The sequence below is a fragment of the Hippocampus bargibanti genome, linkage group LG13, assembly GCF_051943395.1.
Source record: "Hippocampus bargibanti isolate YZ-2025 linkage group LG13, ASM5194339v1, whole genome shotgun sequence".
In the NCBI taxonomy this organism is placed as follows: domain Eukaryota; kingdom Metazoa; phylum Chordata; class Actinopteri; order Syngnathiformes; family Syngnathidae; genus Hippocampus; species Hippocampus bargibanti.
The window spans coordinates 7338003-7409531 of record NC_142746.1 but is presented as its reverse complement, the minus strand read 5'-3'; the positions used below and the strand labels follow the sequence as shown (position 1 = coordinate 7409531).

At 41.5% G+C, this 71529-nt stretch overlaps 4 protein-coding genes across 5 annotated transcripts in view; 1 reads left to right on the top strand and 3 right to left on the bottom strand.

Moving 5' to 3' along the window:
- Window positions 1-27429, bottom strand: part of LOC148889175 (transmembrane protein 150A) — a 28191-nt gene extending 762 nt beyond the window's left edge. Inside the window, exons 1-8 of the mRNA XM_089011553.1 lie at window positions 27154-27429; window positions 26676-26898; window positions 19774-19821; window positions 17504-17590; window positions 15739-15806; window positions 10633-10760; window positions 7123-7300; window positions 1-4224 (exon numbers count right to left, since the gene is read on the bottom strand). The exon at window positions 1-4224 is cut by the window's left edge and continues 762 nt beyond it. Coding sequence (XP_088867679.1) covers window positions 3977-4224; window positions 7123-7300; window positions 10633-10760; window positions 15739-15806; window positions 17504-17590; window positions 19774-19821; window positions 26676-26785 — 867 coding nt within the window. The 5' untranslated portion in view covers window positions 26786-26898; window positions 27154-27429 and the 3' untranslated portion in view covers window positions 1-3976. The remainder of the gene's footprint in view (window positions 4225-7122; window positions 7301-10632; window positions 10761-15738; window positions 15807-17503; window positions 17591-19773; window positions 19822-26675; window positions 26899-27153) is intronic.
- Window positions 27430-29171: 1742 nt separating this feature from the next.
- On the bottom strand, window positions 29172-34576 carry ftr14l (finTRIM family, member 14-like). The gene is made up of 7 exons (XM_089011753.1): window positions 34007-34576; window positions 33792-33887; window positions 32528-32761; window positions 32205-32364; window positions 32008-32121; window positions 30252-30388; window positions 29172-29822 (listed from the first exon to the last, which is right to left on the bottom strand). The coding sequence occupies exons 1-7, from the start codon at window positions 34403-34405 to the stop codon at window positions 29439-29441; spliced, it is 1524 nt and encodes a 507-aa protein (XP_088867879.1). The 5' UTR covers window positions 34406-34576; the 3' UTR covers window positions 29172-29438.
- Window positions 34577-35686: 1110 nt separating this feature from the next.
- Window positions 35687-43566, top strand: LOC148889173 (uncharacterized). Of its 2 annotated transcripts, none has more exons than XM_089012387.1 (3): window positions 35687-35886; window positions 38591-38685; window positions 40423-43566. In XM_089012387.1, exon 3 carries the CDS (start codon window positions 40545-40547, stop codon window positions 42204-42206), a length of 1662 nt encoding a protein of 553 aa, XP_088868513.1. In that variant the 5' UTR covers window positions 35687-35886; window positions 38591-38685; window positions 40423-40544; the 3' UTR covers window positions 42207-43566. The 2 variants fall into 2 exon arrangements, with proteins under 2 accessions (XP_088868513.1, XP_088868514.1); XM_089012388.1 differs by lacking the exon at window positions 35687-35886 and adding an exon at window positions 36699-37081.
- A 948-nt stretch (window positions 43567-44514) lies between these two features.
- Window positions 44515-65767, bottom strand: stox1 (storkhead box 1). Its single transcript, XM_089011916.1, has 4 exons — window positions 65294-65767; window positions 48691-48843; window positions 45797-48215; window positions 44515-44915 (listed from the first exon to the last, which is right to left on the bottom strand). The coding sequence occupies exons 1-4, from the start codon at window positions 65622-65624 to the stop codon at window positions 44762-44764; spliced, it is 3057 nt and encodes a 1018-aa protein (XP_088868042.1). The 5' UTR covers window positions 65625-65767; the 3' UTR covers window positions 44515-44761.
- Window positions 65768-71529: the final 5762 nt, after the last annotated feature.

Genomic DNA, 71529 nt, shown 5'->3' with positions numbered 1-71529 from the left:
TGTGGGGAGAAGAAGTATCAGATTTGCAAAAACAACGAATTTGACATTTTTACACACCATGAGATCATGTTTTACTCCTCTACAGCAAAGGTTTTTATCTGCATGCTTGAATGGGAGAAAAGGGCACAATCTGGTGGCCAAAAATGAAATGAAAATAATTTGAGAATTGAGGCAGGAAAACAGTTTAAACGTGGGACCTTTTTTTATTGCTTCAAGCTTGAAAGAGAGAGGTATGGTGGAAAACGATTTAGCTGGAATTTTGAACAAAAAATATATTGCGTAACATTTTCGTACATCAGATCAGGATTGCAGAAGTGCAGTATTACTGCTGCATGCTTTGAATGACGGGAAGATATAAAATCAACTGAAATCCAAACAGAAAATGTAGGACATTTTGTAACAACACACTCTTATTTTATTTATGAACTAACCTAAGACAAAATACAAAAAATAAAAACAACTGAAAAGGGCCGTGAAATTTTTGCTCGTGCATGCCTTGAATTGTGAAAACTGGCACACCGTCTCGTGGAGGAATCAAAAGAATTGAAAACGGAACCGCAAAGGTAAGGTCGGGGAAAAAAGTCGGGAAATCTTTGCTGCATGCCGTTAATGGGGTAAAACAATAAAATAGTGCCATCTGATAATAAATATTAAAATGAAATATTTTTTCAAAAACTTTTTGGGTCACCAGGACCTGTTCTGTTTTTTTAATTACACACAAACTGTAAAAAAAAAAGGAGATCAAATATTCCTTGAAATGTCTTAATGGACATTTTTAATATTTTAACTTTGATTTGTATACTTCAGGTTAAAATTGAAAAACACGTGTAGTAAACACTTTTGCGGCCAATCTTTTTAAGTAGTTTGAAACAAATGTTAGGACATTTTAGATGACTTCTCAGATGCAAAAAAAATTAAAACAAGCTTCTGCAATGACGAGTTTTGACGGACAGAGGGAGCATGGGACAACAAGTTGGTTCCAATTGAGTCATACACATTCAGTATGCTGATGGGAAAAAAGTGACCAGTGTGGAATGATGTGAATATGAATTAAGACACATGACAGGTCTTGCAATAGCTGCATAGGTCATTTTGGTTGGCATATTTCTGGAGTACTGTATAATAGAATGTCACAATAAAACAACAAAAGGCTAAAAAACAAAAGCTGAATTAAAAATATATGTCAAGTTGACATTATTTTAGGCCACAACATTAGGTACACCTAAAAGGGCCGCGTGACGTTAAAATCCTGTCATTTTTTTTCACCCCTTTGTGGTCGTTTGCTGCCATTTTGTGATCACACCGCGGTACAATCAATCGCTTTTCTGATGCAGTGTTAGATTCACAATAAAAGTGTGAAAGGGAAACTGGGAATTAACCGACTGCGAGACGATGGGTCGGAAGCAAATTTTCACTTAGCTTTGGTAAAAGGCATTGAACGCTGTGTATACATTCATGGATTCGGTGTTTTAAAAAAGTCTACTGATACGATCTCCCAATGTAGAAAATGGGTGGCGCAAGTTCATCCCTGTGTCATTTATACTAAACAGCGGCACTAGAAGAAGATGGAAAAAGGCTACATTGTGCACCAACCTATCAGATTTTCAAGTTATGAGTTAACCCTTGGTCCCTGTTTTGCTTTGCATCGTAAACAAATGACGGTGGCAGAAAATGACACGTCAATGTGGCAATGAATCCGCTGAAAGTAAATAATTGACTCCCTCCACAATACCCAATAATGTGAAACTATAAATATATTTATTCCCAATCGGAACATATATCCGGTCGATGCACTATTTGTAGGGGAGGGTCCGTCTGGGACAGCCTGCAAAAATCCGTGTAAACTGTAATTGACATGCATTGAGGATTTTCTTTAAATCCCCGAACATTACCCACCCACGTAAGAGTCAAAGCATAAGAGTTTGGACCTCTTTGTATTGACTTGTTTGTGGTGTACCCAATGCTGTGTCCAGTAACATTCAGTAACAGAATAGTGGTAAAAACAAGTGTACAATATTGCCTTTATGATCGGATATATCGATAGTCCAGTTATATCGATATTTTTTCCGACTCCCGAGAATATCGATATAACGAGACTTTACTGTGTGTGTGTGTGTGTGTGTATATATATATATATATATATATATATATATAGAGAGAGAGAGAGAGAGAGAGAGAGAGAGAGAGAGAGAGAGAGAGAGAGAGAGAGAGAGAGAGAGAGAGAGAGAGAGAGAGAGAGAGAGAGAGAGAGAGAGAGAGAGAGAGAGAGAGAGAGAGAGAGAGAGAGAGAGAGAGAGAGAGAGAGAGAGAGAGAGAGAGAGAGAGAGAGAGAGAGAGAGAGAGAGAGAGAGAGAGAGAGAGAGTTGATACGAGCAACGAGGCCACAGGCACACTGATATTTGGCCCACTTGACAGTAAAATGGCCTTTATCATCTCTAGGGGAATACTGTATAAAATAAGAAGCTTACAGTAAGTGGATGGAATGCGCAGGACTTGAGGTTGGGGGGGCATCTGCGTCGCATGGACGCATCTTTGGCAGAAAATGGGACAGTGCTGGAGGTCTGTCGGCAACGATTGTAACAATCAACCATTGTGAGGCGGCATCAGTACTTGGGAGAACATGAGCAAAAACAAACAGTGGCAGGAATGTCAGTGTGAACAAATATAAATATTTGCTGTATTAAAAGGGGACCTGCTTTGCAACTTTGTTCAATCAATGTCATTATTTTAATGTCACGGGGAACAACGCGCTGTCCTGTATTTGGACTAAGATGACCTCGAAGTGGAGGCAAAACAATTGCTGCTCGGTTGGTGCTGTAACTAAATGATTTTGATTCAGGTGGTGTTGCTTATCGAAACTTTTCTAATTTTTTTGTGTTGACATCAATAAGGGGACACGAGGAAGGTAGAAATTAAACATTTCTCGCAGCTCCCATTTTGCTAACCAGTGTAAATAGCAACTCGCACAATGTGGTTGAAAAACACAGGCCAGGTTAAATATGAATCTCAATACTGTAATTTCCCATGAACAATAGGCTCCCTTATGCTGCATATTTGTAGTATATTTTGAACAAATCACACACTCTCCCTTATATGACTTTATAGTATGCCAATAGCCAGCGACATTCTCTTTATGGGGTCATAAGTACCGTGAATAGCTCCTGGTCAAAGTTAGTGGGCTAATGCGGCTTAGGTGGCGCACAACCAGAAGGACCAACTGCAGGATCGGATAATTTACAAGTTGCATATAAAACATCGGAAATTACGGCTTATCCCGGAAGGGGATTTAAAAAGCCCCCCCCCCGGTGTGTAGTTTGGACAGCTCTTTTTTTTATATAGTTCAATAAAAACGTCATCCCAGACAAACTGTGGAACAAAAGATACATAACAAGTCCCCTTTATTTTTTATATATGTAACAGTATTCACGTAATAGTCCTATTCTGGTCTGCAGGACAATATGAAGAGAATTTATTGCTTCCATTCTGACCTTGCTCCTGTGTGGCTACTACGTAAGCCAGCAGATAATACCACGCCGCACTTTCTACTTTCAGATGCGGCCCTCCAGCAGATTCTTGTTTAGCATGTGTGCACTCAACAAATGAAATGAAAAGGCCTCGCTGTAATCACCTGAAGAGGAAATCATTCAAGGTCACTTGTTGAGAAGGATGGGGGGGGGGGGGGGGCAGGAGAGAGGAAACAACAGATTTTTTTTTCGGAATCTGATGGACCTTTAGCTCTCTGCCGCAAATACTTGGAACTGAAGGCAGGGTTGGCTGACTGGCTGGAAAATTTGGCTTCAGAAATGTGCAAAATGCAGACAGGCGAAAAGCAGGTGGAAAAGCTGCTCTGATGTAATGACAAAAAAAGCTCTCTGCTGGGGTTTTGCTTGAGTCCAAATCTTCACGTGAGCGAGTGACTCAACAGATTTGAGAACCCCGTTTTGGAAGGATAATCCAGGTCCGAGCACATAAGGCCCTACAGGATGGACATGTTTTCGGGTTGGTGCGACGACGGGTGCGGCACCAGGGACTCCATCTTGTGATCCCTTCCAACGCCAACCGAAGAGCCCCCTCGGGCCAGCACCGCCACGGTGTCTCCCGACATGCCCGCAAACTCGAAGGCGAAGGTCCCATAGAAGAGCATAATGATAACGCAAAAGACCCACTCGAAGATGGCCGATGCGTGTTGTAGGGTGTAGCTCTCCTGGCAGAAAAATACACCGCCTGGAAATGCCGTTAAGGAGCGTCTGCGGAGAGGGTTTAGGGACAACTCGAGGTACAGCGATCAATGGAAAACTAATGGTTTATCAAATTAATCAACTATTATTTTTCATGATCAGCTGATTGTTTGGAGACGTTATATAGTTTAAATTATATATACGACACACCCAAAAGCCTTCATTTTCTTCAAAAGATGACCCTGCGCCTTATCATATGTGAAGTAATATTATATATGGTAATGTAATAGCCAAAACAGGTCTTGCAACTACTGTCAGAAGCCATCGACTCCATTTCCCCCTTAGAAGTAGTGCGTAATCCCCGCCTCTACTGTAACGTCTTATGATGTGGTGTGCCTTATATTTGGAAAAGTTTTATATATTTATATTTTAAAATTCGAGAATTTTTTTTCATTCATTGAATGTATACCAGAAAATACGGTATTCGAAATGCTTGCTACTACAGACTCGCAACAAAACAACAATTCATGAATTGCCTTCACATATAATCTAAGCACATTGATTAGCTTCATAGTTTTCTCAAAAAATGCAAACATCATCTGTTCGTTTGGAACTTAATGATCGACATTTTTTTGACAGATTAAACCTTTTTTTAAAAAAAACATTTCCAAGAGGTTAACTGTTTAACTCATTTACTGCCAGACGCCGTGCAAAAATGTGCCCACTCCAGTTCCAGGGTTTTTGTCATTTTCACTTAAAGGACAACCGACGTCTCCGGACAAGTTGTGTCCATAATTTGTAAAAGGTCTTCAAATAACTTCTACTGAGCGTATTTTACAAAGATTCCACCACATATAGCTATATTTTACGTTTAAAGACTCCTTACACGGCTTTGTCGCCATGTTCTACCTTTTTTGGGTGCGACATTTCCCACCCCTGATGCCTCAAAATGACACGGAATAAATTATTTAATCGATTGCAAACATGTATGCTTTCCTCTTCAGAACTATTTGAATCATATTCATAACTGGATGAGTAACAAGAAAGCATATTTCCCCGAATCTGAAGCCATTGTTTTGATTCTCGAGCAAGGCAAGACATCTTGCCGTGACACCACAAACATGGGGGCGGGACCTTCTGAAACTGGCCACTTCCTGTTTCAAACCGAAGTACTTTTTAGACACTTTTAGTAATTTTTATTGGTGTTTTGCATTTGACTAAAAATATCATACTGCGTGTTTTGGGTATTTTAGATGCTATAAAACGTTTTTCTGATGTCAGTTAGGAAACAAAAAAGTGACGTCGGTTGTCCTTTAAAGGACAACAGACATCATTTTTTGCGTTTCCCAAAACGCGCAGGCTGATATTTTTTGTCAAATAAAACACACCAATAAAAATGACTTAAAATGTTCCAAAACTGCTTCAAAATGACCTCGGAAATGGCGCGTTTTAGAAGGTCCCGCCCCCTTGTTTGTGACGTCACGCCAGAATACTCCAGACACAAAACAATGGCTTCAGAGAGTTCAGATTTGGAGAAGATGCTTTCTTGTTACTCATCCAGTTATGAATATGATTCAAATAGTTCTGAAGAGGAAAGCATAAATGTTTGCAATCGATTAAAGTCCTTCCGTATCAATTCAATCGCCGTCTAGACTCCAATGTAGCTCCCAGAAAATGCACAAGATGGCGCACAAGGGTTGGAATGATCGTTGGAAATGGGCTGATTTGTCTGCTGAGAATTTGTGTCCGCTTTTATGGTGTTACCGCAATTGGTAGTGTTGGTGCAACACACAACGATTCACCATCGAGTTATTTATGTGTTTTTCCTTCTAATTTCACTATCAACATGGATCAACATGATGTTTTCAGACCAAACAAAGTACCCAAAATGCATTGTGTGTCGCTTTCTCAGTCAGGGGCGTTCCTGACGTGACGTCACGTCAGGCATCGTCATCAACTCGAAAACAATACTTCCTGAATATTCAGTGCGAATCTTAAAACGTAAAATATAGCTATAGCTATAGCTATAGTGATTTTATAAATTATGGACACAACTTGTCGGGAGCTGTCGGGAGCTGTCGGTTGTCCTTTAAATAGCAGGACCCACAGAATATTGAGTTTTAGGACTAGATAAACATTCAATGCAGCGTAAGAAACCTTAGACTCCCTTCTTTCATAAGTAAGAAAGAGTTAATTCCTAAGTTATATGGGTCTGGAGTTATCTGAGCTTTAAATGGGGTGGCTGTACAAAAGGCAAATGCTGCCCCCTCATCAGAGGGAAAATCATTGCCAGAGGTCTGACCAGCGCTTTATCAGCACCCCCCCCCCCTGCAACAAAATCCAAGACCCGAACAAATTCAGGAATGGCGCTAGACGTCATTCTTTTCAATTCCAGAACAAATTTGGGAATGGCAGTGAATGAGTTAAAATAATCATTGCAGTTCGAGAGACAGCCAAAACTGTATCCTCGTGGGCACCAACAGAAAAGGGCTTCCATATGACACAACGTTAGCTTGTGTTACGTTTAGTAAATTGTACCACCATGTAAAAGATCCCCGAAGGTCAAACTATTTAAATTCAATGCTTTGTACCGATTTTGCGCAGCTCTCATGAAAATGCAAACCAATACATCTCCCCATAGGTGGGGTGCAATACGATTCATTATAGTACAATTAAAGTAAAGCGGGACATTTTCATTCGTTTTGGTTGAATCAAAAACGATTTTCCGCCAGTCTTCCAGTCTTTTTTTTGGGTTACCTCTCAATTGTTCGGACTTTGAATTAGGATCAAGAGCTGAGGGCAGTAGAAAAGTGGATGACCGCATAATGATGCTGTTATTCAACCAGGGGTAACAATTAGCCGACTAGAAACGGACCACTGTCCATTTTCTATAACGCTATACACGTTTGCGCTAATCGAGCCTCAATGAGGCCAAAGAGGATACTGAGTACCAGGGCGACGAAGGCAAGCAGGGTCATGCAGAGCCGGAGGTGGCCCACGTTGTATTCCCCCTGCGTCTTGGCCAGTCGATAGGTCAACGCCGACTGCAGGCACACAAACAGCATACTGGTGGGGAAGGCGATGCCGGCTCCGACATAGTGGAGAATTTTGGCATAGTCCACCTATCGGACAAAAACAAAGAGTGTGATCAGTGTTGGAATTTTTCGTAACATACGTCTTGGCCAAATGTGTGATCGGGCGCATGATTCTGCAAGTTGACTAAAGCGACAAGCAAGACGGTTTGGCGCTTCCAAGCTATTTGCCCATTGACCCAGTGAGTACGCGTTGAACATTCTCGTGCACCAGGTTAATCCTTGAGGATTTATCGATGGAAATGCTGGTCTGTCATTTGTTCACAACGCAAGGTGCAGACAAAAGATAAAGCGCAGCAAAGCTTTTGGCGTCTTTCAGTTTTATGCTTAGCAAATTTATTACACAATCATTCCATCATGAAAGGCAAGCTCAATTTTGTTGAGCTCTGCACATTTTATGATTTTCAACAGGGATGATGATGTTGACCTCAACTTGATGGACGTTGAAATTGGCGGATAAGAATTAGCAATTGACAGTCACAGATTTAATTATTACGGATGTTAATATCATAGAAATGAAGTTCCAAGGTAGCACCTTGTCCAAACAATCAATTGACCGTTACTTGTGACAGGAAGCTGGTGATTTTAACCAAATCTGAACATCTTTGAGGAAGGTGTTTTTGTCTAAATTTGAGGGATTTAAATTTTTCAGAAAATACAATACATCTCATTGAAGGATAGCATTTCATTTTCATTCATGTGATATGATATCATACATCCACTGTTATTGATGACGGGATGAATTTATCGAATATTGAATGGATGATCGAACACATTATTCAGTCTCGGCCTTGTGAATTGAAGCGTGTGCATGAATGTTTACATGTGAGCCTGCTGCACTGTGTCCTAGCCCGTGTGATTAATTGTCATCATTAAGGGAGAGAAGGTGTAATGAAGCGCTCACTACTCTATTTCCCGAAAAGAATGGGATGGGAGGTGTACGGGTCCAAAATAAATAATTATGTCTTAACATGGAGTTAAATCAATAAGAAAACTGGCAACAGCAAACAAGATTTCATAGAGGTCAAACTCTTGACCTGAGGGCCAGATCCAGCTCACCACATCATTTTTTTGCCCTACTAAAGCAAGTAGTGTGTCTGCTTTGTATTTCTGACAAAATGGTTTTGTTCTTTCAATTTTTCCAGAAAATCAATCCCAATTTGCATAGAGCAAGGATGTAATTTTTGTAACCCCACCAAATCACTTCTTAAAATAAATTGGACAAAAGTTGTCCAGTGTGGTGGCGTCCATGGAGACAGATTTAATTTGTTCCATGACTATGCTCTCACCTCAAAATCCTCTTTTCCGCTATTTATCTATCTGTGTTTTACTGTCCATCTATAAGTCTGTCTATCTGTCCGTCCGTCCATCTCTGTCTGTCTGTCTGTCAATATTCTTTTTTATTTTAATAAGCTACAATAGCATTCAAGTTGCAATAGTCTTTTGAGTTTCATCATCAACGTGTTATTTCTATGTATCGCCGCAGCGGCGCTGTCACAGCATGATTAAGACTTTCAAAAGAGCGAGACATGTGTTTCTTCTATTTATGTTCTCCCCCGCCCAACCTGTCAGTCACTGGCAGCCACACCACAGCTGTCATACCAGTCCGCACCTTATGTAACAAATTACAGCGAGCGACAATGCAGGCAGTCATCGTGTCTCGTGCCATTTTGATTACTATTTTCCTTTGTGCTGTCCAAAACTGCTTTTCCCTTTCTTGCGTTCCATGATGGACTGTCACAAAACATCCACCACCATTTACATATCTATGTCTTCCTCCCTGGAAATGTGCAGGGAGCATGTGCCAAATTTAAGGGTCTGTATTTGTTTTTGCCTCTAGCGTACAGATCTGACCAAATATTCTCGGCAGCCAATGCCAAGCTCTGTGAGTCACCGACCCTGCCTTTCAGCTTGTGAAAAAGGCTTGTGCAGAAAGGAGGGACCCAAAGGAGAAGCGGGGAACCAGGTGATACTGACACACCAATATTCTTCAGTATCAGCATTTCTACCTAAGCACCCACAAGACTATTCTCACCTGAGTTTAGTATAGCTTCTCAATCCAAAAAAGTTATGCAAAGACATTGGAGGGGGAGAATGCAATGAGTATGGTTACAATGAAGCAATACTATATAAATAACTCCAAGTACTTGTCCAAGTATTATTAGACGAGTGTGTTGCAACTCCATTTTTTTATTGTTTTTAATTGATGGTTAATCAAGTCCATTTGCTGTCTTTCCACAGTGTTTTCGCTCCTTGTTTTCTTTTCCCACACAATTGCAGTTGGAAGTTTCATTTAACATTCTTGGAAAATTCTCTCCCTGTGCCTGTCCACCTCTCAAAGAAGCGCACAAATGCAGACATCCAAACAAGGCACCCGGCCAACTCTCCAAATATTTAAACTAAGCAGAGATTCGCTCCAAAAGAACAAGCACAAAAGCGGACAGGGATGACTCCATGAGACAGACTAATAAACATTAATGGACTCCTCCTCCTGAATGCATAACACAGTAAGGCTGTTTTAGAGAGGGTGGTTGTGAAATGAGAATGGAATTGATAAAAGAAGGCCAAATAATGAGATTGAGTTTGAAAAGAATAAAAAATACTAATACAGTCAATCCTTGGTTCTCGACCATAATCCATTCCAGAAACCTGTTCAAAAACGAAACATTTCCCATTCTAATCAATGTCTGCTTTGTTTTTAATTGTGATTGAACAATACAAACAATCCTGCTCACAATGGAACGCTACACGACGATAATGAGTTGATCACTATGAGACGTGACACAAGGAAGTAAACGTATAAGGAGGCGGAGGGGAGTCGAGTGGTTCATTCAGGTGCACTCAGTTTGGTCGAGAACCGATTTTCGGTTGTAAAAAACCTGAAATTTTTGGTCGAAAACCAAATTGGTCGAGAACCGACACGTTCCAAAACCGAGATCCGATTGTATATCATAATCCAGGCCCCCATGCAAATTCAATGCATTCTATGATGTTAGTTGACCTCCAAGTAATTTTAAATTTCAAAACAAGTGGTAACCTGAATTCATTTGTTCTTAGCTCCCATTATTGCCAATATGAAAACTTTACCTTGTAAGGTGATGTTTTACAAAAGATTCCTATCTGGCGCACAAGTAAAATAAAAAAACACACACTATTGAACGAATTATAGCTACAGTCCAATCAATAAAAGCAACTTAATTTTTGTAGATGCCTGACAGGCACACAAACAAAACTATTGGCAAATATTTGTTTGAGGGATGTCACCCCATATAATTCGGATTGAACTCTGTTTGGGAGTATTTCGAAGGGGAGTTTTTATTTTTAATCTTTAAACCGGAGCATTTTTGGCTTGAATCCCGTACCTGGAAGTTGCCCACCATGATGAGTCCAGCGGCACAGATCCAGCCTGTGGAGAGACTCGCCGTGTTGAGGACACAGTTTTGGTGCTTCTCAATGACGTGGGCATAGCGGAGCAGCACGATCACCATAACTGTGGACCAAAAAGAAACACATGGAGACAGTTATGGCTCAGTTGGACGGACCGCTGATCATTGGGTAAACAATGCATTTGGATTGGATATGCCTTTATTAGTCTCACAGTGGAGAAATTTACATTTCACAGCAGCAAAGTGATGAAAGGAATGAAAGTAGAAAAACAAAATACATGAGCTGCTGGAAAGGTTTCATTTAATAACATAAATAAAATGACTTAAGTAGAACAATTGTCTAGGATTGTTGGGTTGATACAACACCAAAAAGTAAAGGGATTGTTTTTGGTTTCCGGGTGGAACTTCATAAACCGAAAAGGCACGATACATTTTCGGCGAAACTTTATTTGCCTTCTCCAAACGTATTAACATATGTGTCCAACTGTTCAAATGTTTCAGTGCTTTATGCACAAAACTCAAATCTGTGGATCATGGGTGGCATAAGTGTACACAGGGTTTTTTCATGGCATTTTCACCAAGTCTGGATTCAATTTTCATGATGACTCCATCTGATCTTGTTTATGCCGAGAAGCATGAAGAGGAAAAAAAAAAAAATCATCGGAAGATGTTTAAAAATTACGGGAAGTCGAATTACTTGAGCAAGTCAGGAAAATGAGATGGCAGCAAAGTGTGAGGAATGTGGTGGGTGGGGTCTTATACATGAAACAAAAATTGAAGGGAAACGGAGTGCAAAACTGTAAGGGGACAGTTGACTGCTTGATGGGCTAATCGGCTGTGACTGGGCAGGAGGGAAGGGATTGTTTGCAAGCAAACCCCCAGTAGTTTGTCTTTGTCTGTAACCTTTGCACCTCCTCCACTGCTGACGCAGGCTTAACCATCCACTCGGTAAAAGTGGGCCACGGAGACGGGTGAGATGACAGAATGAGAGGGGACAAGGAGCCCCCGGTGTCTTCACAAGCCGTCCATAGATTGTGCTCACGGACTAAACTGTAGTCACTGTCTTTGTGCACGCGGGGGGACGAAGGGTGTTGTTCGTCACCAAACCGGCGTCGTCATGGTGAGCGTGGCCACACTGAGGAAAAACTCAAATACTCAATTCTGCTTTTTTGGGGTGTGTGGAAATCTCAATGACATGCCCCCTGCCCCCAAAATGTCCAACTTTGAGTACCGTATTTTCCAATGCATAAGGCGCAACGGAGTATAAGGCGCACCCCCAATGAACGGTGTATTTTCAAACGTTTTCCATATATAAGGCGCACCGAACTATAAGGTGCACCTGCAATGAATCAAATATAATATATAAACAGATACATGTTTTCCAAATACACATGGTTAAGTGCTACAGTAGCGGCTGGGGTTACGGACTACTTGTACAGGGGGAAATTGAGTTTTGGCTGCTGACAGTAGTTGCTAGACCTGTGATGGAGAATAATAATTTATCATGTTTAAAAGTGCCGTGCTTTGCTGACCAACTAAACAATGGGCCTACAGTCAAAGCGCAGATGGCCACAGTAAATCTGAGTGAAACGGATACGGCACGATGAACCGTCGTCTCCATCAAGATTCTAGAAGGTCCGGCCTTGCACAGAATTTAGGGCTTGAGATACTCCTTTTTCACCGGAGTTATTTACGGCTTAAACATCCTGCACAAGCGCCAGATTACAAACTTATCAGTTCATGGAAAAGACAACCAATTAAAATGTATATGTTTTACTGCTTACATCTGTTGTTGCTCAGAACGCCCAGAGGCGTGGTATGCAAATCAAGAAAACTATGTTTACTAATATATCACTGTAATTTACATATTCTCTCAATAAATAGCTTGGCAGAGGGGCGCAGAATTCAGACGTATGTCATCTGATGACTGCGTCTCCTGCCGGCAGTGGGGACAATCTTTCTGGTTCTGAGTCTCTGTCCACGGTGTCTGTCTGTCATATCTCTGACAACCTGTTGTGGCTCATTATTACTTCACATATAAGGCACACCCTTATATACAGCACAGGGTCATCTTTTCAAGAAAATCAAGGCTTTTGGGTGCGCCTTACACACCAGAAAATCTGGTACTGTTTTTTGCTTTTTTGGCGACTGATACTGTAATTGAAAGTGAGTAGATTCAAGCAGATATGCATCAACAACAACTTCCATCATCACGTTTGGCTAAAGCAGTCAAGGGCAGAATACATTTCAACGTCACGTGATGTGTGATGTAACTATTTGTCAACATGTTCATTTCAACATGCTTTGTCATCATCACAAAAGCCCCCCCCCCCCCCCCCCCCCAGCTTCTCAACATCTGATTGGGCATGGGACACAAGCGTGGGCGTGATCAACCTGTCGCTGGTCACCATTGATGAGGGTGTCTAGTGATGAAAGGCCAAAACACCCAATGATCCTTTGGATCATTAATGACGATGAGTTCCAAATTCAGAACCTTCCCATCCCTGAGGCACAGCTCCCACACCACTCTCAAACAAGACTAATCTCGTGTGAGGACCATCCATTGGCACAAACGGACAGAACAACATCACGTCCAGTGTTTCATGATTCTCGGCAATGGGATTTCAATTAATAATTGTGCGAGGAAAGTAAAAAAAAAATCAGCAGAATGTCATTGTAGCATCATTTTTGTCTTCGTTCTCCCTTCTTCCTGATTGAAAGGAAAAGTAAGTCAAATGCGATTTTATTGCATTAAATTGTGACATTTCAGTCTCGGCTGCAGACGGACCGGCTGCTGACCTTTCCCCTTATTCCTACAAAATGAGTTTTTAAACATTACACAGATGAGGAGGCTTTTTAGCATACTGGCAGTTGGCACTTATGTAAAAAGTCAAACATTTGAAAGAATGGAAAAGATAAACATATTTCCTCTGTGTTTAGATTTTTGTCTAGGCAAGGTGATTTTTCTTTGCAGTTCACGTGATATAGTAATAGTAGTAGTCTTATTGATTCCTTATTTATCATGAACACAGATCACATTCCAAAATCTTGACCCAAAGAAAATTATACGTCCCCAGGAAACCATGGCCATTAAGTGGCATGCCAAAACAAACATTCAGTAGGTGCGCTTTGCGCTTTCACACCCACAAGAAAAATCAGAAGGATGATCAAATTGAAAAAAAAATTATGACTAAGCCAGTATTTTGAGTTTTGAACACTGTACTTGGAACCAGACAATGGAAAGAGCATTGCTTCTCAGCAAATGCCAGCTATGACTGAAATGAGTTATGCTTACTGTTGATGAGGGGGTTAATGTTGTAAAGTATACACATTGATTGTAGATTAATGTATGGCTCAGGCAACAGTCCGGTGCAAGCTATTCGGATGGAAGAGACCGGACTGTAAATAGCAGAATGGCGACTGCTCTTGAATAAACATGAAGAACCAAATCCCACAACCCTCCTCCTTACCCTCAAACGAATTCACACATGTATTTTGTTTTTCTACTTTCATTCCTTTCATCACATTGCTGCTGTGAAATGTAAATTTCTCCACTGCGAGACTAATAAAGGCAAATCCAATCCACGTATACACACAGCATGTGTGAGCCACAGCTGGGAAACATTAACTACACGGGGGCAGTCGAGAACCACCACTTAGCAGGAGGAACAACACGTGCAGAAAAGAAAATACAAAAAAAACATTTGGATCGACACATTATACCATTTTGCACAAATTTTTCCTTCGAATGTGCAGACATGTACCTCACGTGTGTGTCACAGTTGTTTTTCTTAAATTTGGTGGGAATTGAGTTCCTGGTGACATTTATTTGCTTCCCGGCAGTTTGTGGAGCATGTGTAAAGAACACGGAAAATCTAATTTCCGGTGTATGATCGGTGCTGACGGTTCCAAAAGTAAAATTGTCAGGTAATCCTCGGCAATCAATGGACAGTCTGATGTGTGAGTCATTCTTGTGCACTACTTGTCTGCAGATGTTTGTAACAAATAATAAATCTGGGAACTAAATGTCAGTTACTGTTATTATTTCAGGACCACAAGGTGAATAGAGACTTTGCTATGCTGTGTTGCTCATCTCAAGTACACCGCAAACTGTAAAAGCAGTCAATGGTCATTCTAATTTTTAAAAGTGGTTGAGATGCTGGTCAACTACATCAAAGTGCAGAGGTGCAAATTTCAATTGTGGTTCCGGCCTTCCTGTGTGGAGTTTACATGCTCTCTGCGTACCTACGTGGGTTTTCTCCAGGTGTTCCCGTTGCCTCCCACATTCCCAAAGCATGCATAGCAGATCAGAAGATGGCTGCGTTTAGATGTTATGGATCAAAGGTGTTAAATTCAGGCCAAATGTAGCCAGCGACATTATTCTATTCGGCCCACTAAAGCAAATCAAGCATGTCAAGTGCCATGATGCTGACTAAAGTACAAATCAAATGTTCAAATTGTCTTTATTCTTGACTTCAGATTTGAGAACTAGTCATTGATCAATTTCTTGTGTGCATTGTATGTAATATGTGGAGGGGATGAAACATTCTCATAGCTTTCCCAAATTCATAACAACCCCCGAGAGGAAACCGTAACTACATTGTGGCCAAAAATGAGTTTGACACCCCTGCGTAGCATGGACCTTGCTTGATTTTGTGAAATGCCAAGTGAGCCTGGTGGTATAAATAGACAATCATTTGCAATCAGCTGTTTGTGCTCATGGTGCGGGCAAGGTCATCAATGATTTAGTTATACTTTTGAATGTCGAGGTCTACGTCTTTGCGTATGTGGAAGTAAATGTAAGAAACCAAAATGTATCCCAAGGCATTACCATTCAGACACGGCGATATTGTCAGGGAATAATTAGGTTATTGCCAACATATTCCAACAAGTGTGCTGAGTTAGCTTGTGTGTGAACTGAGCTCTATAAATAAAGTGCTGCCTCACTTTGTATAGTAGCATGTAGTAGCTTGTATTTTGGAAGGAGCTAAATTTGGTTTCGGCGCGATAGCAACAGACAAAAAAAAGTGCTAATGATAGGGGTGATTGAGTTTGTGTAAGCTTGTGCACATAATGCCTTACCCATGAATGAGCCTGTGCTGCAGATAAGGCTGAAGAAGCAACTCTCTGGCGGAAGCGTCCCACATTTACTGCAATATGAGAGAACGAGGACATGAATGACATCAACTACACAAACTGATTCTACAGTCAACCCAACTCAGAAATGGGACTTGCCTGTACATATTGCAAAAACATAAACGGATATTTTTCAAGAACGATGAACCGTGTTATGTCTCATCTCATTTTCCGTACCGCTTATTCCTCATTAGGGTCGCGGGGGATGCTGGAGCCGATCTCAGCTGTCTTCTGGCACGAGGCGGGGGACACCCTGAATTGGTTGCCAGCCAATCGCAGGGCACACAAAGACATACAACAGTCACTCTCACACTCACGCCTAGGGACAATTTGGAATGGTCAATCTGCCTGCCATGCATGTTTTTGGAGTGTGGGAGGAAACCGGAGGACCCGGAGAAAACCCACGCAGGTCCGGGGAGAACATGCAAACTCCACACAGGGAGGCCGGACCGGGACGCGAACCGGCGACCTCTGCACTGTGAAGCCAGTGTGCTAACCACTCGACTACCGGGCCGCCCACCGTGTTATGTTTTCACCGCATATGAAATATAGTGACTCTTCAGCTCTGTGAGTGGTGAGATAGAAACCGCTAGGATGTAAACTTTATATCCACACAACTTCTCCTTCAATGAACAGCAATTGTTTTGTTGGTGGTCTGCCCGTCTGTGCCCGGAGCTGCTGCCCACCCAAAGCCTACTCAGCTGACTTGAGTCACATGCATTCTTGAGTTCACACAAAGTCACATACAGTGGATGCACTTGATTGTTTTTTTTTCTCCTTCAAGAATTAACTCAACTGTGATGTTCTTTTTTTTTCCTTCTTTTTTTGCGTGATCACGGCAGGGGGACAAAAAATGCTAACATAAATTCCACTCTGTGTAATAGCACCGTTTTTTTAACATATGTTTGATTCTGCATTTGATTCGAGTAAAATGGTACAATGTTGCTTGAAAACTTTGAGTTTAAGTCCAGCTCTCCTCAAAATGTGTATTTTTGTACTGCAGTTGACTGTTCTTGTGGTCGTCTGTCAACTGGATTACGCAAGAATTGGCAACCTTATTTTCACCAAACCTGGTGGAATGTCGCATCACAAGCCAATAAAAGCATGTTTCAATTTAAAGAGAACTTCAGACAAGTTGCCCACTTCCCACCCCCTGCAGTATTTTCATCAATGTTCATTTTACATAATCCCTTTGTTTGGGATGCCTTTATTTATCTATCATGACATAAGGCCTGATTTATTGGCATTTCTTGAAAAGATTTTATCCAGACATGTTACATAAACTGCAAAACCTACGTAAGGTCAAACTGCCTTTTCATGTTCAAAAGCCCAAAGTTAAACAAAACAGCGAGCGCCTCGGTTTGTTCCCAAAGATGTAAAACGGCTGCTCTTCGAGTGTGTGTTTACATGATCGCATGGGGCCTGCCTCTGCACAACCACAGTGGAAGGGTGGGATGCTTCAGCCCGGAGTCATTTTCCCAATGCGTGTGCACACGCACACAAAGCACACATGCATAGAGAGTCGTCATCTTCTTAAAGGAGACGTTCACATCATTTTTTTTAATCCACAAGGCAAGGAAGCGGCTGTGACGTAAAACACAATGGTGGTGTTCCTGTTTTGAATCATCACACAGACAGACACGACAGGGAGAGAGGAGAAGACGTGCGGGAGGGTGGGGTGGGGGTGCGTGGTGGGAGTCTCCTCACTGACCTGATGAGAGGTATGTTGTCCAGCGTGCAGCACAACATTGGTCCGCTCTGCAAGTACAGATCCTCTTCACACGACTGGTTGTACAACCTGGAAAGGCACAATATTGCGTTCATTTGTATGACGTCCTTGCCTTTGAACAACTAGACAGTGTTTTTTTCCAATTTGCAGACTAAAAATATATTTTTTTTAAATGGGTAATCAGTAAAAAAAGGAAGAATTTGGGTTTCTTATTAGGCATGGCTTCTTAAAACTATTTTTAGGGTGTAGCAAGTAATTTTTTTACATTTGACCAGTAGCATAGCAACATACTAGAAAATAAAAGTAAAAGAAGGAAGTTTAAAAAAAGAAGGAAGTGAAATAAGGAAATTTCAGAAATTTCTATGAAATTTCTTATACTGAGCCTTTTTGAGGGGGAATGGAGTCAGCTTACATTTTTGTGGGTCTACTCACGATAGCGTTTCCCAAATTTCATGGTCAGTTAAATTGCGGTTGGGGAAATATTTAGTTGTTTATTTGCATTTTTACTTCTGATGAATGCTACTAAGTCCATTTTGGTAGCAACTCGGTCAGTGGTTCTTAAACTGTGTTCGATCGAACCACAGGGGTCCGTTGAGTCGGTCTCAGGGGTTTGGTGTATCCTCCGCCGCAGAGGTCCACCCCTCAGTCTAGTGTGGAGTTTAGTGGGCACAGTCATTGAAAGCGTCCTGCTTTGAGATTTCCTACCGGTCCACTTTGAGGTCGCTGGTTTATGCAGCAGAGTGAGACCTCCCTATCAGACCACTTGAAGAGGGCTGCATTGTGTCTGAGTGAGACTCTCTTCCTAATATTTTAATCCATGCTAACTGCAGTATGTCAGGCAAAAAAAAGAAAGTCGTCGGACGAATATGTAAAACATGGATTTACAAGCACTGTGTTGGTTTTATTATTTGAACAAAGTGATACTAATGCACAATTAATTTCAAATCATATTTTATTTTTTATTAAAGAAGGGTTTGGTGAAAGAGCATCGGAAACTGGTGGGGTTTGGTGCCATTGAACTTGGCAAAGGCCAATATCCGGTTTGACGGTTACCTGTGGTTTAACTACTGTGACTGGCCATCAGCGCTAATGAGGTTTTTCTTCTTTTTTTTAGGCTGGGGCCTTTTTAGCAGCAGCAATATGTTTGGCTGGTCGCAGAGATTAGCCGCCACTATGAAGTTAATGACAACTTGCCATGTGCTTGTTTTTCTACATCGTGGCTGAGCACAGGGGTGAGAAGTGATAGGGAAGCATACTGTACTTTTACGTATGCATTTTTGCTACAGAAAATAATGTCCACCCTCCTCCCCTGCCAAAAAGGACATTTTTGAGTTAGAAATTTCTCCGCTGAGGGACAAATAAAGTTTTTTTATCTTACCTTAATTTTGATACTGTGATATGTTTGCTCACTGTTATATAGACAGAAGTGATACTGTTTGGTTCCAGTGGCCGATCTACATCTCAGCCTGTAGACGTGGTCCCCCTGGCTCCTTGAAGTCAACAGTTTCAAACTTGGGTCTTAAACTGGACAGTAACTTTAAACTTGACAGACAAAATTGGTGCTGTTGTTAAATTCAGTTTCTTTCATCTTCGGCAGCTGGCTAAAATAAAACCGCTTGTTTCTCATGAGCACCTTGCAGCAGTAATCCATGCATTTGTCACATCTCGGCTCGATTACTGTAATGGGCTTTACTTTGGTGTCAGCCAATCCTCCATGAAGCGTCACCAGCTGGTCTTGACTGCTGCTCACCTCTTGACTGGTACTCATAAAAGGGACCACACACACACACTCCAACTCTGGCACTCCTTCACTGGCTCCCTACACATTTTAGAGTTATTTTCAAGGTCTTATTATTTGATTTCAAATCTTTAAATGGCCTCGCTCTCCGAGCTCATCCAGCCCTACAAGCCCTCCCGACGCTTCAGGTCTGCTGACCAGACATAATTAGATGTGCCAAAAACCAAACGGAGGCTCAGAGGGGATCAAGCCTTTTCACCATCTAAAACTCATATAGGCTCATGTCTAAAAGACTGTAAATCAGTTGCCGTCGACCAAACTAAGATTTCTGGAAAGGTTTTTTGAGAGTTTTTTTGGGTGGTTCGCCACATTATCACTTAATGTGGCTTTGTGAAACTAGCCTCGGGGGCTGACCTTTAAAAGATTGAAAGAATTGCCTCATGGCATCCAGATAATTGTATTTGGTAAAAGAGAAGATGACGAAAAACAACAACAAATAAATAAATAAACATACCAGTTATCCACAGGACAGACGTGTTGGTTGTACAGGGCCATGGCATACCTGGAGGAGGAGCGCAAGGGTAAATAACAAAAGAGTGAGCGGCAATTAATTTCTTTTATAGGGTGTACTTGGCCTTTTTCTGTGTCAAGTGGAGATGATTTTTGATTTGTGAATTCTTGGCAGTCTAGCATTTGCTACTCAGCTCCCCGACCAATCAGCTCCTCCCCCTCCTTTGTCTTGTTTCTAAATCTCTCCCATCACGTGTATTCTCATCTGTTTGGTAAGATGGTGTTTCTTGTTCTTTGGTGAAACTGTGTCCTTAACTCATCCGCTGCCATTCCCAAATGTATTTGGGAATTGAAATGTGTGACGTGGAGCACCATTGCCGATTTTGTTCGGGTTTTGTTTTTTCTTGCAGGGGGTGCCAATTTGAGTGAAAATGACAAAAACCCAGGCGCTGGAATGGACACATTTTTTGACATCGTCTGGCAGTGAATGAGACTTTGATTGTGGTGGTTTTCATTGGATTATAATTAGTATATTTTTTATATGAATGAAATTGTTCTCTGGGTTGTTTTTTCCACTTGTATTCATGGACACTAGGCTCTTCCTTTGTCAGATGATTTACAGTGACAAAATATAAACTTTAATATGTTCAAATTTTCAGTCAAAAAGTATGTACAGTAATATACATAAAATAACTAGCAGTCAAGTCAAGTCCACTTTTGTTGTCAAATAGCAGAATCAGAAAGCCTTTAATTGTCCCACAATGGGGAAATTTGCAGTCCACAGCAGCAATTTGAAATGAGCTGGGGGTGGGGGGTGAAAGGATTAAAAAAAAAAACAAATGCAAGCTATTCTAAGCTAAAAATGTCAGAAGACTGAGGTGTTTCCTGTAACTGTGCAAAATTGTTTTATAAAAAAAAAACTGTACATAGTATGTAAATATGTTCTATCTACGACATGGAGCTGAGATGACATTTCTTTCCTCGCAACCACTGGAGAGAGAAGTACCGACACACGCACACACACATACTGTAAATAAATAAACATATTTAAATGGGTTGCCTAATATTTTAACCTTACCTTGATACACAACTATTTATGTGTGCCTTCTACTACCATCACAATTGTTCACCTATTTAAAATGTCATCATGCGAGCATGGACATCAATGTTGCATGATTCGGGAGGGTGTGTAACAACCAATAGCAAATGAAGCAAAAGCATTGACAAAGACCATTATTCATTTATATTTATTCACATTTAACAAAATTGCTGCATTTGCCTGCAACCTTTATTTTCCTCAAAAGATAAACTCTTGATGTACTGTAACTCCGGAAAAAGAAACTTCTATTTCAACTGTTGCTTTGTTTTAAAGCTCACTCAATCTGTTCCTGGTTACACGAATGATAAGCAATTTGTACCCACACTGTACCAAAAAACAAAACAAAACAAAGAATGTACCGAACCATGATGATTCTTGCTTATCTTAGTTGTTTGATTGTAACGATGAGCCATCTGATGGCATCATGCCATTTTTTTCAAGACTTCATCTCCAACTCAATATGCTTCAAAACAGACACAGTATGGGTTTGTTTGAGTCCATCTTGGGTAATCACGTTACAGCTTCCGCGCTGTAGCCGTGTTGACTATGGTCAGGTCGCTGACCATCTTCTCAGCTCAGACAGAAGTCAATGACCAGATGACTGTTATCTTGCAGAAAGATAAAGACGACTGTCCTTCAGATTGTTATATAATAAATATAATGCCGTCATTGCCGAAATGATTGAGTAAAATCGACAAAAGCACAAGCGGCATTCTAATCTACTTCAATATACAACTATTTTGTTTTACAAACGCATCACCATTCACAGGTCCAAATCTTTCTTCGACAGAGAAGGAAGACAGAGACTTTCTGTTGTGATGCTAGGTAGCGGTTCAGCAAAAGTTGAAGTGCCAATTAAGAAAAGCTTCCGAGGCAGAAAAATGTCAGGCCATAAACCATCTTCTGTCATGCACACCTGCTCCACAACCGTGAAGAACGTCACAAAGCATAGCTGGATTGATTGTGTTGTCACAAGATGTATAGAGCCATGCCTATATCCTTAAAGGACAACCGACGACACTTATTTGTTTTTTAACTGACACCAGAAAAACGTTTTATAGCATCTAAAATACCCAAAACATGCAGTATGATATTATTAGTCAAAGGCAAATCTGAATCTCCGAATCTGAAGCCATTGTTTGGATTCTCCAGCAATGCAAGACGTCTTGGCGTGACATCACGAACTGGGGGCGGGACTTTCTGAAAATGCCCAATTCGCAGCTCAATTTTGTGGCAGTTTTTGGACACTTTAAGTAATTTTTATTGGTGTTTTGCAGTTGAATAAAAATATCATACTGCGTGTTTTGGGTATTTTAGATGCTATAAAACATTTTTCTGATGTCAGTTAAAAACAAAAAAGTGACGTTGGTTGTCCTTTAAAATGTAAAATATAGCTTTATGCGGTGGAATCTTTGTAAAACGCACTCAGTAGAAGTCATTTGAAGTGATTTTACAAATTATGGACGCAACTTGTCCTGAGGTGTCGGTTGGCCTTTAAGTAGTCCTCAAACTCAATATTCTGTGGGTCCTGCAATTTTAGTGAAAATGACAAAAACCCTGGCACTGGAGTGGACACATTTTTGCACATCGTCTGTCAGTCAATGAGTTAAGATTCACAAACCGCAAGAAGCATATTTTGGTGGATTCAAAATCAGCCCCTCCTCCCGCTAGTGTTTTAACTCCTGAAGAAAAAAGCTTGAAACCGATCTCCACTCAGTTTGGATTTTACACGTGAGAGCTGCAATAAATGTGAACTATTTGCATAAATTGAGACTGAAGGAGAGTGCAGTCCTCGTATAAACGAAGACTGTTTTATCATAAATTACTCATACGAACCCACTGGCCTTAGCCATGTGGGAATGAGAGACACACCCCCCCCCCCCCCAACTCATTGTTCCTTTAGATTGGTAATCCGGAAGCGACTTTCCTGGTTTGAGAAAAAGTAACATTGCCTCGAGGTAATGCCAATCATTGTGACCAAATCGTGTCTGCCAGATTAAACATGGCTTCAGGTAGCAGGCTAACAAGGCACTTGGACTTGGAAATACAATCTCAAGCGCTGAGAGCATCTCGACAACCACAAAGGAGGTTATGACCCCACACGTAGGATCAGTGAAAAGCGACATCAGAATGAATCGTGGGTAGTTTAATGTTTTGGAATGATTCCATTGCTTTGCTGTTTGTATGGAAAATAACAGCGATGGGGCTGAAATTCAAGTTCTATAATAAATGCTTGTTTTAAAAAAAATTATAATCCAGCGCGGCTCCGTTTTTTGCCGCAAACTTGAACTGCCTTTTTTTTAATTTCCAAGCCATGCAAGAGGTTGGTTGCTGGAAAATGTTGCCACAGTGAACAGTTCCAAAGTACTGTGCAAAAATAACACAGGGGGAACCACAGGAAAGGGTGTGAGGCATAAACGATGAATTCATTTTGGTCGCTTCGGCCTATGTGGCTCCAAGCCTATTCCCATTTATTTTTAGACCAAAAGTTACAAAGTCCTATCAGACCGGTGTCAAATTTGACGAGGGCAGGTCAGCCCCGGCCTCCACGTCTTCTGAGGTGGTACTGCAACTGTCTGCTTGTTACTCTCTGTGCTTGACTCTCCTTCCACAACTATGGATCCATGAATTAAATCACATATAAGAGCGATAATGCCATGAGTCCTTTTGACATTTCAATGTTTTAAAAATGGCAGTGGAATTGTTTTTTTTAAGTCTGCATTCAAATTGTATGTTTTTGTGCCAAGAATAAAGAGACCAAGATCGTTTATTCATTCAGAATTAAACAATCACATTTGAACAGACACATCGTCCACCATTTTGAGTGTCTGAGACAACCTCCCTGGAATTTTTGTTGCTCGAGGAGGCTTTCCGTGACATTTGTTTTGCTTTCTATCGTAGGCTTGAAAGTTTTTTTCTATTTTGGCGACTGCCATTTCAAAGTATTCGGAATTCTCTTCAATTTATGAAAGGCCCCGGGTGCACCAATTAAAAACTGACCCAAAGCATGATCTAGCAACCGCCATGCTTCACTCCAAGTATGATTCTCTTTGGGTGATAGCAGTGCTGGTGTTTGGGCCAAATATACTTTTTAGAATTAAAGCCAAAAATAATTTGCGGGAGAGCAACATCTACCATTTTCAGGGGGGTGCACACCTGTGCAATATTAATTCATTCACTGGCCTTCCCAAATTTATTTGGGAATTGAAAAGCGTGACGTTGAGCGCCATTCTCGAATTTGTTCGGGTTTTGGTTTTTCATGCTGGGGGTGCCGATAAAGCGCTGGTCAGACCTCTGGTAATGTTTTTCCCTCCTATGCAGCATTTGCCTTTTGTACAGCCGACCCCATTTTAAGCTCAGATAACTCCAGACCGATATAACTTAAGAATTAATTATTTTCTGATTAAAGAAGAGAGTCTAAGGTTTCTTATGCTGAATGTATATGTAGTATTAAAACTCAATATTATGTGGGTGCTGCAATTCGACTGGGGTGGACACATTTTTGCACATTGTCTGGCAGTGAATGAGTTAAATCAAAATGACCTTCATTTTTCCTTACAAAAAGATTGGCTTTAACATGATACATCTTTGTCTCTTTTTTATATCACAAAAACTTGGTATTTGAACAGGTGTGTGTAGACTTTTTATATACACTGTATAATCAACCATCTATTCAAATTCATCCTGACATTGTCAATAATTTTATGCTGTTTGCACTAATTGTTACAATTGAGATCAAATGAAATAAAATAAAATAATGCCTGAAGGAAGGGTGTGGGTGCGAGTGTGACACCTATTTGTTTTAGCGGCAAACTGGAGGTTTTATTTTAAGTCCATATCTTCAAACTATTGAAACAGGATGTCCTAACCCCAGCAAGGACTACAATTGAAAGTGTCGCTCAATGCATTAATGCCAATAAGGGTCAGCAGCGGGCGCTTTACATTCTGCCCCCTCTGTATTTATTTCACTACCATCCGCTCGCCTGCAGTCAAAGAACCAAGTTATGCAACAGGTCACATCCTTTGACATTGCACTCTTCAGGAGAGGGTGGAGAGTTCGACTGCTCCTCGAAACAATATGACCATGCCAATGTGACAGGAAGGAATCTGGGTTTTTGGGGGAGGCTAAAACTGGTTTTGGCATAAAGAAATTTGCACATTTGTGATACATTCCACTGGATGTACACAATTAACCTAATTAATGGTTTTTGGGATACTTTCAGCTGAGTAAAAGTTGAGAAACATTGGCCAGTGCAACATCATCATCAAAGAAAATAAGACTTCCTCTTCACACAACCAAAAATATTCCCTCCTGATCACTTCCTCTCCTCTTTTGCGATGTAGAACAATCAAGTGAATGTGTCCGCTTGTTTTAATATTTATTTTTTAAGGCATAAATTGTTTTTTAACTTTGAACAGGATTGACTAGTCCAGGTTGTCAGCTAGGATAGGCTCCATATCCATGCGATGCAAAAACAGGATAAGCAGGGTAGAAAATGAATGAACGGCTTTTTTATTGCTTCTTTCATTTGAAAAGCCACACAGATCGAATGTCAATCCTGTACCATGTGACCGTCTTCGACGGTTCATCAACCGTCGTGCCAAATGACTTCATCCTTGCTATGCCGTTCTTGTACTAACATGACATTAGGCATACACTGAGCACTCATCCATACACAACTGTGAACATATGGAACATCTGTCTCTCTCTCTCCCTCGACTCCCTCTTATAGTTTGCGTTCGTTTTCTAATAACAGCACATAAAACCGGAACTGTCATCCCGAACATGACCAGGTGCTACTCACTCCCTTTAAGTGTACAAAACGCAAGAGGTAAGATGTTTAGGCTCTCGTGCATATTTCAATTCTTTCAAAGAAAAAAATGTGCTCTTCCTGGAGAGCTAATCCACATGCAATTACCATGGCTCCCAGGAATTCAGGGTAAACATGCAACAGAGTTGCTCTCTTGGAAAAAGGAGGAATCGCCAAAGAGACTAGCAGAGAAGCCAAAAAAAAGACACCCACCAAAAATAATTTGGCCTTTCTGCCTTTCCAAAGGAGCTCCCCAATGATGAGTGTTTGTAGGTATAAAGGGACGCCCTTCGAACATTTACTCAACGCTTGGTATGCATCTTGATGAGGTCCATGTAACAGTACACTCACTTTTGGAAAACTAAGGTGTGATATGAGTGAGGCAATACTACACGAGTTAGTTAGCATTTGCATGCTACTATGTAGTACTAATAGTGGCATACTATAATTCTACTGGTTAACGGGTCACTCAAAGTACTAGTTGCACAGAGATGTCAACAGGCGTGACGTTCTGCTTCACTCGTAACATGAAAGTCTACCACTAAAATGACAAAGGTGTCCCATCAGTGAGCAGAAATGTAATATAAAAATGGGGGAAATCCTCCAGGTGAGACAGCCGTTCTACTCGTGAGATGAATCGCTTTGGTAGTGAGGACCAAGGGTGTACACAATTGTTCACAAAAACTTTTAAATCCAAGATAAAAATGAGAAAGTATATTTGATTAAGTTCCCTTAAATGTTTTAAAATCAATTTGAGAATCATGTATATTACTTTAATTGTAATCTTCAAATAGTTTTTTCTTTGTGTGTTTTATAAATCCACAATCAGCTCTCAATATTGTGATCTTGAATGACTTTTGGAGGTTTATGCAGATCCTGAGACAGTATGGTAAATCCTTCAATAACTTCATACAACAGTACGTACTTTGACTTCAGATGAGTGTTTTCACTGCTTTTTGTGGTTAATGAATATGGAAGAAGATTGTGAATACTCACACGACCCAAATCCCAGTGATGGTCAGTGCTGGGAGGCTAACAGGCAGGATCACCCACAAAGACATGGCAGGCACCTCGAACCCTCTTTCCTCTTTTTCCTCTTCGACCATCCGAGCAATATGTACTCAAGTAGTTCTAACATTTAACTGTGTGGGGCTGACATCTGTACTGACGCCAAATGAGTCATTTTAACAAGCCGGAACGACGAGGCTTGTTTCATTTGCTGAAAAAGGAAGGAAAGAGCACCATTATTACCGATATTTTATATCCATTTTTAAGCTTTTTTTCTCGAGCACGGAGGAGACTTAAATGTAGCTTAACACAGAATGTGTTGTTGTACCATGACACAGGTGATATTAAGTCACGTCTTCAATCAATAGTAGTAATGAGTAACGACGACCGCTCCGCAGTGTCTCGTGCCGCAAGCTAGCAACAAATAACGGTGAGCATCAATAGGAAACAAGAACACATTACTCACCTTCCGCCGCTACGTTTTCGAGCAAGTGGTTTTTTTCCCCCACCGAAAGAGTCTTCCTCCTTAACTTTGGTGTTGGTCGACTTGTCCTCTCTCCGCTTCAGGCAGCCGAAAAATAGACAGTCGTGCAGAACCGGTAGTTTTCTGGCGTTTACAAGTATGAAATTCCGCTTCGACGATGTAGTTGTGGAAGGAAAAAGAAAGGGAGAGTTCGAATGCCTTCAAAGTGTAGCCCGACCTGCTTGATAGCCGCCACGAGACACTCCAGGGTACCCAGCTGTTTGACTCCGCCCCCCGCAACCTGTGCTGGCGGTGTATGCCGAGGAGGGGCGCGTGGGGGCGCTGTCAAGTCAACTACCTCAATAGCATTATCATTGGTAATGTTTCTGTATTTGTAACTATCCAGCTACCAATCTTCACCCCCGATAATTCCCGTTGAACAAAATATAAACAACGCCGAGATACCACACACAGGAGGGGGGGCGGGGGGGGTTCAACAAAAAGAAAACATCTTAAAAAAAACGTTCATGACAGGGACACAAGAACCGGGTTTGACGACTTTCTTATTTTAGCACCATATATTATGTATAAAGTATATAAAATAAACAGTATATGATGAACAAAACGATATTCTGTAACAAGTTAGGAGAATAAAACGTTCTGGGTAGTAACCTGCAAATATCTTACTCTGCCGATCTGTTTTGCGATTGAATGCCACGGCATAATATACGATGTAAACAATGGTAGTGCGATTCAGCAACTTTTAGCAACACGTTTCCACATTTTTGAACAATTAAACGGGAAATTATTTCCAGAAGTTTCCCATTTTTTCGAGGCAAGGGGGATTTAAAAATTAATGAGCATGACTTTTGTTTTGGAAAAAACAACATTGAGGATTATTTTGCGATTTAGTATATAGGGTGTGTGATTAATTTATAAATAAAAAGTACACAATAAAATGGGTATGCCTCAGAATATTTGAAAATGGAGGGAATGAAATCCAAAGTGTTTAACAAACTGACTGCTGCCCCCCTGAGCTCTAATTTATTATCTTCACAAATTAAATTTCAATAGAATACCAAAAAACAAGTACACTTCTCTATTATGGGCAGCATAAAGTCTGCAAATATTTGAATAAAAGTAGATATTCATCTAATATATGAATACTGACTGGATTGCATAGAATATTTACATTAACTTATCCTGTGACTGTAAAGTGACATTAAAAGTTTTGATAGGTGCTTATAAATGAAATGTATTATTATTATTATTATTATTATTATTATTATTATTATTATTATTATTATTATTATTATTATTTATAATAATAATAATAATAATAATAATAATAAGCTTATATAAGCTTATAAATGAAATGTATTATTATTATTATTATTATTATTATTATTATTATTTATAATAATAATAATAATAATAATAATAATAATAATAATAATAATAATAATAATAATAATAATAATAATAATAATAATACATTTCATTTATAAGCACCTTTCAAAACTCTCAAGGACATGTTACAGTCACAGGATCTTTTTTCTGCAGGTCGTATTTACATCACAATGTTCCAAAGCACCTTATCACTTGGATGGATGGATGGATGGATGGATGGTTTGGATGGATGGGTCTGGGTTTCTGAGCGGTTGGTATGGATGGATGGATGGATGGATGGATGGATGGATGGATGGATGGATGGATGGATGGATGGATGGATGGATGGATGGATGGATGGATGGATGGATGGATGGATGGATGGATGGATGGATGGATGGATGGATGGGTATGGGTTTCTGGATGGTTGGTTTGGATGGATGGGTCTGGGTTTCTGAGCGGTTGGTTTGGATGGATGGATGGATGGATGGATGGATGGATGGATGGATGGATGGATGGATGGATGGATGGATGGATGGATGGATGGAAGTTTTGATTATCATCAGCACACATCCCCCATCTTGTTCTTTTTGTATTTGCATGGGTTGAAATAAATGCACTGCCTGCATGTATCCTTTTTCCACATTTGAAGACTTGTGAGGTTACATGATATTTATTCAAAGTTACAGTCCACAAATTCAAATAACAAAAGCTGCAATGTGTGAGCAAATGTGACACATGAAAATCCATATGCTTTTTTTTTTTTTTGAAAAAAAGTATATTGGCACGTTTATATAGCTCTTATAATATGCCACAGTATAAACTTAATCTCTTAAACAAAAATGAACATCTTGTGGTTTTCAGCCTCACATATGTTGAAATTGTAAGCCAGACTTGTCCTATAGTCTAATGCTGGTACCATAGCCCCATACACTGAAAGCCGGGTACACCGCTTCAGTAAAAGTAGTGCGGACCTGGTACAGAAGCTGCATGGTATCAGACACCGAATAAAACGCCAGCAACCCCGCGGAATGATCCAAGTAGACGCCAATGCGAGATGACTTGGGAATAGGTAGGTCTGTATTCTTGTTGTTGTGAACAAAGGAGTACTTGGACTGTGAGCAGTAGAGGCTCCAGGATTTATCGTTCCAACCGAGACTGCACACATTGTTGTTTCCTTTTCGGAAGATGCCCCTATAGGTGATGGCCACATCGATCTCCGATCCCTTCCAGCCTACCTCCCAGTAATAGCGACTGCCAGCCAGGCCTTCTTTGCAAAGCACCTTGTACCGAGGGAAGGAAACACACAATCAGCGTCCGTTAGCGATTCAGCATCAGGTTGTTGTATCTTGGTCGCAAAGAACTTTGTTAAAGCAAGTTGAGGAGCTTCATGTGATGCTTTACCACCATTTTGTGCATGTGTGTACACGCGTCCGTGCACGTGTGTGTGTGTGTGTGTGTGTGTGTGTGTGTGTGTGTGTGTGTGTGTGTGTGTGTGTGTGTGTGTGTGTGTGTGTGTGTGTGTGTGTGTGTGTGTGTGTGTGTGTGCGCGTGTGTATGTGTGTGTGTGTGTGAGTGGGGGGGTTATTTTGTGGAAAGTGATAGTGCAGCAGTAGCAGCAGTATTAGTAGTGGTAGTAGTAGTAGTAGTAGTAGTAGTAGTAGTAGTATTTTTTTAGCAAATGTCTGGCAGTGAATGAGTTATGTGCCTACCTGCTGCCAATGATCAAATCGTTCCGGGTGGTCAGGGTAGTTCTTTGGCACACTCTTCATTGTGGCGGTCCGGTTGCCCTCAAAGAGGTGAAGGTTACGGTGCACAGTGTTGACATCCAGAATCGGCTGGCAAGAATCTAAAAAAGAAAAAAAAAATCAAATGTGACAGTCAATGATGAGAAAATGGATGAACAATCTTGACACGATATTGAAACCAGATGTCTCAAACTATAATGGAACTTGTTCAATGACTCTTGTCAAGATGTTGAAGTAGCACCTGCATTTGTTCGAAGAGATCCCAATCACTCGGTTTGCTTTCTCCCATTTCACCCAACCTGTTCTGTCGGGTGTGTTATTGTAATGTTAGTTTCGGTTCCTTGTCGACATGATGTTATTTCAATCCGCGTTGAGCTTTTTTTCCAATAGGACAAATCCCCCTCAATTCTCTGGATTCTTGTTTGGATCTGATTCAAATCTGCTAGAGTTAAGGTGTCAAACTCCTTTTTTGTCGCGGGGCACATTGACATTATAGTTTCTTCTCGGGGGCCGTTACAAATTTGGAAAAGCCATTAAAATGGTCAATCTCCTCCATACAGTATTACCCCATTTACTTCCATTCCTGAATTTATTTGGGTTTTAATTATTCTTGTAGCGGTTGTCAATAACGCGCTGGTCATACCTCTAGCAATGTTTTTACCTCCCACAAGGGGGCAGCATTTGCCTTTTGTCCATGGTAGCGCTTTTTACAGCTTCAGCTGTTATTAAAGCACTATATAAATCAATATGCATTGTATTTTATTTTGTACAGTCGCCCTCATTTCAAGCTCAGATAACTACAGACACCTATAATTTGGGAATTAACACTTTTTTGCTGATGAAAGAAGAGAGTCTAAGTCATTTTTTGTGGCGGGCCACATTGTAGTTCCGGTTTCCTCTCTGTGGCCGTTATGAATTTGCAGAAGCCATTAGAAGGTTTCATCTGATGGGATTAAATGATCCTTCTATCATCATCCACTCCTCATATTACATATAGAGTGCACAACAAATTGATAAATGACTAGTTTTCAAATTTGAAGTCTTAAATAATGACTATTATTGTGGTTTATATCCGACAATTTGAATTTTTTGGTGGTAGTTTAGCTAGCATCATGAAATTTGGTGTTAGATTTGCTCTCGCGGGCCATATAAAATGGTGTGGCGGGCCGGATTTGGCCCCCCAGGCCTTGACTTTGACACCTGTGGTCTAAGGAGTCTTACGCCGAATTGAATGTTTCTGTAATCCTAAAACTCAATATTCTGTGGGGCCTGCAATTTGAGTGAAAATGATGAGAAACCCCTGGCACTGGAGTGGACACATTTTTGCACGTGTCTGGCAGTGAATGAGTTCATGAATAACTAGTTTTCAAATATGAAGTCTAAATAATGACTGTTAATGTAGTTTACATGGGACTATTTGAAATTTTGTGTGGGATTTTAGAAAGCATCATGGAATTTCCCAAGTTTTGAGTTGCTTTCGTGGGCCGAATAAAATTATGTGGCGGGCCAGATTTGGCCCACAGGTCTTGACTTTGACAACTGTGCTCTAGAACGTGTATTGAAATGTGAGCAAGAGGATTTTACAGAGTTCTTTTACGAATGTTCTCAGTCTTTTGATGTATGGGAAATTTCAAAAAGTTCATGTAATAACAAAAAAAGGAGGAAAAAAAGAAAAGATTGGATTTCTTTTTTGTTGTTGTTGTTGTTCTGGATAACTTACATCTCAAGAAATCTTCTCTGGTCTTAGGGTCTACCATCATTCTTGACTCTGTTAAAAACAATGATTCCCTCTTTGATTTGTTTTCACTTTCTTCTGTGATGTAGACTTCTTTAACTGGAGACAAAAACAATGAGAAAGTGACGGTTCAAGGAGAGAAGTTAATTAAATCGGCACAAGGCAAGATAAACCCCGCCAACCTGCTGCAGAGATTTTAGTCGTCTCTTTCTTGCTGATTTCCTCCACTTGTAACTTCAAGGCCGCGATGGCTCTCTTGGTTGCCTCAAAGGAGTAATTGGGAGCAACGCTGACATTGTTCAAGTCCTCGTAGCCCGAAGGACCAGATAAAGACTGCCAACTCTGAGAAGAAACAAAATGGAATGTACGGGTGACCTGCGATGGTGTTTCACTGTGTATTAAAAAAAAGATGTGAATACATTAAATAAATAAATAAATAAATAAATAATAGCAAGCGTCACAGCATTTTGTGACCCCATCCCATGCCTTTCAAGGTCGTGCTCACCTGCAGAAAGTGTATGTGGTCATCGGTATGCGAAAGCTTCTCCAAGTCGGTGTGCCTCTTCCTCAGCAGCGTGATCTCTTCTTCCAGGCGGCCCAGGAGTGTTTCCCCGCGATTCACGGTGGTTCTTTCATGAGAACGGACCATCTCCTTGACTTCGTTGTACTTCCTCTCTAAGGAGAGGAGCAACTCCGTGAAGATCCGCTCGTTCTCCTCCAGCACTGAGTCAGCTGAGTGCTGATAATGTTGAATAGAAATAAGAAAAACATGTTCGCGTAGAATGGTTATTTCTTCCTTTCATCACTTTGCTGCTGTGAAATGTAAATTTCTCCACTGTGAGACTAATAAAGGCAAATCCAATCCAATCCAAAGACAAATAAGTGCATTTGATTTCTGCTGCTATACAAAACAGCAGCACCTACGTAATCACAGCCTCTCATTAAAAGTGGCATAGATGGGCTAACGGTTAGCCCGTCTATGCTATTTGTTAGCCGCTAACCAATAGCATTGGTGTAGCGCTGGGCTAACATATAGCATCGGTGTAGCCCTTTGCAAGGGATATCTAAACACAACCATTGAGGTAACACGTTGACAGAAGAGATAATTACATAGCCTATTTTTTCCCAGTATGCTATTTTTCATAACAAAAATACACAAACAAACCAAAAAGAAAACAAATTCGTTTGACAGCTATGGAAACACATTTTGTAAACATGATAACTGAAAGCCATTACGTCTGTGTAAGCTCTCAGTCGTACAGGAGTGGTCCATCGATGAGAAGGTTTCTTCAGCCGTCATCTGTACAAAAGTGAAGGTTTCGGACGTTTCGCCTCCTATCCAAGAGGCTTCGTCAGCGAACTAAAGTCTGACTGGTCGTATCGGCCCCATTTATATATCCCTAATGTCCAGACCTGGTGGCGCCGGACACAGCTATGATAGGTCCCTACTCTCAGGTTGGGGGAGGCGCGGGACCCCCCCCTGTGGCCCCACTGATTGTTCCTACATTCCTGACTAACGATTGGCCTATTACAGTGGGGCACAGGGGGGGGTCCCGCGCCTCCCCCAACCTGAGAGTAGGGACCTATCATAGCTGTGTCCGGCGCCACCAGGTCTGGACATTAGGGATATATAAATGGGGCCGATACGACCAGTCAGACTTTAGTTCGCTGACGAAGCCTCTTGGATAGGAGGCGAAACGTCCGAAACCTTCACTTTTGTACAGATGACGGCTGAAGAAACCTTCTCATCGATGAAAGCCATTACATACTTTGACAGCTTCCGCTGCTTGTCGGAGGTCCTGCCACTTTTTGACCCTCTCGTCAATCCTTTGCTGCGATTTGTGCAGGGTAGTGCCAAGTTGTTTCTATGCAGGAAATGAGATCACATTAAACGTTATGCTTTCCTCATCAAAGACAGTTCATGATTTGGCTATTTTGTGAATTTTAAATCTGCCCTGAAATTTCACACAGAACCCTCGCTCACCTGTTTCTCAGTCCTTTCAGTTCCAGCCGGGACAATGTCATGGTGCTTGTGCTCATCCATCATACACAGGACGCACACGGATGTCTGGTCTGTACGACAAAAGGCCTCCAGCAATTTGTCGTGCTGAGCGCAGATCTTCTCCCTCATCTGGCCGGTAGCTTTGACCAGTTTGTGCTTCATCAGCGCCGGGTAGTCATAGTGAGACTGAAGGTGGATCTCGCAGTAAGACGCCAGGCACACCAAGCAAGATTTCTCTGCCTTCTGCTTCCCGGTGGTGCAAAAGTCGCAAATGACCTCTCCGCGTTTGGCCTCTGTCCTGTTCTGGCCGCGGCTTGTGGAGCGTCGGTCTCTCTCTGTGGTGTTGTATCGGTCTAAATCCAAAGTGCTGTTGTGGGACATTATTCCTTCGAGTCAAAAAAAGACTGTAAAATTATATAAAAAATATAGAGAGAGCGATATAGTTAGTGAGATATATATACATATATATTCACAGTTAAAGAACAGCCAAAAACTCACTAATACATAAACAAGTAACAAGAAAGATAAGTTCCTTAGGCTAGCCACTTCTGACGTTGGGTATGACAGAATGTGAGCAATGTGGTCTGTTCACAGAGTAAAACCAGTATTCCCAGTCAAATGAAAGGGCGGGTGGCGCTACCTGAAACTAAAACAAACACCGCTTGCAAATTGGTTTTAGTTTTCTTGTTTTGTTTTTATTTTTTACGGGTCACCATTATTCATTTGTTTGAGAGAGGTTTGTTCTTATTTGACTATTTTTGCTCAGTGTGTAGCAAGTGGTAAGAAGTATTGGTTATTTTATCGAAATAGATAAATATATTGGATTGGATTGGATTTGCCTTTACAGTGAGACCTCAATTTACAAACACCTTATCTTACAAACCTTTCGCCTTACAAACATCAAATTCATGAAAATTAAACCTTATAATAAGCACTATTTTAAAAATACACACCCACCACGGCTGGCGGAGTGATCTTCGGCGGAAGCACACGGCCGAACAGCACCACAGGTTAAGTTACCAACAGTCCAGTACAAACAGCAATTCCCTTTGACCTTCGACCTCCATCAAGCCATAAATGACCAGCACAAATGTAAATAAAGTGACTTTATGATACAATGCAGTGTATTTCTTTCATTACAATACAATAGCACATTTATTATACATAGAATAAGGTATGTTGTGTGTAGTTTTTTAGGCTTATTTAGTTGAAAATTATATTTTATGGAAACCCGGGAATGGATTATTCCCATTTTAATGGTTTCCTATGAGATTTTTTTTTTTTTTTTTTTTTTTTTTTTTTTGAGATACACACTCTGTCTGGGAACCAATTAAGTTCGTATGTTGAGGTCTGACTGTATTAGTCTCGCAATGGAGAAATTTATATTTCACAGCAGCAAAGTTATGAAAGGAAGGAAGGCACATATGTTGGAGTTTTAGTGAACATTAATTACAGGTAATCTAAAATCCTTGTCCAAACAAACCCTGCTTGTATAATGTGATCAAGGCTGCTTTTACTTGAAAGATTTTTTTATCCCATATGATGTGGTCGTTTTGGTACCTTGATGCGCGCCTCCTAGGCTGCAGGAGGCGATAGTGTCCTGAGTGGCGTGTGGGAACGACAACACTTGCATTTCGCTAAAGCGCATCGGCGGTCCAACGTTGGCGCCAGATGAGTACTGTGGCGCCAGCTCGGCACAGCACACTAGTGTACCGCGGACACAAACAGTCGGACGCTTAGACCAGACGAACACAACATCCCACACGAGACTCATAACAAGCCGGACTTTCTTTATCTTGTCTTATAAACGCGAGGGATCTCGTCGTTTGTGTCTTAGTTCCACGCCAGAAGAAGGCAGAAAGGTGGGTGGGCGCATATATATGTGTGGAACACGTAAAATTATCAAGATCTTTTACTCATGATTGCTTTAGAATTTAGAAATGGGCTCATCTTGAGAGGCAAGAGTTCACTTCGTTGTGAAATGACGCTGATCCTTGCACATACGCCCATATTTGTGCTTTCGTGTTGTAGTTGTTAAAGCAGCCTGCGAACTCTGTCACGGAAAAATACAGGGCCTCGACCCACTATGCACATTGCTGTGTTATTATGTTTATTAGAGGTATAAAACGCGATGCTCACTCCTTATATATATCCCTCTCATGGCTGTTCATTTTTATCATCGTTTTTGCAGTACATTGTATTTACGACCATATGGAAATGGCCTCCATTCCATATATTTATATTAATGTAGTCGAATGGTTGGTTTAGTAAATAAGGAGCTTCGTTGTTAAAAGTCTTCACGTGGTGGATATGGGGGAACCAGGGAAGATAGCAGAGGAGGCTTAGCCGACCGGTTAGCCTGGCACGCGGCTACGTAGCTGACGAGCTAACGTCGACCGGAGCTGCTTAGCCAGCTAAGGCCGCCATTGAAAGGGGTGCCGCAGTCCACCAAAATCGGTTTGGTTGTGCATGCTACTGATTCAACGCGAACCAAGCTATGGTGTCTTATTTGTTTAAATTCGGAACCTTGACATTATATCGCAAAGTGTGACCCAATGTGACATTTGTGGGTTTGTATAAGAGCAAAAGTCAGCCTTCACTGGCTTTCCCCTCCTTTTTCCTCGTCCCTGATGTTACTCATCTTTGTCCCCCATCGGCTACTAGCACAACTCTTATTAGCTTGCTAACTTTACCTTTAGCTTTCAAGACAATCTCGTCATTTTCATTTTATAAGTGACAGACATCTTCGTTTTAGAACACGTCCGTCTTTTGTCACATAGACGCGGGGCGGTTGACTTATTTGGACATGGCTGGAGGCTTTGCTGTTGATCCAATGCGGTTTGGGGAGGGCGGAAGCTAAGTTGGCTTACGTTAGCTCGCGGCAGCCATTTTATGCGAGCATTGTAGTCCTTGCGCTGGCTAGCTGTTGGTGTGGCACCACAAGATGGCCTGTTAATACGCACGCAGGAGGACAATTTCCGCGTCGACAATCGCTCCCTTCAATCTCACCCAAATAGTTTTTCTTCCTAATTTCAAAACCGACTTTTTTTCGACGCCGTAAGTATCACCAACCGGTCTGTTGGTTTTGTCGGTGTTTTTGCTACGAAGCTAGTTAGCGCGCTAAATGGCGACCACTTAGCGGCTAACACAAAGCTGCCGTGGCGTTCACCGTTTCACCTCACCTCGACCGTTGCCAGCTAACTAGCTGGCTACTGGGGCTATTTGTAGCCGTTTGGGGAGTGGGTTGCTATCGAGCTACCGGTCCAACGTTTTAATAATAAAACGGTGGTTTAACAATGTAGAGGATCAAACGCGTTATTGCGTCGACCCTTGAACAAAGAGTCGCGCGAGTTGAAAGCGGTTCGGGCCGGTTGGACTGTCGCTTTGCGGATTAAACTCCTCTCAAGAGCCCGATGACAAAATTGGCTACTTTCATGCTGTTGAGCTCGTTATGATTGCTAACCTAGCCTGTAGCCTTTATATTGGCTTTGGGGCGTTTGCTAATCGGAACCGGCTTCGCCAATGAATTCAAAGGGACTTGGTTGCAATATCATACTGCAAAAATACGTTGGTATTTTTCACGCAGAGGCACACGTGGGCATTGGCATTTTCTTAACGTAGCCACCCTTAACGTTTGAACGATCCACACTGTTAATCGTGCAGGTTTGTATATTCAAGTCAAATAAATCGTACCCCTATTTGTTTGGCAAATTGGTTGGTCGGGAAGCATTTTAAAGTGACTACATGCTAACACGCTTACCTTACCACATATTATGCAGTGCATGAGGGTATTTGTTGCCATAGAATTTTTTAAACCTAGGCCAAACCGCCTGTATAGGGGTGAGTCAAGAATTTCTTAGCAAAGGTTGTTTAAATGGGAATTTCTTTGAATATTAAAGCAATAAACCTTCATTGATACTCATTGAAACAGGCTTGCCGTGTCTTACCGGTATTTATCATGATAAGACCTCAGCTGTGTAACGTAGCTTCATAAGTTTACAGTTACATTTTCCCCCCACGCTCTGCTTGCGAGTGTCTTTGAGTTCATAATGTTTAGGACAATTAAGGTGTTCACCTAATCATTTACTCCTTACTAAGTGTTTACTCCGTGACTGTATATAACCGAAGTAAGCCAAGATATAAAAAAGTAACCTTGGATATTTTTTTTCTCCCTAATTTGTGCTTGCTTCTATTTGACTCCATAGTTTAAAGGTGAGGTGTTCATTAAAGTTGTGTAGAAATACTTAAATTGGGGCATTTATTTTGTGGCGATTTATATAAAAACAAGAACCGAAACCATAGCGCCTCCTCGCATTTGAATGGTTTTATCAAAGGGAGACTAGTGACAGCGATGCTCTTCTTTTAATTGTGTCTTTGTGACATGACTTGTATGAATGATAAGGACGGAGTCTTACAATTCCTTGCAGTGTGCGCTTGATCTTTTCGCCCTCCCACCCACCCCAACTGATTCTTTGTGGACAATGAACTGTTGTTTTCCCCTCTCTTGTAAATATATTTGACACAAAACATGTCAGAATGAATATTAAAAGTTAGTCTCTCTTACAGATATCTGAGTGTTCCTGTGATCGCCACAGCTCAAGATCTGCCCCTTCCGCTTTAGTCTCAAGCAAGTCTTCAGTCTATTGCAAAGGCACTGTCAGGCAAGTATATTTATTTGAGGTAAAATGTAATGGTCTACGCAACAAAAAAACAAACAGTCTGAAGTACGCCTGTGTGACGAGAGACAGGCCATCGAGGGTAAAAAGTGTTAAATTGTGGGGGGAAATTTGACGACTCAGCCATTTGATGCATTATATATTTTTTAAAGCAGTTTAATGATGAATTGCTCAGCTGACTTTTGAGTTGTCTAGAGGCTTATTAGTTGTATTGGGATCAGACTACAGGTGTATGAATGGCCTTCAGCCGAGTCGTTTGTGCAGTGATGGAAGAGCTACAAAGTTATTTGGCACAAGAAGACTACTGCTACATTGACTTGATTTTCATTTGACTAATGAATGTATTTTTTATTAGTTTGTCCAAATGCACGCTGTAATTTGGACTACGCCGAAACGACGTCCATTGACTTGCGTGTAAATTTAGGTTTCTTCGCTTGAATAAATCAATGATACGCTGGCTTACATAACAAATTTGGTGCAAGACACTCCGCTGCCCCTTTTTTTAAACATAAGCTTTATGCCACTTTCTGACATACACTGCAATGTTCATTGAAAAATGAAATCTCAAACCAAGTTTTTTTTTTACCCGTGTAGCATGCTAACACTAATTTCTTAGCTCTAGCAGAGGGCAATGGAAAGGGGAAAAACTACAAACAACCTGATTATTTTCGATGATAATTAATTTTTTTGGGGTAAGCCAACCTCAAGACTTGGTGGACTTGCTCTACTAAGTCCTTTTGTTGATCTTGCAATCATGTCTCAAAGCAAAATGTCGAGTACTACACGGTTCCAGCAAGCGCAGGTGATTCACGTTCACTTAGTTTGCTTCCAAGTATTTTTTTGCCCCTTTAAAAGAATAACAAAGATCAAACACCTCCGCAGATCTACTTTGCTAAGCCCATTCCATCCATCAATTTCCGAGATAGCGTGTACACGTTTGGGTAAAGGCTTAACTGAACAAGTGGTAGGAAACAGACAAATACCTTTACACTGAGCATTTGACAACCTTTGGAAAATGTAACCGTCGTCAAAGAAAGCATTTCTAGATGAGATTAGATGAGCCTCTTTTTGTCTCACACTGGAGAAATTTACATTTCACAGCAGCAAAAAAATACAGGAGCTGCTGTAGAGGCAGCCACTGTCACTGCGCCATCTTGAAGTCAATAAACAAAATAACAAATAATGTGACAACACACAAAACACACAGAGTTTTCAATCTTTATGACTTTCTACACCCTGCATGCATGAAGCAGTTCTAGATGAAAGAAGTGAAGATCGGGGACATAATGGTGGAATGTTCGCGTCTGCTACAAGCTAAACGTTGAAAGCAAACACGAGGCTGTCGCATCCATTGATGAAGAGATTGTCTCACATCTCTGCCTCATGTAAATCCACTTCAATTTCAAGCCGCGACAGTTCCACATACACTTCAGCGCTCTAATTTTTACTGGGGGGGGGGGGATAGCTTGTGGACAACATGCTAATTCCCCACAGGAGGACTAAAGCAGCAATCTGAGCCTGGACGTTCTCAACTGGGAGTTATTCTGAACAAAAGCGGCAGGCCAAGCACATTCCATTTGAGAGAATAAGGTGGTGTCCACCCAAAAGTCAAACAAACAAAGCAGTTGATAGGCAGAGCGGCACAACAGAAGTAGCGTAATACGACAGGGTGGTCGGACTTGACGATGTCGCTAATGTTGCTGCGTCTGGCTTCTCTTCCAGGTCTGCCGAGCGCCAAAGCGCACCGTCGTCGTGTGTGTGAAAAACAGGAGCGGCGCCCCGATTCTCTAGTTGAGTTCCCGTCCGGCCCAAAAACGGAGGTCGTGGGGTTGGAGTGTGTGCTGATGGCGGAGTCAGAGACTGAATGTGACACGCCCGGCCTTGACACGCTTGGGTCGGAGTGTGTCATCGCCCACAGCCACGTCGACCTGCACTACGGAGCCGAGACGGAAATCATGACGGAGGAAAAGCGCGGCCTGGAGTTGGAGATCCACGGCACGGAACTGAAAATCCAAGGGCTGGGCGCCGTGGCCTGCGTGGACGCCATCGTGGAGACGGACCACGATTACATCAAGGTGGAGCACGACGACATGCACTGCTTCGCCGGCACTGAGATCAAGACGTCGGGCGAGGCCCTGCTGGGCGAGGTGCTCCTCAAAGCCGACTGCGAGCACGAGGTGAAGGTGGAGTCGGACCACGGCGGCGAGCTGACGGTGGAGTCTGAGAACGGCGTCATCATCCACGAGGCGCACGGCCTGCAGTGCAACGAGTGCGGCGAGATCTTTGGCAGCATCTCGGACCTCCATCAGCACTTTGAGATCCACAAGGACCTCAACCCGTACATCTGCGTCCACTGCGGCGAGAGCTTCGCCGTGGAGGCCAGTCTCAAGCAGCACATGAAGATCCACATGAAAGAGAAGCCCTACGTGCCCCCCGGCGTGGAGATGATGGGCAAGGACGTCCTCGACGCCTTCAGCCTCAAGTCGCACCAAATGATCCACCTGCCCGACAAGCCGCACCGCTGCACCGAGTGCGGCAAGAGCTTCGCGGCGGCCATCACCTTGCGCGAGCACATGAAGATGCACTCGGAGGACAAGCCGTACAAGTGCAGCCAGTGCAGGAAGAGCTTCGTGCGGCGGAGGCACCTGAAGAAGCATCAGGAGGTCCACGCCCGCGAGAAGCCGTACACGTGCGGCCAGTGCGGCAAAGGCTTCGCCACCACCTCCAACCTCAAGCAGCACCAGAAGACGCACGCCGCCCACGCCGGCGTGGCGCTGGCCGACAAGCCCCACCGCTGCGCGCAGTGCGGCAAGTGCTTCGCCGCCGCCGCCACCCTGCGCGAGCACCAGCGCGTCCACTCGGGCGAGAAGCCCTACAAGTGCAACATGTGCCGCAAGAGCTTCGTGCGCAAGCGCCACCTGAAGAAGCACCAGCAGGTCCACGCCGGCGGCAAGCCCTACACGTGCAGGCACTGCAACAAGGGCTTCAACCACTCGTCCTCGCTGTCGCGCCACCACAAGACCCACATGCAGGGGCCCGTCTTCTCGCCGCCGCAGCCCGGCAAGCCCATGGTCGCCTACGGCAACCCGCCCAAGCAGCGCGTGCACCTGCAAGGCGAGAAGCCCTACATGTGCCACCACTGCGACAAGGGCTTCAACCATTCGTCCTCGCTCTCGCGCCACCAGCGCGTCCACTCGGAGGGCAAAGGCTACACCTGCGGCCACTGCGGCAAGATCTTCACCCACTCGTCGTCGCTGGCGCGCCACCAGAGGGTCCACCTGGAGAACAAGCCGCAGCTGCCGCCGCCCCAGTCGCCGCCGCTGACCCTCCCGATGGCCTCGCCCGAGCCCTACGGCGCCATGGCCTCGCCCAAGGTGTACCCCAACAACGCCTTCCCCAAGCAGCACCTCCTCTCCGTGGAGAAACCCTACCGCTGCAGTCAGTGCGGCAAAGGCTTCAACCATTCGTCCTCCCTCTCCAGACACCACCGAATCCATCTCGAGTAGTTCCCCCTCCTCCGCAAGTGCTCAACCCATCCCTGGCTTTTCGCGTCGCGACTCCCGCCCCGCCGCAAGACCGACTCCCGCGGGCGCTCGGCTCGGCGGCCGTGAGGAGGAAACGGGACGAAGGCGGAAGGACTGATTGATTGGCCTTTGAGAGCAAAAGTGTCGCTCGGATTCTTTGTTCTCCCTTGCGCATTTGGAACACTTTTAAAAACCGAAAGCAAAGTTATGCCCGTCCGTCTGTTTTTGGGATGAAGATACTCGGCGGCGAGCACGCGCGCGCGCAGGCTTTTGCAACCTGGTTCAAGGCGAGTGACGCCAGAACTCCACCTTTTGCCACCCATGTGAAGCAAATCCACTGTAAATACTTATTAATTTCTTTTATAAATGTATAGGTGACTAGCGTGCTGAACCCCCCCCCCCCCCCCCCAAAAAAAAAAAAAAAATACATTTGATAGGAAAAGCCTGTTTTTTTTTGTTTTTTTCAGCCCCGGTTCAATTCAATGCGTCGCAGATATTTTCAAGCAGCAGCAGTTGAATTTGCCACCGCATATATTTATGAGGTTATTTTCTCGTACGTCTACCATGACGCGGTCTGTACAGAGAGAAATACCGACTGACTTGCTAATGTGATGATGACACGCAACACCAAGACAGTTCCTGACAGAGAATAAACGCCTTGTTAGCATATTTCACCCGTCTCCTTTTCTTCCTTATTCCTGTTCCCCTTCTGAGAATAATCAACCCAAATAACTTGTTTATAGACTATGGATAGCAGTTACTCCTGTTAACTGTCACAATCTGATGTCAAGGCTTGTGCATACTAAACAAAAATCTATGAGAAAAGCTGACTTTCCAGGACTTTGCATTACGCTCAACTTGTATGTGTAAAAAGAAAATCTTTTACAAACATATTTTTTTAGATATGGCTTGGGTTATATGAAAGGGAGCAAAGATGTTTTTATGGGAGGGCACAACAAGCAATATTTTTTAAGTTTCCCTTTTTTTCTCTTGAATCTGTAGCATAGTTTTTTGTTAGCTAGGTGCCTTATTGCATGCTGTGTAGAAATGGATGCTAAGCTGTTAAAGGAGGAAAGTTTTGGTGTTTTAAGTTCTCATTCATATACCCTTCATTTAATTTGATATTGTCTCGTTTTATTTTTTTGCTTTCGCATATACTTTTGTGTTTACACTGTATATTGTCTTTAATTTTCTCCACATCTTCTGTTGTAAATGGCCTAATTAATGAGAGGAACACAATGTAAAAAATCCGTGCAGGCTTCTCTTAAGGGGAAACCTTGTAACATCTTTTCCCGTTTTTCTGAGTGGCACATTTATGGATAAATAAAGGTCATTGACTCTCTTCTGGTGTCCTGTAGAATTTGATTTTACAGCACATTGGATGGTTTTTTACAAATTTGAGGAGTTTAAATCTGCTTGATTGTTTCATTTGGCTTGTGTGGATTTATTCCCACATTCCCTAAAGCATTGCATGTTATGGGCAATTTAACAGACAACAACCTGTGGTTGTTTGACGTTACTTCTGCCTGGTCAGCGGTTGCAATTTCCCCTCTCGAAAATGGAAGTCACAAAGCATTAAAACTTCGCTGAATTCAATAAACCCGCGTTCAACATTTAGTGCTTTATACTGTATTTTTGACACTCACCATGGGCGTTGCACTTCCTCGGTGATCCACAAGATGTCGATCTTTCTCCATAAAATGGCCCTCGTGTTTGGAGTTGTTGCTAACCACTCCGCCACCCTCAACTAATGCATAGTAGTGGTAATACAGTACGTACCCTGCAATTTGACTTTGATTACCATCACGTTCCCACACTCCGGTGGGTTTACATTCTTTCACGGTACGTTGTTGAAGGTTCACTCCCAAGGTTGCTGAAGTCGGCTTTAACCTTCGGTATTAATCAACTTTATCAGCGGTCTGGGTACAGGGCAGCGTCTGCTTTCCTTTTTATATATTTTTAAACAGACGGATTCTTGCACTTGTGTAATGGAGAGATTTTGGAATATCCTCTTGTAAAGTCACACCTACAGCAGTAAGTACACTTAACTTAAAAAAAATGAGCGGGGGTGGGGGGGATTAAAAAAAACCTACTAATCAGAAAAACGGTTGCCAAAATACCAAATTCATTACCAAAACGAAAACAATACATCTGCTCAAAAAACTATGGAAAACAAAGGAGATAAAAAGTTGAAACTAAACAGAAATGATCGAAAAATCTTTTATCTTTAAAAAACTTTTATCTTAAAACGAAATTCGGTATGTTAACTGAAGTAAAAACACAAATCGGCTGAATTATACACTTTTATTTTTGTTTCTCGAGTCATACAAGAGTGATTTTTAACACAAGAAAAGAAACCTGTAGAGAAGACTAACCCATAAATGTTGATACACATCTAGGAACTTATCTTGCATATTATATGAGAAAATATTTACAATGGGGACAAATATACATGTGATATTGGTAGAACCAGTTTTGTTTGTGAATAGTTGCATAGAACTTGAGATGAAAGAAACGTGAAGACGCTGTTGTTCCTCTTACACATTCATGACAGGTGTGAGTTGTAGCAGTGAGCTCTGTGGTCGAATAGCGCTGCTTTTGGAGTGCAGCTTGTCCAAGTTCTGTAGGAAGCCCCTCCTTTTGAGACCTTCCAAAATAACTGTGTTGCTGGAGGCCAAAGTAACGTGGGTCCTGTATGGAGAAGGGCAGGGGTGGTGAGTGGTTGGGGGAGAGAAGATGGGCATATTTGATAAAAATTGAATTAATCAAATCACCATTTAATTCCTACGTGGAAGGCTGCTGAGTGAGTTCAAAGCGGTTTGCTTCCTCTGATTTGAAATTTAAGCACGCCAAGGCAATTATACGTCATTATAAAAAATCATTCCCTGCTGTCCAAATATTGGACGCTAGCCTTCATTACAAGGTGTTTGTTCAGCTTTATTGCCTTTCAGTTTTTTTGGGGAAGAAACACAAATTGGTGAAAGACCAAATGCAGTAATGCAGACTGGAGGCGTAACGTCTCAACTGGAAGTGTTTATTTTTGCCTGACTGACTGCAACGGTCTCTGGGAAAGCCCTAGGATTGATTCTGGTGTAAAGCAGGATAAAGCCAGAGGAGCGCGTTGTTCAAGCACCGGCAGCAATATAAGGTTTTACCACTGAGCCATTCCAGATATGCCATGTCTCAGAAGCTGGGTACACACACAAAGTGGCAACTGGGTCGAACATTTGCCCTCCCTTGTTCTCAAAGTCAGCGGGAGCTCATTCACCGGATCTTTCTAGCGGCTATCCAAGGGGATTATAAGGCAGTGTACGGTGTAGAATCATGATTTTTACACAAAATGGCATGCCAATAATCTGAATTGCTAAAACCCGTTCAATAGCTTCAACGAGCGTGGTTGGGATTAAGTTATAGACTAATTGAAGCTTGCGCTATTGTAGGATGCTTAAAAAAAGAAAACACAATACTAACAATCAGTATGTGTGATCCACGCTTAAGAGAGCTGAGACATTGAATCATGTAAGCAAAAAATAAATGAACACATAAATGATGATAATAGACAGGCCTCTCACCGTGGAGAATCGATCCCGCTGTCTCCTGTGATGCTGTGGTTCTCAACCAGTTCCACCGCCTCTCCAGTTTCTATCGCCTCAGGTCCGCTTAGAGCAGCTGCTGGGGTACGAGTATCCCCACCGACGTGATAATCCACCATGTGAGTTTCCTTTGCATCGACCGCCCAGTGAGTGGATTCTCCATCACCCTCGTCCGTGGACTTGCGAACAGTCTCCGCGTCCGATTCAGCTTCACTTGCCGGACAGTAGTCAAAGATGCTACTGTCATAGGCCTCGGGAGGTTCAGGGAGGCCTAACTCAAGGGCGGACTTGTTTATTCCTTCCTGAACTAGGGTTTCTTTTTGGGAACTGGGCTCTTCTTGAGGCAATACTTCACTCTGCTGAGGATACTGTGGTCCCCACAAAGTTTCCACGGATTTGCTTGGGCTCAGACAATCCTCCCTCTGGGTGGTGGAGTTTTTGTTGACGGATGTCACTTGTTGAGAGTTAAAGTTGGAGTCGTGATAGTTATCGGTGGATTCCAGACACTTTGATTCACCGTCGTACGGATTGTACACTGAGTGTGGGTGGAGGTAGTTCTGCAGAATATCCTCCTGGTTCAAGCACAGGGAGCTGCAGGTATCTTCATCCTCACGGGGGTCTGTCCTGTGATAGATTCCATGGTCCTTCTCAATGTCTGTGACTAGGGGAAGGTCATCAGTGACTGGTTCCATTAAACACAAAGTCCCGTGTTCTCCACTGACAGCAACTGTTCTTGCATCTGTGGTGCGTTGACATGTTGAAAGCTCATCGGAGTGCTGAGAATCGTCCCTAGGCGTTTTCAGGAGTCTGAGCGAGTGCTTCCGCTGCAATGCGGTCTTGGGCCAGGCCCGTGTGAAAACCACGTCAGGATCCCCGGTCGAGAGGACATCTTTTAAAGCCTGGTTTTTGCAGTCTTTCAGTTGCAGGTTTTCCCGGCTCACCGTGCGGCTTCCTTCCCGCAGATGTCGAACCTTGTCATCAATCCGCAGCGTGCAGCTCTGCGGATACGCCGAGCCGTAGTCTGATGGCAACCCTCGGGTGAACATCACGTCGGGTGGCGGTAGACGGTCGCAATTGGCATCTCTTTCTTGATGTTGTTTGTCTTCAGGTGTGTGAGATTTAGCAATTTGCACCTCTTCTGCGATGGTCAGCTTAGTGCGATGTGCGTCCCACGATTTGGAACGATGGCTTGTTACGTCCTTCCTCCTCGATGGCCTGCCTACTTTTGGTTTTCGATGCTCCCAGCCGACCGCGGCAGGAGGAATTCTTGTTTCAGGAGCATGGAAGGGGTTTTCAATGCGTTTCTTATAAAGAGACGCACCCTCCGCAGGTTCTTCGGCTTTGCCCGGTTCATCAATTGGTATTTCCACTCGCAGCCGGGTAGGGATCAAATCGTCTCCCTCCGGATAGCCGCCGGGACACACAGGAAGCTTATTCTTGATTCTCTCTCGTTGCTTTTCCTTGGAGGAGTGTAACCGGCGTTTGCTATGCGAGTTTTTCTGAGCGGATCTTTTGGTTGACCTGGACGAGTGGTGGTGCCTCGGTTTTGAACTTACGATCTCCGTTGAGATTCCCTTGTCCACTCCTTTGCCAAGTACCTTGTCCACTGCCTTCTCCCTCCGCTCTTCTAGCTTCTTCATCAAAACCGTGTGACGTGTCAGGTTATCGACCGTCAGTTCGGGGTTGATACGTTTAATGATGGCGTGCTCCAGGTCACGAGGTAAGTTGTTGAGATCATCTTCGTCTCTTACGGGCCACTCCTCGGGTGGGAACTGGCCGGCAAAGGTCGCATACTCCTTCTTCGGCTTCTCTTTTTTAGCCCCGTTCCTACGGAACAGACTGAGACCAAACTTTCTGCACGGTTTGCCGTATTTCTCTTTGTGGGCAATGGTGTTGATGGTTCCTGCGGGTTTACTAACCTCGCTCGTCTGGCAGTCTGCCGCCGTGGAAGTCGACTGATGCTGCATCGAGGGCTTGTGATCCGACGGTCGAGGCCATTTTAAGCTCTTCGATGTGCATTCACTGACAGAAACGGAGACAGAATGCTGATCGTGCAAGGCGGGCGCAGGAACGGTGAATTGTGGACTAGTATCTGGGGCACCGGTAGAATTTGCGAGCGTGCCGAAGCAGCTACAAGACTTGCAATGAGCCGTCGGGGATGCCTGAGAGCTCTCCACACAGAAGTCATTGCTCAGAAGGTAAGTGATAGGTGGCGGCGAGGGAGGATCGTCTGTCGAGTTCGAAGTCCACCAGGTCTTCTCTTGGGCCACGTCGCCGGTGATAAAATAAGTCTGTGGTGTGACGATGAAGTAGCCCTCGCCGGTGTGGTAAATTTTGCGCTCCTTGATCAGAGTGCCCAATGCATTGTAGAGAATGTCCTGAGTTGGGATGGTTATCCCTAAAAGGTGAAAGAGAGATGATTGAGAGATGTGCTTTAGGACTTTAGGACTGCTTTTTGACTACAGCGACTCCTGATTCACGATTGATGGGGTGGGAAGGGGGGCAGAGGGGATTGAGCCTTTATCATTGCTGGTCCCTGTTTTTGGAATGACTTCCCAAAGCCTTCGGCAAGCCTCCTTTTATCGGTCTATTTTAAAAACTCTTCTTAAAACACCTTTAAGGGGGTGGGGGGATTTTGGCTCAGCATGAGACTCGGCATTTTATTTGTGTTAGATTTACTTTATTTCATGTTTTAAACACTTTTGGTAAAGCATTTCAGAGGCAGCTCGGGATGTTTTTGAATAGCTCGATAAGTCAAGCCAAGCTGCGATTGTTTTGTTCTGGCGGGGTTCATAACCTCGGAACATCATACATTGGGACCCTCATAAAGCGAGGACCACTTCTTCATCTCGAGTTTTTCCCCTTAAGTTTACCTGGATGCGATTTGGTCATGTGATTCACCAGAGTCTCCTGGCTGACGATGATTTGGGAGGAGTTCATGTCAGAGATGACCGAACACAAGACCTCCGCCAAAGGAATGAACTGGGACTGAGGGACGGGGGCCATCTGCAACGGACACAGGTCACCTGGAACACATCGCAAAAGCCGCAGAATGTCAGATGGTGCTCGCACACTCAACCACACCTGGATTCTAAACACCCCTCCTACATTTGTCCAAGAACCACTTCTTAAGTCCTGACCACGGTGGTCTATTTATGCAAGTTACATGAACCGCGAAAGTCTGGCTGTGGCGGACATTCCACCAAAGCCAGGACTAAGCCACAAAATTCCACCACTCCCGCAGCAGCGGCCGCAGGTCGCATGCTGGGCGGATCACGTATCCTCCCACCCCCTTTATCATCAGGACTCCCATGAGGTGGAGGTCCACTTAGAAAAACATGACCACCATAGCGAGAGAGAACGTCTCGATATATTTTGTCTTTGTAGAGTAAACCGATTCTGTGCGGTTTTGACCTCGGCCCGAGTTTGACTCGCGGGGGCAGACAACATCCTAATGGGACAGGTCTTGGAATCGATCAATTTTTGATTCACAGCAGTTCCCGTAGAATTTTCACACACACAATAAAAAGGATAAACCAGATATCCCAGGTGAATGATTAGACAAGACAAACACTCTGAAAGTAAAATGTAACATACTAGACAAATAAAACCATCTAAGAAAAATAGCCCCAAATTACACTTGCAAATAAAAAAAAGACATGGACATACAGAAATAATTTACCAAAAAAAAAACTCAACCAATTAGGCAAGTGTATAAACACTGTTTAAATGTGCTATTACACAGCAATACAATGAATGCCAAAAAAGGATTACTAAATTGAAAATAAATCACAAAATAACCAAAAAATTATCCCCCCCAAAATGTAAAAGGGTTGACAGAAAGCTACACCTTTGAAAAAACCTTTGAAATTGTATATTTTACAGAGTAGCATAAACAATTGTCAATGTATTATATACATCCTGAATTGTGGAGGCATAATATTTAATTTATCCGTATCTGTGCTCTGAGTTCTCATTGTTTCAAACATTTAAACTGTTTTACGTTTGGTATACAGCACTTTGATTTAGTGGGGCTTGTTTTCTCAAAGCGCTTTATAATTAAATCTGAGTTGATTTGAGATGCTACTTTCATGGCAGTGCTGTAAATAAAAAATCAATAAATAAACAACACTGAGAGCAATTTTGGACAGATGCCTTTCCCACTCAACTCGAAGCTTCAAACATGTGCCACATGCCCCCCACCGTTGCCCAAACACAGCAAAGCTCCCGCTTGATGTAAACTAAACATTTACAGCCGTCGCATTTGAGCCACTTAAGCACAAGACGGGCCAAATAAACAACACATCAGAAACAATCTGTCATACAAGTGAATCAATATTGTGCCGTATTGTTTTCGATTGTGTGGAGACACTTTTTCTCTCTCAATAAAGCAGAAAACCACACAAGGATTGTGGGCTTGGATAATAGCGTACACAATTAACAGCAATTGAAGCTCATACGGTTTGCAGATGGTGGATTTTTTTGTTCAGACTGATCCCATGACACGCAGACAACCCCTTCCCCCACAACCACCATCCTCTCAATGAGGTTGTGACCAAACCTCAGAGCGGATATCTCAATCCCACTCTGGTGAGTCAATGAATGAGCATTGCTGACTGGGATCCTCATTGCGCCAAACTTCCCATAGGAATGCGGTGCATAAAAACGACACACTGTCAGATGAACCGGCGCCCCCAATAAATGAATAAAAAAAGAGGGGGGAGGAGGGGAAGGCAAAAATTACCAATCTGTTGGGAATGATTTAGTGCTGCTTTGCCGCTATTGGTTTTAGACTACCGGGATTGGAAGACAAGAAGTAAATCGTGACATTTGTTATATTTTTTTTAGAAAAAAAACAAGTGCAAATATAAAACAATAAATTTGCTACTATTTAGAAACAAATAGAATGCAATTGTTATGAGCAACGAATCTTGTAAAAAAAAAGACTTGAAAGAATACACATACTTGAAGAATAAACTTTGAGAGAAAACCAAAAACTTATTTTAAAAAATAGTACAATAATATGAAAAAAAATATTTCAAAATATGAAATGGCGATATCGAAAAATTACATGGTGTATACAAATAAATATATATAATTACACAGAAAAAAGTATACATACCGGAATATTACTAATAATGTTGAAAAAAAATACAAACCATGACCCCAAAAAATCTTAATACCGCATTTGAACATTTTTTAATCAACAAAAAAATGTACATAAATGCTGGAAAAAATTGTTTGAAATATGAACAAACCTGGAGAAAATTCCAAAAATAAAACAAATATCCCAAAAATTATTCAAAAAAGCGAGAATAACTTTGACCAATATAAATAATAAGATCAGAAAAAAAATAACTTCTTATTTTCCTTTCGGCTTTTCCCTACAAGGGGTCGCTGCAGCAAATCAGTGTCCTCCATCTTGAGAGGTTTGATCCGCATGTTTGTTTTGGCCAAGCTTTTACGTCGGATGCCCTTCCTGACACAACCCTCTGTATTTATCCGGGCTTGGGACCGGCACAAGAAATAGCTACTGTATTTAAAAAAATAAAAAAATAGGCAAAATAACGCCACTCTTAAAACATAATATATTTCAAAAAGTAATATATCCCCCAAAAAATAATAAACAATCTAAAACACGACAACAAAAATACAGTGTATACAAAAATAAATACAAATCCTGAGCAAAAAAATAGCTATACCGATAGTAACAAGGCAGTACTTCAATTGTTATTGTCAGTCAGACATTTGCAGCCTCTCAACAGGGGGTGTTCACACTTTACTACACTTGTGTAATTCAAGCGCGTGCGGGCCACGCCGTTCGACTCATTTTGTCCGATGCAGCATGAATACCCTGATGGCTGTCTGCCATGGCAACAGCAGTGTCACCGGGCAGACGGCTTAGGTATCAAGCAGCGGATTAAGCACCGAGGACACTCGCAAAATGCCTTGACTTGACTGCGTTTTCATGAAAGCATGATGGCTAATGTAGGAAGCAGATGTTCAAGGCGCACATCAAGGTTTAATGCAAAAACCAAAGAGGTCGACATAAGTACTTTAGGACCACTACAGTGATGAAGAGATAAAAAGTTAGTCCTGGACTTTCCATGTGAGAATTAAACGGTCTTGTGAGAGCAAAGAGGAAAAATGTCTACCTTCTCCTCTTTCTTTCTTTCGTCTTTTTTTTAAGTTTTCTGACCCGGCTGAGTGCCACAAGGCTGTTTTGGTAGCTGACGCATGAGTCTCATTTCATCACTTAACTCCCACAACAAGCCTCCTATACGCGTCAATAGAAATGCGGTTTACTCTGACCTATCGAGAGCAGTTCATGTCATGCTAAACACAAAAAAATAAACAAAAATAGAATATATATTTTGGTAAGGGGTTACTAAATAGAAAAAAGTGAGTATATAAAAGCAGATGTAATTGGCAAAACAGAAACACATCGTCAGGGCTGCAACTACAAATTATTTGCATGGATTCACCAGTTGATTCTTGTATTTATTAAACTGATAAAAAACATTTCCATTTCCATCCTATCCGTTTCATAGTCATACAAACTAATCAAGTACAAGTAAATTAGTTAAATAATATCTAGCTATCAGTAACATGAAGTCATCAAGTACAAGTATGCTAGCTGAACCACAAAACGTGAGTTGTCAGAAAGCAGATGGACGCGATCGTGCAAAGATTGAAGTTATGCTTGCTAACATTTAGGTACCATACTGGTATTTGATGACTTCATGTGAGAGCTAATATTTAGCTAGCTAATATTTTGCTAGCATACTAAATATTAGTCAGCAAATACAAGTATGCTAGCTAAATGTTAGCGAACAACTTAAAGCTTCACACTGTCAGGTGCATGTGCTTTCTGCCAATTTCTGTTTGGTGATAAGCAGCATCACTATCCTGCAAAAAAACTGCATGACCAACTCCGAATTATCAGATTATTAACAGATTATCTAGTATTTAGCTATCATACTAAATATTAAGTATCTAACAGTAATAATAATAATAATAATAATAATAATAATAATAATACATTTCATTTATAAGCGTTTACAGTCAGAGGATACGTTTTTAATACAAATATGCTAGCTAAATGTTAGCAAACATAATGTCAATGTTAGTACTGTCGGGTGCATGTACTTTCTGCCATTTTATGTTTGGTGGTTAGCAAGATCACTACCCGGCAAAAAAAAAAAAAAAAAAAAAAAAAAAACTCGCAGCAAACCCAACTGCGAATTATAAGAAAAGGCACAGTTGTGTGTCTACGTAGAACATTTTCAGACTTTACAAGCACATTGATGCACACCAAGCAGCCAAGGCGACCTTGTAAAAAATCATGGCTCCAGACGCGGCGAGCGAGGGTGTGCCATTTACTTGAAAACTACTCAACAGTGATGTTAGAAATGATGCTAATGCCAGCGCAGACACGAGAGGCGGCCTTTTAAAGTTGCCACAAACCGACGTCTCCGGAAAAGTTGTGTCCATAATTTGTAAAATGGCTTCAAATGACTTCTACTGAGCGTATTTTACAAAGATTCCACCGCATATAGCTATATTTTACGTTTTAAGACTTGCGCTGAATATTCAGGAAGTCTTGTTTTTGAGTTGGTGACGAGTCCGTACGTGACGTCACTAAAGGAACGCCCCTGACCGAAAAAAAGACAGTCCTTGTGTAGTGTAGCAGTCCTTCCATCGCGTCAATGTATTTTGCTGTACTTGTTTGGTCTGAAAACCTTGTGTTGCACCCAAAAGCCACCAGAAGAGGGCGTCCAAGCTCCACATAAGAATTTATCAGCCTGTGGAAACGGAGGTGGCCACAGGAGGTCGCCATTTTGTGCCTCTTTTCTGGGACGTTACATTGCAGTCCAGATGCCTCAAAATGACACGGAATAAATTATTTAATCGATTGCAAACATGTATGCTTTCCTCTTCAGAACTATTTGAATCATATTCATAACTGGATGTGTAACAAGAAAGCATATTCTCTGAATCTGAAGCCATTGTTTTGATTCTCCAGCAATGCAAGACGTCTTGGCGTAACATCACGAACTGACTTTCTGAAAATGCCCAATTTGCAGCTCAATGTTTTGCAGATTTTGGACACTTTAAGTCATTTTTATTGGTGTTTTGCATTTGAATAAAAATATCATACTGCATGTTTTGGGTATTTTAGATGCTATAAAACTGATGTCAGTTAAGAAACAAAAAAAGTGACGTCGGTTGTCCTTTAATGTTTCATCTCCAACTGTGATTGACTTCTCTAAATATTAAGCACAGGGACAGAAAATCCCATCCAGGATGAGCTCAAAGGAACATTTGTGTGTGTGTGTGGGGAATCTAGTAAAACAAACTGACTGAAGAGGAGTTTTGTGTTGCCTGCTGTTGCCATGGAAACCTTTCACATGATGGCAACCACAGTCAAAGGCAAGAATGCACAATATTTGTAGCCCCTTTCAACCCGATAAGAGCTTTTTAGACTCACGTTTGTAATGCATTGGTATATTTTGCACCACCTTGAAAACTATAAAGCAGCTAAGTGCGAATTTGACTTTTTATGACTGCACTTTTCCGTTATATTATCATTTCACTGGGCTACAATTAAAAATCATGAGGTACTGGGGGGGTGGAAAAAAATGAAACAAATCACTTTTTTTTATTTAAGAACAGAGGGAAGAACTTACAATATGTACTAATAAAGATACTACAAATATCATCATTATTCTGTCATCTGATTGGTTGGTTTGGGCAAAACTGTTCAACTAGCAAACTGGTCAACAGTGATTTCATAAGACTCTCTGGAAAGTTGTATATATTAGATTTATTTTAGTTTATTTGTTTACGTGAATGTCATGTTATTTAAAAAAAAACGGATTTTGAGCCGCTCCAGTTGCGTGTGGTTATATTGCGTTCTTGTACCATCTTTATATCTATACCAATACTAGTGCAGCGTGTTCTACCGGAAACAAATTCCTTGTGTGTCCTACATACTTTGCAATAAAGATGATTCTGATTCTGATTCTGATTCTGAAAACAGGAGTGACATGATAAAATCATGCAAGACCCCACTGAGGGTAGCGCATACGCATCCTGTCACTGACTGACCTCTGGGGAAAAAACTTAAGACTTGAAACAAGACAGACATGTCTTTGAGAGCTCATAGTGAAACTTGATACTAATTCACGCTGGTGTGTGTGTGTGTGGGTTGTGGGTGGGGGGCAGGGGCAGACAGCAGAAGTAAAGAACAGCCTTCGCAGTGCCAGACACACAAAATGATTCCATATTGTTGTTGTTGAATGTTTCATCTAGACATTGGACGTCCTGGAATTCAGAGTCAACATCACAAATATCTCCGACATTCTTTATGGCCTAGGATGGGAGCAATTATTTCAAATACAAACCGAAAAGGAAACAATAAAGAGCCCAGATCAATGAAAGTACAACCAAGACTATTAAAAAGATTTGGGCGGAGGGTGGGAGGAATTTTGAGGCTCAAGAAAAAAAAGCAAATTGTTACTCCAGAGAACATGGTGGTCATGTAATAAAAAAAAAAAATAAAGGAACAATTTTCGAAAATGTTTGATAAGGATAAATCAGTCACAATTTTGCCACAATAATCATTTCACAAGAATACACTTTTAAATGGTATTCGTGAGGGAAAAGGTTGTAACACAAGAAAAAAATATAAAGTCTGGAAAAAAAGAGGGGGAAATACTTTTTTTTCATGAGAATAAATTTGTAACAAGAAAATCCAGAATGGTTTTCCTCCCTCTCAAACAAAATTCAATTGGATTATTATGGAAATATTGAATCTTTTCAGAATGAATTGGCAAAAACGTCCTGAAACGTCACAGTTATAAATTAGGAAGCATGGTCAAATCCACATTGCATTTTATAGTTCAAACTTAAAAACAAGGGAAAAAAATAAAGATACTTTTCACGCCCCCCCCCCCCCCCCCCCAAAAAAAAAAAAAAAAAAAAAAAAAAAAAACAATTATTGGAGGAGTTCCCCATGATTTGCAGCCCAGCCGAATGACTTCCTTGTCAACTTTGACTTTGTGTTATTGCTTTCTTGGGGGAGTTGCTGAAGGTGCGGTTTGAAGTGTGAGGATTATCTTACGCCAAAATATTTATTCAGCATTCCCTCGATTTGCACCTCCAACCTGAACATTGGCACGGGAGGTTCTGACCGCATGCAACTCACCCCCTCGAACCCCCTCCCACCACCATCCCCATTGCCATCCTGTTTAGTCAAGAGTGAGGGTCTTTATTGGACGCAGATGCTAGGCATTTATTTCCTTTGACTTCTGCCACCATCACAGCCTCCTTCCAAATATAGAAGAAAGCACGTCTGAAATCATCGTCCCCCATTAAAATCAATGGGGATGCAATTAATCTGTTTCCCCCCTCCCCCCAAAAAGCAGACTTTGTTTATATATCATGTTGTAAATAAAATAAATGTTCTACTAATGGGCAGTAAAAGCATGAAACGAATACTTTTTGCAGAGGATAAAGAATATATGCAGGTGGGTGTCGTTAGTTAGTGGTTCTGTGTGGCTGTGTTGCTGCTGAAATTTGTAACAACTCAGATAGCGACACTAATTTCATCTGACTGTCTTCCCACTATGCATGAAGAAAAACAATCACACAACCAAATTAAAATTGTAACTGCTACATTTATTATTTGGTGATACAGTATTTTAAGAGAATTTTGTCAGGTAATAGGATATATATCAGCTGGCTGGCAGGCTATCTATTAGCTATCTATCCAGCTAGCTGGCTATCTATTCGATATCTATTAGCTAGCTATCTATGAGCAATCTAGCTAGCTGGCTGGGTATCTGTTAGCTATCTATCTGGCTGCCTTGTATCTATTAGCTATCTAATAGCTAACCAGCTAGCTCGCTTTTCATTGATTTGAGATATTCCGGGTTGAGTGAATGCTGGCGCGTGTGACTGCCGCTGCTCACCCACAGATAAACTGATCCAGTAACTGAAAATTGACCTATATGCAGCATATATAATGACATGTATAAATAAACATTCTGATTGTAGTTCAAAGAAAAACATTTTTTTCTCTGGTATAATATAGATATATTTTTTCAACCAATCATAATTTACAAAGTAGTGTCATACAAAGATATCAATTTACGAGAACGACACATCGTATTGATGGTGTCTGATGCGTATTGTTTCCAGCGTACGGAGTGTTTTCACAAAACCGACACACATCGTCGCGATTCCTCCAAACATACAGTCGTGTCAGGGGAGGGTAAGGGTGTTTGGATTGTAAATTTACCGTAATATAACTGTAGCAAAGTCATTTGTCAGGGACAGAGCGGGAATCAAAACAAATCTTAGGCGGGGGAAACTCAAACTGCCGCTGACATTGTGGACACATTTCTCCACTGTTTTGGTTTGCGCCAAAGTTAGGGCAACTATATCGTCCAGCTCCGCTATATCGCAGCTCACCATCGCATCATAGATGCAATTTAAAAAGATTTGATGTATATTAAAACCCTCATTCCTCATTACCATGTCAGAATTTTGGAATAAAAACTGAGACTGACAACAGCTGAACTTTAATTGTGGTTAGTTAGATGCACTAATGGTCGCAGGTGTGTGAAATGAGTTTGAATGTGATTGGTTGTTTTGGAACAGGGACGTAGAGTCTTTTCTCAATTGTTTCTCTTCATGTTCCTTTTTGACATTTTTTCCCTCAGTGGAGTTGTACAGGTTGTACAAGAAGTCCGATGATTGGTGGGAAAAAAACAATGAGTGTTTTTGTTATCTCATCAACGTGGGATAAGATTTTTTATACTTGTCGTATACTTGTGGTTAATTTTACATTTACACTTTTTTTATGTATTGCTCCTCATTGTAAGTTAAATTAGCGGTTGTTTGATGGTGAATACTTCCAGCAATTTTCATTAGCCAATTTATGGCATTTTACATTATTTATTAGCATGAGTCTAACAGGTACAGATACCGTTCCGACAAAACGGTCATAAGTCAACCGGTCATAAATCGAAATGCATTCAAAATGGCTGACGCGACGTTTATACGACAGGATAGTATACGATGTCAATCTGTTGTCAACATTTTCTATTGAATACTATTATATACCAAATTGTTTACAATTTATTTATAAATTGTATAACTTTTAGTGTCATTTTTATCAGTTTATATTTTGTATTATTGATTTTTATTACTGTGTAACTGTACCTGTAATGTATACAAAACTGAATAGTGAGAAAATGTATAGAAAACAGTTAAAATATCCCATCAATCAGGCTCCACAAATAATCCGCACAAGTCATCTGTACACTTGATGCAAAAAGATGTCAACCAGCTAAACAGATCACAATTGATGGAGAACTAGATACAATTATCACAGAGAAAGCACCTACAAGGGATCATTCCTCAAGATGGTGAAAGAAGCCCATGTTCCTCATCAAGTGTTTAATGCTGAGGAAACCGGACACTCCATTCCATCAAGCCATTAACGACCATCACAAAGGTAAATAAAATGACTATTGCACGGTACAGTTTATTTGTTTAATCATAATACTATAGCACATTTATTATACATAAAACAAGGTATATTGTGTGTAGTTTTAAGGATTAGAAAATTAGAAAGTAGAAAATTATGTTTTATGGGGACCTGGGAACGCATTATTCTCATTTTAATGGTTTCCTATGGGAAATTAATTTTCGGGATACACACTTTTTGCCTTACACACTGTTTGGGAACCAATTAAGTTCGTAAGCCAAGGCCCCACTGTACTTTTAACTAATTCACTGCCATTCCCAAATTTAATCAGGAATTGAAATTTATGACATGGAGCGCCATTCTCAAATTTGTTCAGATTTTGTTTTTTCTTGTGTGTGTGTGGGGGGGGGTGCAGATAAAGCACTGATAGACCTCTGGCAATGTTTTTCCCTTCTATGAGGGGGCAGCATTTGCCTTGTGTCCATGTTAGCACTTTGTTACAGTTTCAGCTGTTGTTAAAGTGCTATATAAATCAATATGTATTGCATTGTAGTTTGTACAGCCGCCCCCATTTCAAGGTCAGATAACCCCAGACTCATAACTTAGCAATCAACTTTTTTTCTGGTGAAAGAAGAGAGTCTAAGGTTTCTTACGCTGAATTGAATATATAGTCCTAAAACGGAATATTCTGTGGGTCCTGCAATTTGAGTGAAAATGACAAAAACTTTAACAGTGGAGTGGACACATTTTTGCACATCCTCTGACAGTGAATTAATTAAAAAGTTTAAATGTGTTTAAAGTCTTTAAAGTAAATTGTGCCTAGGGTTGGAAACTAGGAAATTCGAAATCCCCCGCAATGAAAGAGCCACACGCTAGACACTAGTAGCATTCTGACTGCTTTTAATTTAATTTTAACTTGTTGAATGGGCAAAGCGGGCAGACATGGGAGCTTCTTGTCCATGCAGAAAGGATGCAGGAGAAAGAGAACATGTGCGAGCAACATGAAGGAGGTCAAGGCCTCCTGCTGTCTGACCGCTTGCATAAACATTCAACATCGCACATGAGGAAACTCGGCGGAACATTTGCTAGAGCCAAGGTGGGAAACCCGGGGCACCGTGGGCCTCAGGCGACTCATCGCGCCCGACTACAAAACCAAAACATTCTCAAAGGAAGAAATACAGCTCAAAATTTTACATGCAATACAATTTTCACTGAAGTAGATTTTACACCTAATATGATAGTAATACACACACCGGAGTGTTTTTGTGTTTGTTTTTGAAGCCACCTAACCCAGAGGCAACTTGTTTGCAAGAAGCTTTGACCTTTAACCTGCACTGCTCAATTAGGACGCGGCGAACGATACCCCAGCTGGACACTGTAGGAGGGCATCGTGGTTAATAAGCTAACATCTGGAAGAATTAGGACCATGAGTGGAACACTTTGAGGAGGCGCACCTTGTGTGAAAGTCGAACACTTGAGGAGAGAAGTAAAGGGGAGGGGCAAAATGTTCACAAAGCATTTTAGGAATGTTTAGGCTAAATGCTAAGCTAAACACACACCGTGCGATGTCTCAGAATAACTTGCTGTGGGCGGGATATGAGATAGCTCATTCCACCTCATGTCTCAAGTGTTTTAGCTTGTAGAAGCTAAATAATGCACAAGCTGGTGGTTAGCGTCACCAAAGTTCTTTCCACAATGTTGGATAAAAACAACTTGTAGCCATGTCAGTCATCCTTTGGAAAGCTTGAGACAAGATGCTAGCAGACTTGTATGCATTAGTCAAATGGGTTGAAAACACAACTAGAATGTACATCATGTTGAGGTCTACTTTTAGTTTTAAACTTCAGAGACGAGTCTCTGAACAGTTTTTGTTATGATTAGAGTAGTGATCTAATATAGGCGGTATTTTTGCCCACAAAATAGTAGCATACATATTTTATATGGTCAAAGTGAAGTCAAGTCAGTTCACAACAAGCAACAGTTTGGCAGACAGTGAACAATTTTACCAAATGAGAGGCTTTAAGCTGTTTTCCGTGACTCTCACATGAAGTTGACAGAATCCATATTCAATTAGTCTTTGTGTACTTAAAACAGCAACATTGGAAATGCTACGCTAGTTTATGCTCATGCTAAATACCATCCATGTTGCAAAGTTGCGCTTTCAGACATCAACTGAACGCAATCAACACGTGCTTAGAAACAAATCCCTAAATTCACTTAGGCGGGTCCTTTGTTAACTACTATGTTCGAAGGAAAAGTGAAAGAGGTGCTAAATTCTCTCTCCATGGCATTTAAACGCAGACAAATATAAGCAAGAACTTCTACCTTCTCTAGTCGCTCATAAAAAATATATACTTCTGTGGGAATGTATTATTCTTTAAGAAAGCGCGAAAGGAAAGAAAAAGAAGACCCACCAAGGTCAACTTCCGTACAACTGAGGCCAGCACTACGATGCATTAAGTCAAAAATTCCCCCTCCGTTTCACTTTCCTACGTTTTCAAGGTCTATCTGACAATTAAAGTCAGTCGTGTGTGTCAGACGGCATTATGGAAAAGGATAGATCCTCTCACTAACTTAAGTGTCTTTTCGGAACTCGTTATCGTTCCATTGTTTGTCATGACGCCACGGCAACACGATTCCGTTTGGCTAAAAACATGAGACCCTTTTCCCTGTCTGTCAAATACCACACTCACAATAAAGCGTCATGTTCTTCTTCTATTGTCTACACAGCGGTCACCCTTGTCGAAATGGTTATTGATTGCCCTTCCAAGTGTAATCCTGTCTTCGGTATCGTGCAAACAGCAACAATGTCAACTTTCACGCTCACAGTGCATTTGGAAAACAATTTGTGTCACGTTGATTCTTTTCTCCAGGAACAGAAAATAAAAATAAAAGTGTGTTTTCCCCCTTCAGGTACTGCAATCATGACCAACATTTAAAATACAGATTAACTGGAGTGGTACCTTGAGATTCATCCTTGTATCATTCTGTGACCATGCCCTTAACACAAGACGTTTGTATAACAAATCATTGTTGTCCATTGAAGTAAATGAAAACACAATTAATCTCTTTGAGACTCCTCCTCCCAAAAAAACAAGACAGCCTTTTTACATTTACATATATTAATATTCAGAATAGCACAAAATAATTCATACTTTATTCTTAAAAAACATACATAGGAATCAAAAAATATATAAGGCTAATAACTAAGCGTTTCATGCTTCATGTATGTGATTCGGTGAGATGCATTTCAATTGGAGGGAGCATATAGGGGAAAAAAGTGATTTAAAGTCAAGGCAGAAAATAAAAGGAAAATGAAAATAAACCCTTACATTAAGCTCGTATAAATCTTTGTAGGGAATTTTTCCTCTTTGTGACTTTAGCCAATTACCCGTGTTCCCGACTGACATATTTATTGTATAGTATAGGACTGTGTCAGGACTAGACATCAATCTAACAGTCCCCACTGCAAGAGGGAAACCGTAGGCATGAACTGGTCACCAAGTAGGGGGTGGGGCTCGCATTTATTGCGGCGGTAAGTCGTTTGGCAAACTAGTGTTTCAATGCAGACCGATTGTCTGCGAGGAGGCGGTAAAGCAGCTCATTTCCATACAAATTACAGCAGTCCAAAGCCAAGGAACGCGTATGAGGATTTTTAAGGTCGGCCATGAAAACAATTAGCAGTGTTGGCGTAGTAGGGCTTTTGAGTTTGGAGTTGGTGTGTCCGAGTGTTGTCTCACAATGTGTCTCACATGGTGATGACATGTCGAGCAAACCCATCACATCACACCTTGCCAAGTGTCTGACACCCCCTCCCCTCCCATCCCCCATGTTCACATTCCTCCACAACCTGTGTCTGTACATGGGCCTTTTTAAAAAGTTAGATGATTTAACAAGGGGTCTCCAAATGTTTTTTTTTTTACTGCTAATTTCATCGTTAACATTGAAATGTCCTAAACTGGAGCAGCGACCGAAAATGCAAACATCTAACAGTTGTCCGATCTGGAACTTCTTATGATGACAAATTTAGTTTTCATTGCTAAAAAATGGTCATCTGTGAAAATACATAAAGGCTGAATTTATAATTCCTGCCGGTAAGGTCACAAAATGTGAACTTACGCTGATGCAACCACTCACAGAGCTATCATTAGTGCTAAAATAACACAAGGGCGAACTTATCATTCCACTTGCGGATGGTGATGTCACATATGTGAAACATGACATCAGGCCATGGGAAACAACGTATTGGTAATGGCGGGACGCAATACAAAAGCTGCATTGAAGGATATAAATTAGCAGGTTTTAGTTCAACAAAGCAGCATAGTTGATTGCACGGCTGCCCCCTTCTGACAGCTGTTTTGAATATTTTATTTCGCTTGTTCATGGCAAGATGGGAAAGATACGGGTAAGTAATAAAATAAATAATGAATCTGATATAAGATCGTTTGAGATTGCAAGGTCATTTTAGAAGGCTTTGGACTACTAGGAAAACTGTACTAATGTGTATAACTTAAAGGGTCGATTTTATGGCTTTAACACATTTTTGTCAAAGTTGTAAACACATGTTGAAGCCTCAGTGTGATACCTCATAAAAGAATACAACTTGATATAACTATTACCGTCTTAAAAGCCAAATATGACTATTAGTGTCTTATGTTGATAACATGAATGCATATTCAGTCTACAGATAGTGGACTCACGTTTAATGTTTGAAAAAAAACATGCAGTTATTGTGATACCTCGGCTTATGAACTTAATTGGTTCCCAGAAAGTGTGTCCAAGGCGAAAAGTTCATCTGCCAAACATTTATTTCCCATAAGAAACCATTAAAAATTAGAATAATCTGTTCCCAGCTCCCCACAAAACATAATTTCCTACTGAATAAGCCTTAAAACTACACAAACTATACCTTATTTTATGTATAATAAATGGGCTATTGTATTGTAATTAAAGAAATAAGCTGTACTGTATATTGATGTCATTTTATTTACCTTTGTGATGGTCGTCGATGTAGTTGCCTCTTGATGATATCCGAGTGAAGTTGCCGTGCTTTCTCAGCGATAATTACCCTCACTCACACAGCCCCCTGCTAGCTGCTTTTTGTTAATCCAAATCAACAGAAGTTTGTCAACCTCTTTTATAGCCTGAGACCGTTGCATAGACAACACAGAAACACCCTTAGCCACACGTAGCAATAGTCGACTTAGCATACTGGTACTGGGACGCTAAGTCACACAAATGCACACCTCGGTTGTGTTTTTCGATGACCTCCTTCTTCTGCTCGACTGTAATTTTCTTTTGTGTCCTCTTCGGCTTAACACTAGCGTGTGGTGGGGTCTTGTTCGGTCCCATAATAGCAAAAGTACTACACTCGATAACAAACCATGTCTGCACTCACAGTAAGTGGCTGTGGAAAAGTAGTCCGCCAGCCACCGTGGCGCTGTGTGGTTTGGTTTAGTCCGCCAAAAACTAGCACGTATGCCAAGATTATATTGTGGCAAATTTAATGTTCGTAAGGCGAAAAGTTCATGAGCTAAAGCATTCATAAGCCGAGGTATCACTGTATTTTCATTCTTTTGTATTGTGTATATGTTTAAATAAATGTAAGCCATTTTTTTACTCAAATGAAAACCTTTTCCGCATTCCGAAATAGGCATTTTTTTTGCTGGCAAGATGAAGTGGGAATTGGGATTTGAAAATAGAAATATTACATCACAGCAGAGTACAAGTCCCTGGACCAGCCAAAGTATAAAAAAGTGTGAGTTACATCCTGACACATGATGCAAAACCCAATAGATGTCCTCAAGAAATCCGCATTAATGCTACATGATATTCTGTTAAGAACAGAAATTTGAGCACAAACTGTATTTTACCCACACAGACAGATGAGCATTACAGTAAAGTCTCGTTATATCGATATCGGATATATCGATAGTCCCGGTTATATCGATACTATTTCTATGCACGCACAGAGAAAATTACATGCAAACAGAGTCGGATATATCGATAGTCCCGGTTATATCGATATTTTTTCGGACTCCCTTGAATATAGATATAACGAGACTTTACTGTATTTCCTTTTCCTCTGTGAAAAACGAAAACTATTACTGCAGCTTACTCGGTAGTTCTGACTACCTGACTTGTCGGATACATATGCATGCATTACACTGCCCCCGGTGGTCAAAGCGTAAAACAGCATAAGGAGCCATGTGAATTTATGACACATAAGTCGTTTACATCATTACATTTATTTAGATATATTTTTTTAACACTTACAATATTGGATAATGTTTTTTGTTTAAATACAACACACTTTTATAGAATATTAAATGTAGGGGGAAAGTTTTATCTTTAACTCATTCACTGCCATTCACAAATGTATTCAGGAATTGAAAATATGACATAAAGCGCCATTCCCGAATTTGTTCAGGTTTTGTTTTTTCATGCTCGGGTGCAGATAAAGTGCTAGCCATGGCCTCTGGCAATGTTTTTTTTTTCTTTTCCACAAGGGGCAACATTACCCTTTTTTCCATGTTAGTGCTTTGTTCCACTTCAGCTGTTGTTAAAGCGCTATATAAACCAATATGTATGTATGTATTGCATTGTATTTTGTACAGCCACTCCCATTTCAAGCTCATATAACTCCAGACCCACTTACAGGAATTAACTCATTTTTTCTGATCATAGAAACGAGTCTAAGGTTTCTTACGCTGAATTGAATGTTGTTCTACTCCTAAAACCTAATATTCGGTGGTTCCTGGAATTCGAGGGACAGTCACAAAAACCCTGGCACTGGAGTGGACACATTTTTTGTACGTCTGGCAGTAAATGAGTTAATAAAGTTTCCTACTTATGTTGGTCACGATGGAGGCATTTGGTTGGTAAACCTGTACTGGACTTTGTATGAATTAAGACGCTTCACTGTACTCTATAAGTGTGTAGTATAACTGTATAATTGCTACTGTGTAACTTCTTACCCACAGCTTTGATAACCAAGCCCGTGGCTGACTTGAGCGCTCTTCTCATCCACGCTTCCCTCAGCACCTCCAAGCTAGCCGAGCTTCCCTGGATAAAAAGCACTAAGCTGTCCATCCAGCCCTGGAAGTGCACCTCGCCCATGGCCCTAACGAGCCGTTTATTCCAGAAGCTGCGCAGATTCTGCGCCTTGAAGTCAGCGAACACCTCCAGCCCGGTGGCGGCGGCGCCTCGCCGGCTTTCGTCCGCCGATTCGTCGTCTTCGTCGGGGCCGAAGACCACCGCCAGAGAGCCGGCGGAGAGCTGCACGATACGCGGCGGGTGGAGCGACATATCCGCCGCTCTGCGAGCTCCAGATTCAAAGTGACTTCAATGGACTTGTTGAGTTAAACTGCAGCTTTGTCTCCTGGAAACATAGCCGGCGGGGAGGGGGTTCTCCTGCTGCGAGGGTCCTGACGGGAGCGAGACAGACGGAGCCGAACTAGAAGGAGGGTTGAAGAGGAGGAGGAGGAGGAAGAAGCAGAAGGGAAACACACAGGTGGACCTCCCACCACCACTTGCAGGTGTGTGCATTTCTCATAATTGGCCAAACACGTTATCGCGACGAAGATGTGGTAGATTTCTGACTCTGGTAACAAATGATGGCTGAAATGGGATTGGCTAAAATTTAGCATGTAAGCATATAGCCGCTAAATGCTTACATTTGAAAACACATCTGGAAGCAGTGCAACAGAGGAAAAATAATGAAAGGATACTGTGGCGCACTTCAAAATCATACACTCGTGTGACGCAACAACTGCAAGAATTTTGGGAATTATTTAATAAGAATTCATAGACAAAATATAATTACACCAGCCTGTCATTTCGATATTTTTAGGCAAGCAGAGAAGGCAATGCAGGCTTTGATGGTCTGCCACTGCTCAATATCAAAATAGTGACAAATAAATATGGATATATAAAAGAAAACAAATTAGTATGTTAATCATAAAATGACTACTTAAATAATTACAAAACAATGAACTCATTTTTTCTAAATATTGAAGCTGTAAAAATGTTGTTTTTCTAAATACGCATGTAGCATCAGACATGTATATAATTAAAGTTAACTGTACTATTACCACCAAATAGTTGGAATTGTATTACATAAGGACATAACCTTTCTTTGCAGACAGTCTTGGTAAAATCCCATTTTTAATTTGAATTTGTGAGTTATTAAAATATTCTGGTTATAGTTTACAGGAGTAGAGAACTGCACACCATCTCGCTGCTCAGAATATCTTGTTTAGCTTAATAAATACCGCTACGCACTTGTCAGTACACTGCTGAATTCACTTCATACATATCGATTTTTGTTTTGTCTGATGCAGCTCTCAAGAGATTGTGCAAATGTCACCTACGTAGCGTCCGAAACATGACCGAAATCACCGTCCGTCCTTATGGCAATAAAATAAAAGGTGAGTCAGGGTCAAGCTCATTTCCAAACATCCAATATTTTCATCTGTTCCCCTCCACAAACTTGTGTCTCATTACGACATCTTACCTCCAAAACGAGAACCATATCTCCTCTGTTTGCCTATTAGACGATGCTTTTAGCAAAGGCCACAGATGGACGCTCACCTCGTATATCACATGCTCAAAAAGCTTTTTTGGCGTGACTTTTAAGCAGGGCTCGGACCTTCGGGAGGCCCCGGGTTCCATTCTGCCAGTTTGTATTAAGAGGCTGCATGCAACAGGATATTGAGCTTCCTCTGCACATGAAAAGAATACATTGGCGCGGCCGGCGCAGGAGAACTGACTTAATCCCTCCAGAACGATGATGAAAAGGTCAAAGCAAAGACACTGCATGATTACATTCATTCTGGTTTGTGATGTATAGGGATGGTGTGGTGGAAGAGATGCACAATAGGTTCAGTTCACAATCACTACAGGTTGAAAATTCAGGAAATTCCAAGTTGGAGTTGCATCAAATGATAGGAGTCAAATGGGGTGGTTTGACGGTTATAATGCCATTTTGGTCAGCACTGGTATACCTCTGTGATGAAACCTCATTGAATTACAAAAAAAAATGACACGATTGTCAAGGAAGTAGCGGATGGCCACAACAAAGAGAGGAAACGGGAGAAAAATTTCAGAAAAATGTGCTATCTGCTTGTGATGAACGGACAACTTTCAACTTTAAACTTTGAAGGTACCCTGGTCATGATTGAGTGGGGTATGATTCGATTTTTGAGCTTTATACCTTTCTTCAAGCTTTATACTTTTCTTCAAGACAAAGCTGTCACTCTCAGTGGACTATCATCAAAAATGGAGGGTGGGCCCCCCACCAGTGTATACCGCCCATACCGCCTCCGTTGTCCCAACTCTGCATGCCCCTGCTTGTTTTAGCACTGCTATCATTCTGGAGGGGACCCAAAAAAAGTAAAAAAGCCCCCCCCCCCCCCCAAGAAAAATAATTAGCAAATATGTGTGATATTAATTCTTTTTAGCGGTTCTGGGAGGTTTTACATCAAATCATACTTTCAAATATTGAGCTCTCGAAATCCATGACTAAAAAGGTACTTTCAATATTCAATGAGCTCAAGTGTAACGCGGTACTTTTCCACAAAGGTGACTTTAGAGGTTCCACTGCAATTATATTTTTCTACTTGGTTATTTATTATTGGGGGAGTTCTGTTACATCCACACTAAACCATTCTCAACTCAAACAATTGGTGATTTCCTGCTCCGGGGAAAAGCGTTGCTATTGTAAAACCTTAGGAGGAAGTTTGTAGAGCGGTTTCCATTTGTTAGATACTAATGTGATCCAGATGAAAGAAAAAGACACATTTTGTTGTTGGACAATAGCGGTTGAGTTGCAAGACAAATGTGAGGTGTCTTTCTTCCGCAATGTTTAGTCTGTCGGTTGTGATTATGAAGAAGCAAAGGTTGATCCCACAGTTAGCATAATTACAGCAAATCCAGCACCCCAGGCCCGTCCATTTCCATACACTAAGTAGTCTCAGGTGCTTGCGTGGGGTCGACGGCCTTGATGTGATCAAGGCGTATATTTGGAATGTGATCGGTGTGTCACAAACATCTGGTCCTGCGAGGAGAACCTGGCTCTGGGGATCCAACCAAAACACCCCAGAGGGCTTCCTTTTGAACGCCATTCCAGAAATGAATTTGACCCAAATCGTCAGGCAACAAACGCGGCGTGCATTCTTACCATCCCCCCATTTAGTGCTGTTTCGTGACCTGTCAATATACGTATCTCCAGATTAAAATGAACGGACCTCCCAGTCATCCGTTCCGGTCAACCCCCTCTGGCCTCACACACTCAAAATGTCGTAATGTGAATGTTTTACACAATGCTGATGATTGAGGCATCTCCCCTCAGCTACCAGTAATCAATACACGGCTACCATTAGCTGTTCTTTGTGAATGATTAATATATTTTCTCTCTTTCTTCCCCTCTCTAAAAATAATAATAATAATAATAGGGAGGCTGTGACTTCTTATTAAATTACTGTCTAAACTTGTGGAACGACAGAGGTGGTGTACGATTACCATCTGAGTACGCAGCAAAGCAAAACAACTCCGTCTGGATTAAAGATATAACATTACATGTAGTGAGAAGTGCTCAGGGGAAGATTTTTTTGAAGCGTAATGACAACATATAAAGATATTAAACTAGCCCATGCTAGCTACGGCAAAACCAAAACAAAAAGTGTTAGTGCTGCCAAGCATAAACATAAGGATATCTAATGGATGGTTAGCTTATTTATACTGTACATTTCTGAATTTATTTTTGTGGTTTGAGTGGTTGGAAGGAAGAGTCCAGCCAAGAACGAAAAATAACACGTAAATATTTCTAATGGCACAAATAATCTTCCATGTAAGCGGCTGATTCAAAGTAAGCCAACTAGCTCACCATTTGTGTTAGTCAATTCGCTAGCTAACGTGACGTGAAAAAGGTAACTCTGAACCGATACAAAATTAAAAGATTTCACAAGATTTTGTTTCAGTTTATTCATAAAATTGTGAATTATTCTCTGGAATGTTTTTTAATTATAATGGAATTTCTCAAACAGTGTATGTTTTATTTTCCCCAAAAGACATTTCCCATAAAAAAATGATCATCTCCTCTATGTGGCTGTGTGACCTGAAGGCACTTTGGTAGCATTTGTTTCAAAAATCAGGGTTTTCGCAGAGCTGTGAATTTATCTTTGGGGTCTTCAAAAAGTCATTTCAATGCAAGTTTTCCTCAAAACACACCCCCCCCCCCCCCTTTAAAATTATAGTAACTCTCCAAGCGGTTTTGTGAGTGACTGTTCGGACATAGTCATGGGATACTTAAAAATACAGTAAAGTCTCGTTATATCGATATTCAAGGGAGTCCGAAAAAATATCGATATAACCGGGACTATCGATATATCCGACCCTGTTTGCATGTAATTTTCTCCGTGCGTGCATAGAAACAGTATCGATATAACCGGGACTATCGATATATCCGATATCGCTATAACGAGACTTTACTGTATATTAATTTTTCATTCATGTTCCCCAGAACACATTTTGTCCATCGTAAGTTTAAATGTGATTTATGTAATCAAACAATGATTTACATTTTACTCTTAACATGGTTTTACATTAGCAAAGTTTGACCCTGGAAAACAATCCCACAAATCATCCACAGCAAAGTTTTCACGGTCATAGCAAAATTAGAGGGTGGTGACATATTTGATTTCAAAACATGTCTTCGAAAAACTTCATAATCTCAATTTAGTTGCCACAGTCACGTTTTGGGGTTTCATTCATTAGCTCGTTGACGCTTCAGTTGACATGTCTTCGCCATCTTGCTTGCTAGTCTGTTATTACCATTTCTTCATTTCAGCAACATCAAAGTCAGTGCATGTGTGTGTGTGTGTGTGTGTGTGTGTGTGTGTGTGTGTGTGTGTGTGTGTGTGTGTGTGTGTGTGTGTGTGTGTGTCCATCGTAAAGTGCCTTATTCAAGGCAGCAAACACACAGGCAGTTTGAAGTGAAATCAGAGAGTCTGATTCACCTAATTAGAGTGCTTAAGCCATAACTGTGGATTACTAAAGTCTACTTTTGAGTCGTGGTGGTTTAATAGCTTACCAAAGTGATTCCAGGGAGGGCAGGAAGCAGGTTGGATTTTAGACTGAAAGATGAGACAGAACGAAAGATTTGTTTCTTTGGGTTGTAGTCGAGTAAGCAGGTGATGACTGAAGGTTAACACCCATGTCTTCGTTCAGACACACAATTGCCTTGTAGACACAAACGCGTCGCAGTCGTATGCGAGATTGTCTGCCAGCTGCACTTAGAGCCTCCAAATGTCACGATGACACCAAGTCAAGCTACGCTGCACTCGGGAATGCTAAACTGTTCTGTTGCCACAACAGGCTGAGCAGGCGGGACGGACGTCCGCTATGTAAATAGTGTGACCAACATGGTAAACAGGGTAATAAAACAAAATGCAGTTTGTGTTCTTACACTTGACGACCAAAGACGTTAACAGGTAGCCGACTGGAGAGACCAGGCGTCTTTTACAATGTGCAATTTGTTTTAGAATATTAAACAGTAGGGATATGGCTCAAAAACAGTTATCTATTTGTCCGTCTGTCTGCCCGTCCCTTTCTATCTATCTATCTATCTATCTATCTATCTATCTATCTATCTATCTATCTATCTATCTATCTATCTATCTATCTATCTATCTATCTATCTATCTATCTATCTATCTATCTATCTATCTATCTATCTATCCACCCAAACCCCACCCTCCCAGCTAGCTAGCAAGCCAGCGAAAGAAGGGGAAATAGCGCAGTGCTTGCTTTGACCTTTACAAGGTGATGAGCACATACAGCCAACAAAGCTTTAAAATCTGTGATTGTCAGTATTGTCAGTCACAAAATTAGCTAGATTTTAACTCACAAAATGTTCAGAGAAAAACACTTTGTAAATGTATTAGTCACACCTGGAAAGCAGTTAGCCTGGATGATGTGCTGATGTGACAGGTTGTAAATTATCGTATTTCCTATTTTGGTTACATTCGCGTAGTTCTATTGGTTTACAAATGATATATATCGAAAATGTTTATTTAAACATGGAACGCCTGCTTCGGTTCATGTTTCGTGTCGGACCGATTTAGATCGTTGGACCGGAAATTGTTGTGCGCGTACGTTTGCATTAGATCGGGGCATTCGAAGTAAACCACTGTTGAGTCAAGACGTATCACAT

What these genes read in the sequence shown, in the direction of transcription:
- LOC148889173 (XM_089012387.1), top strand. Translation starts at nt 40,545, where the DNA reads ATGGCGGAGTCAGAGACTGAATGTGACACGCCCGGCCTTGACACGCTT.
- ftr14l (XM_089011753.1), bottom strand. Translation starts at nt 34,405, where the DNA reads ATGTCCCACAACAGCACTTTGGATTTAGACCGATACAACACCACAGAG. An exon ending in ACCACATACACTTTCTGCAG is followed by an intron (nt 32,365 to 32,527) that starts GTGAGCACGACC and finishes GTTTCTTCTCAG; the next exon opens with AGTTGGCAGTCTTTATCTGG. An exon ending in GATTTGATCATTGGCAGCAG is followed by an intron (nt 29,823 to 30,251) that starts GTAGGCACATAA and finishes CCTCGGTACAAG; the next exon opens with GTGCTTTGCAAAGAAGGCCT.
- stox1 (XM_089011916.1), bottom strand. Translation starts at nt 65,624, where the DNA reads ATGTCGCTCCACCCGCCGCGTATCGTGCAGCTCTCCGCCGGCTCTCTG. An exon ending in CTTGGTTATCAAAGCTGTGG is followed by an intron (nt 48,844 to 65,293) that starts GTAAGAAGTTAC and finishes GATGTGTTCCAG; the next exon opens with GTGACCTGTGTCCGTTGCAG. An exon ending in AGCGGGATCGATTCTCCACG is followed by an intron (nt 44,916 to 45,796) that starts GTGAGAGGCCTG and finishes TTCTCCATACAG; the next exon opens with GACCCACGTTACTTTGGCCT.